The sequence below is a fragment of the Nicotiana sylvestris genome, chromosome 5 (assembly GCF_000393655.2).
Source record: "Nicotiana sylvestris chromosome 5, ASM39365v2, whole genome shotgun sequence".
Classification (NCBI taxonomy): domain Eukaryota; kingdom Viridiplantae; phylum Streptophyta; class Magnoliopsida; order Solanales; family Solanaceae; genus Nicotiana; species Nicotiana sylvestris.
Window position 1 is genome coordinate 84,423,792 of NC_091061.1, and position 71,864 is coordinate 84,495,655.

General features: G+C 39.9%; 5 protein-coding genes across 5 annotated transcripts; 2 read left to right on the plus strand and 3 right to left on the minus strand.

Moving 5' to 3' along the window:
• Positions 1 to 22,810: 22,810 nt before the first annotated feature.
• On the plus strand, positions 22,811 to 30,983 carry LOC138868908 (uncharacterized). The gene is made up of 5 exons (XM_070146488.1): positions 22,811 to 23,819; positions 24,018 to 24,351; positions 24,568 to 24,716; positions 26,253 to 26,542; positions 30,897 to 30,983. Exons 1-5 carry the CDS (start codon positions 22,811 to 22,813, stop codon positions 30,981 to 30,983), a joined length of 1,869 nt encoding a protein of 622 aa, XP_070002589.1.
• A 2,000-nt stretch (positions 30,984 to 32,983) lies between these two features.
• LOC104249162 (probable LRR receptor-like serine/threonine-protein kinase At3g47570) lies at positions 32,984 to 37,248 on the minus strand. Its single transcript, XM_009805538.2, has 2 exons — positions 34,424 to 37,248; positions 32,984 to 33,597 (listed from the first exon to the last, which is right to left on the minus strand). Exons 1-2 carry the CDS (start codon positions 37,233 to 37,235, stop codon positions 33,194 to 33,196), a joined length of 3,216 nt encoding a protein of 1,071 aa, XP_009803840.2. The 5' UTR covers positions 37,236 to 37,248; the 3' UTR covers positions 32,984 to 33,193.
• A 2,012-nt stretch (positions 37,249 to 39,260) lies between these two features.
• On the minus strand, positions 39,261 to 39,725 carry LOC138868909 (uncharacterized). Its single transcript, XM_070146489.1, has one exon. It carries the CDS (start codon positions 39,723 to 39,725, stop codon positions 39,261 to 39,263), a length of 465 nt encoding a protein of 154 aa, XP_070002590.1.
• Positions 39,726 to 45,540: 5,815 nt separating this feature from the next.
• Positions 45,541 to 51,431, minus strand: LOC104230820 (putative GPI-anchored protein pfl2). The gene is made up of 5 exons (XM_009783711.2): positions 50,797 to 51,431; positions 50,597 to 50,708; positions 48,894 to 49,008; positions 46,251 to 47,297; positions 45,541 to 46,031 (listed from the first exon to the last, which is right to left on the minus strand). Exons 1-5 carry the CDS (start codon positions 50,966 to 50,968, stop codon positions 45,765 to 45,767), a joined length of 1,713 nt encoding a protein of 570 aa, XP_009782013.1. The 5' UTR covers positions 50,969 to 51,431; the 3' UTR covers positions 45,541 to 45,764.
• Positions 51,432 to 67,947: 16,516 nt separating this feature from the next.
• On the plus strand, positions 67,948 to 68,517 carry LOC138868910 (uncharacterized). Its single transcript, XM_070146490.1, has one exon. It carries the CDS (start codon positions 67,948 to 67,950, stop codon positions 68,515 to 68,517), a length of 570 nt encoding a protein of 189 aa, XP_070002591.1.
• The last annotated feature ends 3,347 nt before the right edge of the window (positions 68,518 to 71,864 follow it).

Genomic DNA, 71,864 nt, shown 5'->3' on the forward strand with positions numbered 1-71,864 from the left:
CAAAAATTGAGATTGTCTCTCGATGAGCAGCCCAGAAGTCGATCAGACCAGCGGTTGATAAAGGGTTTGAAAAGAGAGATCACGGAATGGCGAGACGGGTTAGAAGAATCCGAAAAGGTCATGACAGAGTTCAAGGCACGGTGGGGAACAAGAGTATATAAGCATCGCCGATGTTTGAACCAATTGAAAGGTGACCACGAGAAGACTGTGGCCAAAATAAAGAGGGAGATGGCTACACTTGAGTTTAAAGCAGTTAAGCAGGCCGGGGATTTCCAATCGGAGAGTAGATACTGTTACGACTTGTTGGCCCAAATGAAGGAAGAAGTGCGGCAGCTGAGGGATCAGCATATACAGGACTCACAGGTATTCAAGACGTGCAGTGATCAGATAAGACACCTACTCATAGAGAAGAAAAAAACCAGAGACAAGATCAGGGCCATTGCCCATGCCATCATCAGAAGGTGTCGGCGGTGTGAAAACATGACCTGCGTTACCGTTCTCCCAGTAGTGATGGGTTATGTCAAACAGACCATGCACGAGTTGGAGCAGCTCGAAAGGGATCTCGCACCTAGAACCGCGAAAAGGCCGAACGATGCCTCGCGGGTCCCTAAGTTGGAAAATTAACCTCTGGTCGAGTCTTGTTTTAGTTGAGCTTTGATGTTTTCCCATATGTTGTTTTCCATTTTTCCTTCAATCAAATAGGGTCAAAGAACCGTGGAGTCTGTACTGTTGCTATTTTGTTTGAAGCAATGTGTAATAGCAAATTTTGATAATGAAATTAAGTGACTCCGGAAGAATTTCTATGTGTCTTTACTTTGAGGCAGAACTACGCCTGGTCTGATTCACGCGGGGACGTGATACGTAGGCAATCCCCATAAGATTCGACCGCTTTTAATAAATAAAGAAAAGAAAATGTAAATAAAATAAAACGCAGAGTTTCGCAAAATACTTTAAAAGAGACGAATGAACAAGCCGGGATGACGCATGTGGTTTGAAGCAAAGCATGTAGAAACGGTTAACTGCCTAGGTGCATTGCATCCTCTATGTGTTATGATCAAATCTGTTAAGCTCTAACACTAACAAAGTTTATGGTTGTCTGATACCAGACAGTTAGTTGTTAAAGAATTCTGGCAACACATTCATACCAAACCAGATCCAAAGGACCGATAGCATCAAGCATGACTACTTCGGAGAATAGCAATGAAGAAGAAAGGCCGATGAGCCAGTTGTTAAAAGAAGCGATGGAAAAGATTGAAAGGATGGGACTAGAAATGAATGCAATGCAACTAGCCCTAGCCAAAACACAAAAGAGTCCTGAAACACTGGGACACATGCCGGAGTACCCTCACTCTGGCCCTTCCACAAGCCGCCCAAATCCCCTCTATCATCAAGAAAGAAGCCCTCATGATTCCCAAGCTCCACCACCCCATCAACCTCTCCCAACACCCAATATTCCCATTTTTGTGGGACCTGCATCAGCCCCTTTGCAGCGAACGACCAGTGAGCCATTGTTTCAGGCTCATGATACACAATACTATCCCCCTGAGCCTACATTCCATGCACCCGAACCACAGGCTTACAATCCCCATTTGGAAGTACCGGCAGAGGTTGAGAAGCCGGTTAAGGCCCCTGAACAGGATGAAGTGTTGAGAAAGTTCAAAAGCCTGGAGCAATCCTTCAGGAACTTGCACGGGCTGGGCAATCAAGTCAGCGTGGCATACAAAGATCTGTGCCCTTTCCCAGATGTCCAACTCCCGGCTGGGTTCAAGATGCCCAAGTTTGATTTATATGAAGGGCACGGTGATCCCATGGCACATTTGCGGGGATTCTGTAGCAAAATGAGAGGGGCAGGAGGCAAGGATGAGCTTTTGATAGCTTATTTCGGCCAAAGTCTGAGCGGATCTGCACTGGAATGGTATACCAGGCAGGATTTCAGCAGGTGGTACACGTGGGATGATCTGGCGCAGGCTTTTGCAGGTCATTTCCAGTACAATCTAGAGATAGTCCCTGACCGTCTCACGTTATTGAGAACTGGGAAGAAACCCGGGGAAAGTTTTCGCGAGTTCGGATTCCGCTGGAGAGAACAAGCAGCTAGAGTCGATCCTCCCATGAGAGAGGGAGAGATGGTGGACTATTTTTTGCAGACATTGGATCCAACCTACTTTGGTCACTTGGTGACGACGGTTGGAAAATCTTTCAACGAGGTGGTCAAAATTGGGGTCATGATAGAAGAAGGTTTGAGGTCGGACAAGATCTTGAACTATTCGGCACTTAAAGCCACAACCCAGGCTATTCAAAGCGGCACGGGAGGTGCGTTGAGAAGAAAGAAAGAAGAGGTTTCCACGATCGAGGCAGGCAGTTGGTCCAGGGCTGGCAGGCCACATTACAACCAACCCAGGCCTCACAGGTCAAACTACCCATACAACCCACCACAAAATTTCTATCCACCTCGAGAACCACATTGTTCCGTACACCAAGCCCAGGTATACACTCAGCCTCCGGTTCGCCCACAATGGCGCGCACCGGCTCCCCAGAACATATATGCACCGCCACAAAACACCTACCCTCCACCAAGGGCATATAGAAACCCTTCAGGGGCAGGTTTCCGGGGAAATCCAGATGCTAGGAATGACAGGTTGCGGAAGCAAAGAACCTTCACCGAACTGGGAGAAACCTACACCGCTGTGTTCCACAAGCTGCGGCAATTGGGTTTGGTTAGTCCTGTCCATACTCGGGAACCAAATCCCCCGCCTCAGAATTTGGATCGTTCAATCAGTTGTGAATACTGTTCAGGGATGCTCGGGCACGATACCGAGAAGTGCTGGAAGTTAAGGCATGCCATACAGGATCTTATTGACACCAATAAGATCGAGGTCCAGACACCGGAGGCTCCTAACATCAACCAAAACCCACTGCCAGCGCACCACGAAACTCACATGATTGAGTTGGTGTGTGAGGGAGGAGAATTAAGAAAACCCTCACAAACAGTGATGATGATCCAAGCCGCCCCGAAAGAAGTCTTAACCAGTGGAGGAACGAGTGTACAGTCGCAGGGAGAAGGCGTCAAGCCGGTAGTGATATTGGGGAAGAGCCCGTCCGTCATAGCAAGCAAACCCGAGCCAAGCAAGTTGGTAATACCAGGGATCCTGCCCACACCGGCAGTCATGTTGAAAGGGGTATGTAGAGAACGGGTGACCATAAAGCCTGTGGTCCAACTACCGATGATTGACAGCAAGGCTGTGCCTTGGAAATATGAAAAGGCAGTAGTGACGTATCAAGGAAAACAGGTGGAAGAAGTCAGTTGTGAAGCGCAAGGGCTGACTCGATCAGGTCGATGTTTTGCTCCGGTGGAGCTAAGAAAAACCAACCCAGTGGCAACCAAGAAGCCAGTGTCTGAAGAAGAGGCTGAAGAATTCCTGAGGAAGATGAAGGTACAAGATTATTCTGTGGTTGAGCAGCTGAGAAAAACACCGGCCCAGATCTCACTATTGTCATTACTCCTCCATTCTGAGGAACATCGTCGGGCCCTGTTGAAGATATTGAACGAGGCTCACGTACCCAGTGAGATTTCTGTAAACCACCTGGAAACCATTGCCAGCAAGATTTTCGAGGTGAACAGAGTGACATTCTCAGATGATGACCTGCCGGTGGAAGGAACAGAGCACAATAAAGCTCTATACCTAGCTGTCAAATGTGAAGACTCGGTGGTAACCCGAGTATTGGTGGATAACGGCTCAAGCGCCAATATTTGTCCATTATCCACCCTGGACCAGTTAAAGATTGACCGTGGAAGAATCCGGGAGAATAGCATCTGTGTCCGGGGGTTTGACGGAAACGGAACAGCCACTGTGGGGGATGTTGTACTTGAACTGACCATTGGTCCGGTCCTGTTTACCATGGAATTCCAGGTATTGGACGCCACGGTATCTTACAACTTGCTGTTAGGACGACCCTGGATTCATGCAGCTAAAGCGGTGCCTTCCACCCTACATCAGACAGTGAAGTTCGAGTGGGAAAGACAAGAGGTCGTGTTGCACGGCGAGGATACAACATGCACCATGAGCGGAACCATTGTGCCTTTCATAGAGACCACTGATGACAAGGGTCCCTGGGTCTACCAGATTCTCGATACAGGGTCGGCCAACAAAATTTCTGAAGGAGAAATCATCCCGCACCCTAGGGTAGCTGCTGCAACAGTCATGATGGTATCAGAAATGCTGGGTAATGGGTTTGTGCCGGGAAAAGGCCTGGGAGTTGAACTTCAAGGGATAGTCCAACCTGTCTCCCTTCCTAAGAATCTGGAAACTTTCGGGTTGGGGTTCAAACCAACCGCAGCAGACAGGAAGCAAGCGCGAAAAATGAAGAAGAGGGTCTGGTTTCTGCCTAAACCAGTGCCACGCCTCTCAAGGTCTTTTGTTAAAGCAAGTGCCAAGGGGTCAGCGATCCCAAAGATTCGAGGACCTTTGATCGGTATAAATGAAGACCTGAATCAGAGTTTTGAGAGACTATTCGCGGATGTCAGTATGGTGGAAGCTGGAGAAGGTTCCAGCAGAGCAGAGATACAATTTGTGGGGCCTGAGGCCAAGACCAACAATTGGACGGTTACTCCTCTTCCTGTCCGAGGGGAGTCTTGGTAGTAGGCTTTGATTAATGTTTTGTTTGTTTATTTGTTTGATCGGATTATTCAAGGGTGTAATCCAAATTTTACTTTCGTTTTGTAAAAGTGTGAACCCTTTTATCCCGCAAATTTAATAAAGTTCTCTTCTTTTGTCTCATTTTAATTTTTGTCTTGTTCTTTTTCTTTCTGAACAGTTCTCTTTTTACTGGTTCTAATGACATGGCATGCACAGCGGATCTTCGACCTAGTCTAATAAATCAATCTGAAACCGACTCAATGATGCAAAAGGTCGTTTGTGACGATGAATCTGAATGTGACGAAGGTGAAGCCTTCGAAGAAATAAACAGAGAACTGTGCCAATTTGAAGAGAAACCCAAGCCTAACTTAAATGACACCGAGGCTGTGAATCTAGGAGACGCTGATAACGTCCAAGAGACCAAAATTAGCATCCACATTGAGCCGAATGTCAGAACAGAATTGATCAAAACTCTCAGGGAATTCAAAGATGTTTTTGCCTGGTCATATGATGATATGCCTGGATTAAGCACCAATTTAGTGGTTCACAAATTACCCACTGACCCGGCATACCCTCCGGTCAAGCAAAAACTAAGGAAATTTAAAACAGAAATGAGCGTGAAGATCAAAGAAGAAGTGATTAAGCAATTGCAATCGAAGGTCATTCGGGTCACTCGGTATCCCGAGTGGTTGGCCAATGTGGTACCAGTCCCAAAGAAGGATGGAAAAATCAGGGTGTGCGTTGACTACCGCAACCTCAACAAAGCAAGTCCCAAAGACAATTTTCCGCTACCCAACATTCATATCTTGATCGACAATTGCGCAGGGCGCGAGATCGGATCCTTTGTGGATTGCTATGCAGGTTATCATCAGATCCTAATGGATGAGGAGGATGCTGAGAAGACAACGTTTATTACGCCATGGGGAACCTACTGCTATCGGGTAATGCCGTTCGGGTTAAAGAACGCTGGGGCAACATACATGCGAGCAATGATTGCGGTGTTTCATGACATGATACACAAGGAAATTGAGGTGTACGTCGATGATGTGATCATCAAATCTTGGCGTCAGGAGGACCATGTAGCAGACCTAAGGAGATTTTTCCAAAGACTCCGGAGGTATGATATCAAGCTTAACCCGGCCAAATGCGCATTCGGGGTTCCATCAGGAAAGTTGCTAGGATTCATCGTCAGTCGACGGGGGATTGAGTTAGACCCATCCAAAATTGAATCCATCCGAGATTTGCCACCGCCAAGGAACAAAACAGAGGTAATGAGTTTGCTGGGTAGACTCAATTATATCAGCAGGTTCATCGCTCAACTCACAGCAACTTGTGAGCCCATATTTCGGCTGCTGAGAAAGGATGCTGCGGTAGGTTGGACAGTAGAGTGTCAGGAAGCCTTCGACCAAATCAAAGGGTATCTGTCTAATCCACCCGTATTGGTCCCGCCTAAGCCCGGGAAACCCCTAATCCTTTACCTGACAGTCTTGGAAAATTCATTTGGTTGTGTACTGGGGCAACATGACGACACAGGGAGGAAGGAGCAGGCCATCTACTATCTTAGCAAGAAATTCACAGTGCATGAGGTCAAGTACACTCAACTCGAGAAAACATGCTGCGCCCTAACTTGGGTAGCTCAGAAGTTGAAACACTACCTGTCTTCATATACTACTTATCTCATATCCCGTTTGGACCCATTGAAATATATATTTCAGAAACCTATGCCCACGGGAAGGTTGGCAAAGTGGCAAATTCTGCTCACGGAGTTTGATATCATCTACGTAACGAGGACGGCCATGAAAGACCAGGCACTGGCAGACCATTTGGCAGAGAATCCCGTTGATGAAAAATACAAGCCCTTAAGAACGTATTTTCCTGACGAAGAGGTGATGCATACGAATGAGCTGGAATTACCCGAGAAATCGGGTTGGAAGCTTTTCTTCAATGGAGCTGCAAACGCAAAAGGGGTTGGAATAGGAGCAGTACTCATTTCTGAAACAGGACGGCATTATCCTGTTACGGCTCAACTACGCTTCTATTGCACCAACAATATGGCCGAATATGAGGCTTGCATTCTGGGTCTGCGCTTGGCTGCTGACATGGATGTCCAAGACGTCTTGGTCTTGGGAGACTCGGACCTCTTGGTACATCAAATTCAGGGTGAATGGGAAACACGAGATCTAAAGCTCATACCATACCGACAATGCTTGCATGATCTGAGCAAGCAATTTCGATCGGTAAAGTTCAAACACATCCCGAGAGTTCACAATGAGGTTGCGGATGCCTTGGCCACCTTGGCATCAATGCTGCACCACCCTGACAAAATGTATGTTGATCCTCTACACATCTAGGTCCGTGATCAGCACGCCTACTGCAATGCCATAGAAGAAGAAGCAGATGGCGAACCCTGGTTTCATGATATCAAGGAATACCTCAGGATGGGGATATATCCAGAACATGCCTCTAGAGACCAAAAAAGAGCCCTCCGCCGGTTGTCGAATGATTTCTTCCTCAGTGGGGGAATATTGTACAAAAGAACCCCGGATCTGGGATTGTTGAGATGCATAGATGCCAGGCAGGCAACAACGGTTATGGCAGAAGTACATGCTGGAGTTTGTGGGCCACACATGAGTGGATATGTATTGGCAAGAAAAATCCTTCGAACAGGGTGTTATTGGCTCACCATGGAACACGACTGTATCACTTTCGTGAGGAAATGCCATCAGTGCCAGATACATGGAGACTTGATTCATTCTCCGCCAACAGAGTTACATACGATGTCAGCACCCTGGCCGTTTGTAGCATGGGGCATGGATGTCATTGGGCCCATCGAGCCAGCAGCGTCCAACGGTCATAGGTTCATTCTAGTGACCATTGATTACTTCACCAAATGGGTTGAGGCTAAAACCTTCAAATCAGTAACCAAGAAGGCAGTGGTGGACTTTGTTCACTCCCATATCATCTGCAGATTTGGGATCCCAAAAGTGATCATCACGGATAACGGTGCGAATCTTAATAGCAGCTTGATGAGAGAGGTATGCCAACAATTCAAGATTACACACCGCAATTCCACCCCATATCGTCCTAAGGCAAATGGAGCAGTCGAAGCAGCCAATAAGAATATCAAGAAGATACTGCGAAAAATGGTGGAAGGGTCCAGACAATGGCACGAGAAATTACCCTTTGCCTTGTTGGGTTACCGCACTACCGTCCGGACTTCCATAGGCACAACTCCTTATTTGTTGGTGTATGGAACTGAGGCCGTGATACCAGCGGAGGTCGAAATTCCGTCCCTCCGAATTGTCGCTGAAGCCGGGATTGATGATGATGAATGGGTCAAGGCTCGATTGGAACAGTTGAGCCTGATAGATGAGAAAATATTGGCAGCAGTGTGCCATGGTCAGCTGTACCAGAAGAGAATGGCAAGAGCGTATAATAAAAAGGTGCGCCCCAGGAAGTTTGAAGTAGGGCAACTGGTATTGAAGAAGATCCTCCCACATCAGGTCGAGGCAAAAGGCAAATTCGCCCCAAATTGGCAAGGGCCTTATATCGTGACCAGAGTATTGTCCAACGGTGCTTTGTGTTTGACAGATGTCGAAGGTAGATGTGTCGACATGGCTATCAATTCAGATGCAGTCAAGAGATATTATGCGTAATTTCTTTAATTATGGCAATTTTTGGTTTATTTGTTTGTATTTGGCATTTGTTGAATAATGAGATGACGGAGGCAATTCTTTCTTATACCCAAACACTGTTTAACCCTTGCTTCCCCCTTTGAGCCTTGAGTTATTCTTTCATACCCCTCTTTTGGAATCACTAATGGGAAAGAAAAGGAAAAGAAAAGAAAAAGAAAAAGAAAAGGAAAAGAAAATGAAAAGAAAGAAAAGAAAAATCAAGGAATATAAAACCGTGGGAACTACGTTTGACCTGATTCCTCAAAGAGGATACGTAGGCGCCTCACGGCTCGGTCATAGTATGCATCATAGCAAATATAGGATGCATAATGTACATAGTGTGCACAATATAGCACAATGTGCGTAACGCACGTAACTCAACATAAGCGTAAAAAATAAATTCCCCAAGCAAGAAAACTGGGGCAGAGGTTATGTTTTAAGTTCCAACAAAGGTTTGATTCCAAAAGTTGTAGCACATCACCCTTCAAGTTGTTTTCATTTTTATAGCCTTTCTTCAATCCCACACCAAAACCAACATCAACATCCAAAAGACCTCCCGATCAATGTTCGAGAGATGCCAAATCCGGCAAATAAGGCCGAGAATAATACACTGATCCCCAGCAAAGAAGAGGATCGTAAGACTGGGAATGAGTTGATAGTCAAAAGAATCCCCGGAAGAGAGGGTCGTATCTACAACACCCCGGATCCTCGAAAGAAATAAAATGAGAGAGTCTTATCGGTGAAAACCTTCACAGGCACCGAGAGGCGATGTAAGATGAGGGATATGAAATGAGAGAGTCGTATTGGTGAAAACCTTCACAGACACCATAAGGCGCCGGGAGATGAGAGAAACGAGAGAGTCTCATTAGTGAAAACCCCTCGAAGGGCACTATGAGGCGACAAGACAGATCAGCAAAAGCTACAACATCCGAAACGGACACTCCTTTATCATCCCCAGCAAGTCAGACCATCGGGCAAATCGATTGATACAAATAGACTGGGTCGGGAATCTATGGTGCACGTCATGATCACGGGGACCAGTCGTATCCTCCAGATAAGTTCTTTTGAGTTTCTTCTCCCACCAAAATATTCGTTCAGAAAGATCTTCTCCTTTTCCATATCTTTATTTCTTTTCCTAAAATGTGTCTTGAAAGGATTTTTCAAAGCTTACTACCAGAAACCGAAGGGGAATTCATCCCAATGCAGGATAAAACAAACAGTCTTGAAGGCCGGTCCCGGGCAATGCAGGGATTGTGCCCGGAAATGTTGGAAGAAATAAGCTCCAAAAGGGAGTGGTTTCGGGAGTTAGAAGCAGACTCCCACATCACGCGTTTAAAGAGAAAGCAGAAAAGGGGATAAATTGAAAGCCAATCCCCAGCAAGCTAGAGACCCCCCCAGCAGGCAACTCTGCCCGTTAATCGATTATGGGGACATAGAGCAAGAAAAGGGGAAGAGAGAAAAATCGCTCGCCGGAAAGGCACCCTCTACCACCACGATTAAAACTGACTAAATCCTTTTGTCTATTGCAGGAGAACAAAGAATTGACAATGGCAGCAAGATGCAACGCCAGGGAAGTCACCAAAAACCGGGGCAGAAAATTTTCTGCCAATTGTCGAAAATTTTCTCGGAAGAACGGGGAAGCAATTTCAATACTTTTAAGTTCTAGGTCGCCCACCAGTATAATGCGGGAATACTTTTAAGTTCTAGGTCGCCCACCAGTATAATGCGGGAATACTTTTAAGCTCTAGGTCGCCCACCAGTATAATGCGGGAATACTTTTAAGTTCTAGGTCGCCCACCAGTATAATGCGGGAATACTTTTAAGTTCTAGGTCGCCCACCAGTATAATGCGGGAATACTTTTAAGTTCTAGGTCGCCCACCAGTATAATGCGGGAATACTTTTAAGCTCTAGGTCGCCCACCAGTATAATGCGGGAATACTTTTAAGCTCTAGGTCGCCCACCAGTATAATGCGGGAATACTTTTAAGTTCTAGGTCGCCCACCAGTATAATGCGGGAATACTTTTAAGCTCTAGGTCGCCCACCAGTATAATGCGGGAATACTTTTAAGTTCTAGGTCGCCCACCAGTATAATGCGGGAATACTTTTAAGTTCTAGGTCGCCCACCAGTATAATGCGGGAATACTTTTAAGTTTTAGGTCGCCCACCAGTATAATGCGGGAATACTTTTAAGTTCTAGGTCGCCCACCAGTATAATGCGGGAATACTTTTAAGCTCTAGGTCGCCCACCAGTATAATGCGGGAATACTTTTAAGCTCTAGGTCGCCCACCAGTATAATGCGGGAATACTTTTAAGCTCTAGGTCGCCCACCAGTATAATGCGGGAATACTTTTAAGCTCTAGGTCGCCCACCAGTATAATGCGGGAATACATTTAAGTTCTAGGTCGCCCACCAGTATAATGCGGGAATACATTTAAGTTCTAGGTCGCCCACCAGTATAATGCGGGAATACTTTTAAGCTCTAGGTCGCCCACCAGTATAATGCGGGAATACTTTTAAGCTCTAGGTCGCCCACCAGTATAATGCGGGAATACTTTTAAGCTCTAGGTCGCCCACCAGTATAATGCGGGAATACTTTTAAGCTCTAGGTCGTCCACCAGTATAATGCGGGAATACTTTTAAGTTCTAGGTCGCCCACCAGTATAATGCGGGAATACTTTTAAGTTCTAGGTCGCCCACCAGTATAATGCGGGAATACTTTTAAGTTCTAGGTCGCCCACCAGTATAATGCGGGAATACTTTTAAGTTCTAGGTCGCCCACCAGTATAATGCGGGAATACTTTTAAGCTCTAGGTCGCCCACCAGTATAATGCGGGAATACTTTTAAGCTCTAGGTCGCCCACCAGTATGATGCGGGAATACTTTTAAGCTCTAGGTCGCCCACCAGTATGATGCGGGAATACTTTTAAGTTCTAATACTTTTAAGTTCTAGGTCGCCCACCAGTATAATGCGGGAATACTTTTAAGCTCTAGGTCGCCCACCAGTATAATGCGGGAATACTTTTAAGCTCTAGGTCGCCCACCAGTATCATGCGGGAATACTTTTAAGCTCTAGGTCGCCCACCAGTATGATGCGGGAATACTTTTAAGCTCTAGGTCGCCCACCAGTATAATGCGGGAATACTTTTAAGCTCTAGGTCGCCCACCAGTATAATGCGGGAATACTTTTAAGCTCTAGGTCGCCCACCAGTATAATGCGGGAATACATTTAAGTTCTAGGTCGCCCACCAGTATAATGCGGGAATACTTTTAAGTTCTAGGTCGCCCACCAGTATAATGCGGGAATACTTTTAAGTTCTAGGTCGCCCACCAGTATAATGCGGGAATACTTTTAAGTTCTAGGTCGCCCACCAGTATAATGCGGGAATACATTTAAGTTCTAGGTCGCCCGCCAGTATAATGCGGGAATACTTTTAAGTTCTAGGTCGCCCACCAGTATAATGCGGGAATACTTCTAGCTCTAGAGTTTGGAATCAGTAGCCCCACCTGAAGACGGAAGGTTACAACAGAGAGCCCCAAGCAGGAAAAACAATAAAATCCCCACCGCCAAGAAGTAGAAGTCTGCCAAAGCAAGCGCACATTCAAAAGGAAGAAAGAACGCGTCTCAGAAGAAGCAGTTCGGAAACATTGTAACATGCCCAGTAGGACAATACTGATGAAGAGTCATACCACTGAAGAAACCAGTGGAAGATTTAAATAAGAAAGCCATGTTCCCAGCGAATCAAGCAAAGTGATGAAAACTGGCATTCAAACGTCAGCGAAGGACCGGCGTCATCTCCCAAAGTCACAAGATAAAGGCATCAGAGGAAAGCGTTAGCGACAAGAAAGCAAGGCAGCAAGAACAAGTTGAATATGGACAAGATTTCATGATCCTCAGTCTAGCTTAGCTTCTTGTTTTCCTTTTTGAGCAATGTAACAGGGAGATCGGTTGAGCAGTAGCATCCTACAGCAGCATACAACAGCGCACAACAACAACAAACACTACAGTCACACGGTAGTCCCAGCTACCAAAAATTTCCCGAACTACATTGACCTGATTCCTGTTCAGCCCAGGATATGTAGGAAACCTCTGAAGCAAAGGTTCGGTCAAATCCTTTTCAAAAATGCTTCACACGGAGTATTCGGACAGGCAAAAATCGCTCGCTTTATTTTTGCGCGAAAACCCTTAGTGTCTTCGTGCAAAGAGGGGCAGCTATAAGCACGTGATTTTTGCTTCACGAGCAATCACTCCTAAAGGAAAACAAAAAAATAAAAATAGTGACGAATGATTTCGCTGTACAATTTTTCTATTTTTTTTCCGTGACATGTGTTATTAGTCGTTTGTAGGTCTGTCCATTTTGCATTTTAATCATTATCAAACAAAATCCAAAAAAATATGTGTCATTAAAAGAAAATTCAAAATATATATGCGTGCATCGTCCGTTTTAGGTTGTGATTTAACTCACTTAAACATTTTTATTTGGTATGATAACTATGTTGAAGTGCTATATTGTTATTTGTTTTAATTTCATTTGTTTTATTAGTTATTTTTATTTTTCTTTAAATTGGAAAACAAAAGAAAGCTGAAATCAATTTGGGCCCAAAAAATAAGACAAAAACAGGCCCAAACCAACGATCTGACCCGGTCCAAACCAGGCCTGCCCTGACCACCTCCCGAAACGACGCCGCATCATGCGTCTGATCTGGGCCGTTCAAACTCTCGATCCAACGGCTCAGGACCTCTATCAGTAACCCGTTTCAAAACCCGACCCAGGAACCAATCCGATCCAACCCCTCACTTAAACCAAACGACCCCGTTTAACTACCAAACGACCCCGTCTCATTTCTCAGCATCAGATCCAAGCCGTTGAGATCATCTGATCTAACGGCTCAGATCCAATCCCTTCCCCATATATAAACTCAACCCTTCACCCCACGCCCCCTATCCGAACCCCACCCCTCACTCGTCTCCTTCCCCAAGCTGAAACCCCAAACCCTAGCAAGCCGCCCTAGCTTCCCCTCCACCAAAACCCGGTGGCATGAACGCTGGTGGCCACCTCCCGAACACCCTAAGACCCCCTCACTCCCCTGAACACGAATCCGCTAACCACGAACCTCGAATCATCTCCTATCGTCTCGAATCTGGATTTGAAGATTCGAGACAAAACTCGATCTACACCAAACCTCACCATCTTTGTATCAGACACTCCCCTGACCTTCCTCGTGACCAAACCAAGCTTGGTTTGGTCCAAATCTACCCACAACTCCCTAAAAATCAGATCTGGAAATCCAGACCTTAGAACACATGCACCTGGGGAATTCGGCCGGTCTGGACAAGGGTTTGAGGTCTAATAGACCTTAATCAAGGTGTTCTCATGTGAGAACACCCTGATTAAAGTTTGTTCGGCCTCAAGAGTTCGAAGTTGAGTTTGATTTGGGTCCGTTTTGATTTCAAACTTTTTCAGTAAGTTTCCTTTTCTCTTTGTTTGGTTCTAATTAAGTTGTCAGCATGCTTCTTTGTGTTTGTTTGTTATTTGGTTATTTTCATTCGAATTTCTTCCATCTCTGTCAAAGGCCTCTTATTTGGTCAGTTGGTTTTCTGTCTGTGTTCTAAATGTACTCTGTGACATACATGTGCGTCAATTAGATTAGTCGTCAAATGAGTTAATTCATATAGGCCCCCCAGTAATTGAACAAAAGTTGTTTGATGCCCTTTAGGTCCCTGAACGTATTGTTTATATGAGCGACTGATTATTACCTGTTATAATTAGTGTAGTCCGACCTGATAAATGTCGTCGATTAGTTTCCTACGACTGAATGTTCAAATATTCTGAATGGGCCTGTATTGTGATTTGAATGTTGGGCATTACCTATGAATATTAGTTTGTGACTACATTGTAAACAATTAAAAAAGGCCAGGCTGGGGCAGTTCTGAAATCGAATAATCAAAACCCCAAAGTGCCCTGATGCTGCAATAGGCAGGGCAGTAATAATCAAGGTTAAACGGGGTAACCTGGGGTTTGAAAAGGGCAGAAAAGGTTAGTTTAAATGAAGATGACAAGTAGGATACTAATTAAGATTAAACTAATACTAATGGGGAACAAGACACAAGGGTATGAGGCTTAAAATGAATAATAAAATGAGCCCATCACTCTTGATTAAACAAAACCAGGCGTGGGGAACCAATGGCTGGCACAAAAGATGCTTAGACATGGGTTTAAGGGGGTATGGGCAGACTGCAAGTTGCAGATGAGGGCAGCTTAGCTGCACTTGGTCACTTTGGCTTATAAATAGGCCATTCGAAAACTTAAAAAAGGGCTGGACATTTCTTAGTCTTCAGAAAAGGAAAACAAGAAACATAAAGTCTCAGAATATTGTAAACAACACTGTCTGAAAATTACATAAGAGTTTATGTTGGTTTAGCTGTCTTGGCCAATTACTGTTGGTTGCCTGTTTGAGCTGCTTGTGGTTGTTGAATTGCTGGGGTGTTTACATTGAATACTCTGCTGTCTCTGCTGGTTCATACTCTGTTTCTGGGATTGTTGTTTGTTGCTCGACTACTCGGGAGCTTCATCTTTGTTGGTTGATTTTGTTGTTGTGTTGTTGCTGTGTACCTGTTGTTGCTGTATTTACTGCATACTGCCCAGCTGATCATTCCTTTCTTCTTTGTCCTCCATACCAGGTACACAATTACACTACCAATGTAACTCGAAAGTTTGAGCAATGAGTATAAAGAGAAGATCTGCAGATGTTGTTTATATATATGTACTGTTGTGTTGAATGTCAAGTAATGTCTAATAGCTCATATTTTAGGATACTGAAGTTAGCTTGCAAGCATAGTAGATGTCAATGTAGGGTATCGAATGATAATTGTATATGTATGTTGTTAGATAAAGGTGGTCTCAATGAATTAGTTTGCATCTCAGATTTAGTTTACTTTGCCATATATGCTGTAACGTATGCCAAACATGAAAACTGTACACAAGGGGTTCAGTTCTTCCTTTCCTGATTAATGGTCTCATATAACTAGTAAACTACCTGTTAAGACAAAGAACATAAATTTGTAATGTAAACCCCATAAAGGCTGAGCCCAAGTCGAAACAGATCAGTTAGGCCCATATCGGAAAGACAGGGGCCCAAGTCTGGCCATCTCGCATGAGCTAGGTTTGGGCCCATAATTTTCGACTAGTTGTCCATAAGCGCAGTCACGTTTTATTATTCTGTAAAAGCATTTTAAATCCTGTTATAAGTAAGCTTGCAAGCATGTAATCGATTAAGGCTATTTACTGTTTTCAATTAGTAGAGACAAACACCACAAGAAACATAGTTGCTATAGGATATCCTTTTAAAATAAGGACGAGACGAGCCTCGATGAAAATAAACAAAACGCGCAGGTGCGGGGCCCTCGTTAAATGTATATTATTGAAGCATTTAGTTTCCAGGACGGGTTGCTTAGCAAATCTCACAACCCTCCTAAAATAACAACACGTCAGTCTCTTTAGGATACGCTTTAATAAACCTTACCTTCTTAAACTCGGGTGCACATTTATGTGACCCAAATCCCAATCTCGACGGATTCGAAATGTATTTCTAATCACGGGTATATTGATTGTGACGTGATCCGAGAGGCATATCCATGACGTCGCGAATTCCTTTTAAAAGTAGAACGAGACGAGCCTCGTCAAATAAAAATAGACACAGCTGCGGGGCCCTCTAACTGTATATACATTACAACACTTATAATTCGGGACAGGCCATTTAGCGAATTTTTCGGCCTTACCCAAAACAACAATACGCTAGTTGCTTTAGGCACGTCTTAATAATTTATTCTCCTTAATTCGGGTGCGCATTTATGCGACCCAAATCCAAATCTCAACCGAGTCGAAATATGTCAACAACCATGGGTGCATTGATGTAACGTGGTTCGAGATATGTTTTCACGATGTTGCAATTCTTGATAAAATAACAGTAAAATGACAAAAGCGGTCTAAAAGTTAAATTTTGCACATAAGTTCACACTTGTACAAAATCAGATAATCAAGCCGAATATGACAGTTGAGCGACCGTGCTAGAACCACGGAACTCGGGAATGCCTAACACCTTCTCCCGGGTTAACAGAATTCCTTATCCGGATTTCTGGTACGCAGACTGTAATATAGAGTCATTATTTTCCTCGATTCGGGATTAAAATTGGTGACTTGGGACACCCTAAATCTCCCAAGTGGCGACTCTGAAATAAATAAACAAATCCCGTTTCGATTGTCCTTTAATTGGAAAAAACTCCCTTGCGCCCCGCGGGTGCGGAAAAAGGAGGTGTGACAGGAGGCAGATCAACTGGCCTAGGTTTATAATCAAGCTTCTAGATCGGGTTATCAATGGCTCCAAGGCCCATGCCACTCCTTATGGCTTCATTCTCACTACTGTTCTTGCTTATTCTAAGGTGCCACTAAAGAAGTGGGAGATGGCCACAAGCAAAGACCACTTTGGAATTAATACTCTGATTGTTTGTGATTATGAGATCTCTGCCATTCCCAATAAACCTAGTTCATCTAAAAAGACACCTGTCAACAGCAAGGTCAGAGTCCTAATACAGGAGAGTGGGTCAAAGGATGCTGAGATAGCAAGGCTAAAGACTCATTTGGCAGAGGTAGAATCTAAGAGAGATGCTCTAAGAACTGAGCTCATAAAGGAAAAGGAGAAGAATGATGGAATTCTTCAATACATGTTGCACCTTCTCCAAGCCAAAACCCAAACCCCCAGTTCTTCCAAGCCTTAATTTCCTAGCCCTGCCTAGACCTTTCAGTGACCCACATTCAGGATATTTTTTTAATGCTCATGTTTTAACTGTTTTTGTTTTTTATGGATTGTGGTAGAATCATATTCTTTATCAATGAAGTTTGTTGCGTTTGCTCTTATTGAATGTTGATATTTCCTTGATAGTTTGAATTTGTAGTTGGTTATTGATAATTAATCCATGAATGCATTTGCAGTTGCCCAGTGGCCATGAGTAACTTTTAAAATCTGGGAATCATACATTTTTATGCAACTTTTTGATGATTCCAAAAGGGGGAAAATTGTGCTTTATACTCTGAACAGTGATGTTTATAACCTAATGAATCTGGTCCTTGATGATAAGTAAAAAATATTTCCAACATTACATTGATGTTGAGCTGAGTTCTAACAGGGCCTAAGTGTACGCAAAGCACAGAGTTTGTCATCAAAAAGGGGAAATTTGTTAGCCCAAGTAAAGATTAGTTTTAAAGACTGACAAAGGAACTCAGACATGAACCAGGTCCATCCTAGTGGAGCACAGATACGGATAGACTTGAGCATGTGGGATGCACGTGAGGGGATAAACCTAACTTGATAGAATTGATATCTCCTGATCCTGATCGAAAAGGTTGCGTAATGGATAAGGAGAAGGACTCCTTACTCAAATAGAACATGGTTTAAGAAAGGGAAGGAGTTAGAGGTTGAGATCAACTAGAACTCTTCCACCAAGAAAGAGTAACATCAGAATTCTAGTCAATCTTTATTTACTAACTCTATAAATATCAGTGTTGTTCTCTTTTACAGATAACGCACATAAGCAGAAGTTAAACGTGAATTGAGAGCAAAATAGCAAGGCAATTTTGCAAGCAGTTCGTGTGTGATTCAAGTGTGCAAACCTGAAGCTACATGAACCAAATAGAAGAATCAGTTCCAAGTATCTGTGTTTTATTCTAGTTCAATTGTAGTAGATGGTTTTATATTGTACCTTTCAGCTTTATCTAGAGACAATTGTAACAGGTACTTAGAGTTTTCAAGTTAAAGTTAACTTGAAGTTGTCACAACAGTTAGAGGTTGTTTGTCACAATGGGATTAGAGTTAGTCCTAGGTTTACAAAAGAATTTTTGTAAATGCAGTTTTTGACTCAGTGATTTTAGTGGAGAGTTTGGGAAAATCCTACTGGAAAGTAGGTCGTGGTTTTTTCACCTTTTGAACCAGGTATTTTCCACGCAAAATACTTGTGTTCTTTACTTTCCGCATTTACTATTTTTGCAATAGCAGGTTACGGAACACTTAGAAGAACCAGGTCCTTCCATAATCAGTTTAAGCGAAAAATTGGTCACCACACAAATTACCCCCCCCCTCTTATATGGTATTGAAGTATAAAACATCAGCTACAAATATTATTTGGTCTAAGATTCCGGAGTCAAATCCCACAGAAAATTAAGGCTTATCTACAAGTGTTTCATATCGCTAAGAAATATAAGTTCCAATAATTTCTTCGTTATGAAGATTGTAATTTATATTTTAAATATTTAACTAACAAATACTAAAAAGTAGTAAAATTTTCAACTAACAAGGATGAAATTGGAGATAAGATTAAGGAAGACTAGAGTTTTGATTTCCCCAATTATCGGAATCCTTTCGTTATGTCACCTATAATTTTGCCGAAGTACTCTCTACTAATCATAAACAATTCATGTGCCGTAATTTTATTTTGAGCAACTACAATAATTGATGAGACATATTCTCGCGAACTACGCTAGCTAACACTATCTTACCACTACTATGACCACATCAAGGTTTTGTTATTCTTAAATCCATCTTTAAACCCGCCGTATTAATTTCTCATATAAGCTAGAAGTGACGTTGTTCAATAACCACCTAAATATGTACTCTATTCCAAGCAAGCCACGGTCAATCGATGCCCATTTCAATCAACTGAAATAAGTACGTATACCGTTTTGGAGATGTTTATTCAATGTATTGCAAGTGTCTTGGATGACAGTACTAAAATGAGATTCTCAGCCTTTATTTTACCTATGTTGTGAACTTAAGTTCATTCTGCGTTTGACGTGATGAATATGACTGATAAATGACTAAAATGCATGATTTTGGGTATAATTTCATATTATTTTGTATGTGAGTTGCGGGAGATCGTATGCATATGAACGTAAATATGCTCATTACATATTTATTGTATGTAAAAATGAGTTTGGATGGAAGTTGACGAAAATCAGATGATTTGATGCAAAAATAAGTTGAGAAGCAAGAGTTGGGAGCATGTCATATTTGGCGCATTGCATGAAAGATAGGCACGAAATGGCCAAAAAAGTGAATCTAAACCAGTGAAGCATGGCATTTTTGGCACCAACCGCTAGCACGCGATAGAAACAAAGATGAAAAAAACTGGGAGCATGCCTAGGCGTTGCGCATTGTATGAATCCTAGATATGTCACTCAACTTCGAAATAGGAGTGCTCATGGTCGCCCTGTACAAACCCTAATTGATATAAATACATCATAAAATGTCATTTTGAAGGGAGAGACACTAGTCATGGGCAGCCCTTCTTTAAAGCAAGTAAAACAACCTCTTTAGGCCCCATATTTGTGAGTGACCCATTTTTTGTTATACTTAATAGACTATGTATAAGTTAATTTTTTTTTCTGTAAAGTGAAAAAGTAGGATTTCTTTCTTTAACAAATATAGAGAAGAATGATTTGCAACTAATATAACTTCTACCAAGGAAATTGTGCTTGAAATGAATATCGAATCCGAATTTCGTAAGGAACGTGCGATATATAGGAAGTACCAATTTGATGCGAATATTGATAATGAAATCTCAAAATCTTTCTGTAACACTCCTCAAATTTATAAAAGTTTCGAGACACGCTAACTATAGAACTAAATTATTACTATTTTTATTATTTTTCTTGCCTATAGTGGAAAAAAAAAGATATATATATATTATACAATTAGGAAAAATATTAATAATTTTAATATTTTTCATTATTAAAAGTGGGTATCATTAAATACTAGTTAAGTCCCAAAAAAAAAAGGAAAAAAGGACTTAAAGCCCATGAAATGGGCTGTTGGCAAGCAAAGGCTTTAAGCCTTAGGAAAATAAAGTTCATTCACGTATAGAAAGAAAGGCAGAAGGCCAAATAACAGAACCTAAGGTTCTGTCATTCTCGTAAACGAAGACAGAAGGCAAAAACACGTCTTATTTACTCACGAAACAGAGAGCCGGGCAACAGAAAATCTAGGTTTCTTTACAAATCATTAATTCTTGAACTCAGGTACATAAATTTTCCCTATTTTCAATTATCCTAAAGTAGTAATATGTAAGAATTGAATAGCTAATTCCCTTCTTCCTCTATATCATCAATAAATTTCATAATTAGGTGTAGTACTTTAAAATTGATTAAAATACATCGGTTGTTGTAGAATCGATTGTTTGACTGGTGTCAATTGGACTGGAGTCTACGTATTGGCTCAAGGAGTTTTGAGGTGAGTTGATATAACCCTTTACTAAAGTGGTTTAACTCACAAAAGCACGCATACAAGGTGTTTGATGAATTGTTTAAAAGAGTTTATCTTTATTTAATTAGAGCGAGTGAGTACCCATTAATTTAGAATTGTTCTAGCAAAAGTTTAGATGAGCTATTATGCTATATGTGCTTAAATTTTCAGATTTTTTTTTGTGTTGTTCATATATGCTATTTTCATGTTGAAAATTATGAAGAAGAGAGAATCTTTGGAAATATTTTGTATATGTTTATTTCATTCTTATGTCATGCTTTACATTTAAGGACACCAATATGAGCATATACATAATGTTCTATAAAGAAAAGATTTAGACTTGAAAAGTCACAAGAAGAAGATTTAGAAAGAAAAGATTTTTAGGGAGTATCCTTTATTCTGAGAAGGGGTCATCGTCCAAGCCGAGGGTCCTCACCAATGCATTGACTTCCTGAAACTACTTGTGCCAAAGTAGGGAGCATACGAGCCGAGGGTCTCGTTGCTGAGGATTTACTTAGCCATGCTAAGGTATGATACATGAGCGCTGAGAACCATGAAGCGAGTGGCACCTCGTGGATTGGGCCTATTCGATCAGGTTGGGATCGAACCCGTGCCGATCACACGGTGACTGAGACAGAATTAAGTCAGGATAGTTGGAACTCCCAAAGTATAAAGTGAAGTATTTTTTTTCAAAGAAAGAAAAAGGAAAAGAATTTCTTTTAGAATATTCATAAATTGCTATTATGCAATTATTTTAGAATTATTCTTATAAGCTTTATGTTTTACATGCATTTAGAACCTTTGCTCGTAATGTATATGTTATTAAAGTTTCTCCCCTTGTTGTTGAGACTCACTGAGTACAGTGGATGGTACTGATGTTCTCTTTTGGGAACCTACGTTGGTCTGCGGTACAACGTAGGAACCGGATTTGCAGGCGAGCAGGCTACGAGTTAGGACTTCCTTCCCTTCCAGTGATATTGATGAGCTCCGCTTTTGTTCGTGGAGTATTCTTAGAGTCATTTTCATTTAGCTATTTCTTTATTTATTTAGAGAACTGGCGAGGAAATCTCATGTCCTGAGCAGTGCGTCAGTTTATCAGTAGAGGCTTCATAGACATAGTCATTGGGTTGAGATTCATATGTTATTTTATAATAACTTAGCAATAATTCAGTAGTTACTATGAATAAAGTTTTGGAGTTGATTTATTTAAATATTTGAATTAATCAAGAGTATTTGGTTAGAGTATTGCTTTGTTGCATATAAAGTGTGGAGTTTAGAAAATGGGTCGTGACAAACTTGGTATCAGAGCCTCAGGTTTATGGAGTCCTAGGGGTCTATGAAGCCGTGTTAGTAGAGTCTTGTTTATGTGTATGAAACGCGCCCTACTTATAAACAGGAGGCTACAAACATTTAGGAAAAAACTTTTTTTTCATACTTTAGATCGTGCAGTAGAGCCTACCTCTAAGAAATTATCTAATGTATTCTTTTCTCCAAAACTCGCAGAAATGGCTCGTACTCGCAACTCTGACACCGACACTCAGGATGCTGCTCAAGAAACTATTGCTACTATTGTGGCTCAAGGCATAACTAAAAAGGCTCGAACTCAGAAAAGGAAGGGTAAATCCACAAGGGGGTTCAAGTACCCCAGGTTGAACATGAAGAAGGGGTGGAGCATGATGAGCAAGTACCTCAAGATCCAACGCCAACCCCAACAGCAGCTCCGACTCAAACAACTATATCCCCAGAGGTGGTTCAGGTGTTCAATGCAGTCAACAGTGCTATGGAGATGTTTAAGGCCTTTATGGCCAACCAGAACGAGAAAAGAGATAAGATTCCACCTCAAACAAATAGGCAGAACAATTCTGAGCCCTCAAGAGTGAATGAATTTCTGAAGTTGAGTCCTCAAGTGTTCCATGGTTCTATAGTTGATGAAGATCCAATGTTATGGATGGAGGGTGTTAAGAAAGCCCTCCGAGTGATGAAAGTATTTGATAACAAAGCTGTGGAGCTGGCTGCTTACCAGCTTAGAGATGTGGCTGGCGCTTGGTTTGAGATGTGGGAAAAGAGAGAGATGAAGATGATGGTCCACCTACTTGGGAAGAATTTGAAGAGGCCTTCATGGCTAACTTTATCCCAGAAGAGGATATAACAGCTAAGGCTACAGAGTTCGAACAACTCATGCAAGGGAATAAAAGCGTGCAAGAGTACTACATGGAATTCATAAGGTTAGCTAAGCATGCTCCTCACATGGTTAAGACAGAAAAAGCAAAGATTCGCAAGTTTGTTGGCGGTTTGGCTTACCACAGTAAGGATACGACATCAGCTGCAGCGGTAGGAATGACAACTTTCTCATCTGTTGTGGGGTTCGCCAAGCACTTAGAAAAAGACAGACAACAAAGGAGAAAAGAGAAAGAGCATAACAAGAAATCCCGAATAACGGGTAGGTTTAATGGTACATCCAGCGGAGGCGGAAGGAATTCCTCTAATAAGGAGTCATTAGCACCAGCTCAGTTCAGTCATCAGTCAGGTGGTAGGTCTTCCTTCAGACGTACTCAGAGTAATAGAAATCAGTCTCGCCAGAATCAGAATTTTAGGACATCATCCTCACATAGCCAGAGTCATGCTGAGCAACATTCACACCAGCAAAGTCTTTGTGGAACATGTAAGCGGCAACATTCAGGTCAGTGCAAGCTTGGGTTTCATGGTTGCTACCATTATGGAGACATTGGTCATATAAAGGCCAACTGCCCAAAGTTGCAACATAAGTTCAGTGGTGGATCAACTCGTCCTTCTAGTTCCTCAGCTACTGCAGTTGCACCACCTCAGGCTCGTGGTTCTCATAATCAGTCCGGGCATGGAGCAGGCAGAGGTGCAGACCGAGTTACTCAGGGAGGGGGACAACCCCGTTTATTTGCTACACTTGATCGTCAGAGTGCAGAGGCATCTGCAGAAGTTATTACAGGTATACTTTTAGTCTGCTCACATAATGCTTATGCCATAATGGATCCAGGTTCAACATTTTCATATGTGACTCCATACTTTGCAATTAACCTCGGACTAGAACCTGAACAACTTAGTGAGCCATTCCTAGTATCTACTCCAGTTGGCGAGTCAGTGAAAGTCACCAGAGTCTATAGAGGCTGTATAGTTTCAGTCCAAGGTCGCAACACCAAAGCTGATCTCATAGAGTTAGAAATGGTGGATTTTGATGTGATCATGGGTATGGATTGGTTGTCTTCCTGCTATGCCATGTTAGATTGTCATGCCAAGATAGTCAGGTTCCAATTTCCAAATGAAGAAGTCTTAGAGTGGAAGGGTAGTTCAGCATCGCTTGTAGGTAAGTTTATTTCTTATCTTAAGGCACAACGAATGATCGGTAAGGGGTGTCTCGCCTATTTGGCTCACATTATTAATCCAGAATCAGAACCACCAGCTCTTCAGTTAGTGCCAATTGTTAGAGAATTTCCAGAAGTTTTCCCAGATGACCTTCCCGGACTTTCTCCCGAAAGAATCATAGACTTCGGCATTGATCTCATGCCAGGCACTCAGCCCATATCTATACCTCCCTATAGGATGGCTCCAGCAGAACTTAATGAGTTGAGAGAACAGTTGAAAGACCTTCTTGACAAGGGCTTCATCAGTCCGAGTGTTTCACCGTGGGGTGCCCCGGTCCTGTTTGTCAAAAAGAAAGATGGGTCTCTCAGAATGTGTGTTGACTATCGGCAGTTGAATAAAGTTACCATTAAGAACAAGTACCCACTGCCAAGAATTGATGATTTATTTGATCAACTTCAGGGTGCAAAGTACTTTTCAAAAATAGACTTGAGGTCGGGATACCATCAGTTGAGAATTAAAAAGGAGGATATATCTAAAACAGCCTTTAGAACTCGCTACGGGCACTATGAATTTCTAGTAATGTCCTTCGGGTTGACAAATGCTCTAGCTGCATTCATGGACCTCATGAACAGAGTTTTCAAGCCATTCCTGGATACCTTTATTATCGTGTTTATAGACGATATTTTGGTATACTCTAAGAGCAAGGAAGAACATGCAGAACACCTTAGAATAGCCTTGCAGACCTTGAAGGAGAATGAGCTTTATGCCAAGTTTTCAAAATGTGAGTTCTGGTTGCAGTCAGTAGCATTCTTAGGCCACGTGGTATCTAGTGAAGGAATAAAAGTAGACCCTCAGAAGACAGAAGCAGTCAAGAACTGGCCCAGGCCGACAACGCCAACCGAAATTAGGAGTTTCTTGGGGTTAGCTGGCTACTATAGAAGGTTTGTAGAGGGATTTTCCTCAATTGCAGCTCCATTAACTAAGTTGACTCAGAAAGCAGTTAAGTTCCAATGGTCAGACGCTTGTGAGCAGAGTTTTCAAGAGTTAAAGAAGAGGTTGACCACTGCACCTGTGCTAACCTTGCCAACAGGTTCGGGTGGGTTCACAGTGTATTGTGATGCCTCCAGAGTGGGCCTTGGTTGTGTTCTTATGCAAAATGGAAAAGTTATTGCTTATGCTTCCAGGCAGTTAAAGAATCATGAAAAGAACTACCCCACACACGACTTGGAGCTTGCAGCAGTGGTGTTTGCATTAAAAATATGGCGACACTACCTTTATGGTGAGCATTCTGAAGTGTTTACAGATCACAAAAGCCTCCAGTACATTTTCAAGCAAAAAGAACTAAATTTGAGACAGAGAAGGTGGCTCGAGCTATTGAAGGATTGTGACATCAATATCCTTTATCACCCGGGCAAAGCTAAAGTGGTAGCAGATGCACTTAGTAGGAAGTCAATGGGTGTCTTGTCCCATCTTGCAGTACAAAGGCGATCTTTGGGTCGAGAAATTCAAAAACTAGCAAATGATGGAATTAGATTGGATGAGACCGAAGAAGGAGACATAACTGCTTATGCCTTAGCGCAATCCTCCCTTGTTGCGCATGTTAAGGCTAAACAAGACGAAGATCCGTACTTAGTGAAATTAAAAGAAGGAGTCAGAAGCAAAGAAATCACTGCTTTCACTCTAGGAAGTGACGGAGTTTTGAAGTTGAATGATCGGTTATGTGTGCCTGATGTAGATGGTCTTAGGAAGGCCATAATGGAGGAAGCTCACAGTTCGAGGTACTCTATCCACCCAGGTGCTACCAAAATGTATCTAGATTTGAAAGAGTTGTATTGGTGGAAAGGCATGAAGAAACAAGTAGCAGATCATGTGGCTAAATGTTTAAATTGTTAGCAAGTCAAAGCCGAGCATCAGAGGCCTGGTGGCCTAGCTCAAGATATAGAGATACCACAGTGGAAGTGGGAGATGATTAATATGGATTTTGTAGTAGGTCTACCTTGTACATACCGTAAACATGATTCAATTTGGGTTATTGTAGACCGACTGACAAAGTCCGCGCATTTCCTACCAGTAAAGACGACAGACTCCGCAGAGCAGTATGCGCAGTTGTACATATAAGAAATAGTCCGATTGCATGGTACTCCAGTTTCAATCATATCTGATAGAGGCCCTCAGTTCACGGCAAATTTTTGGCAGGCATTTCAGAAAAGATTAGGTACCAAGGTCAATTTAAGCACCGCTTTTCATCCACAGACTGATGGTCAGGCAGAAAGGACCATTTAGACTCTTGAAGATATGATGCGTGCGTGTGTTATAGATTTTGGAGGTAATTGGGATGATCACTTGCCACTTATAGAATTTGCTTACAATAACAGCTACCAAGCCAGCATTGGTATGGCTCCTTATGAAACATTGTATGGGCGGAGATGTAGGTCTCCGGTGGGTTGGTTTGAACCAGCAGAGGTGCCGTTGATTGGTCTAGAGTTTGTTTGTGAGGCTTTGGAGAAAGTTCAGCTAATTAGAGAAAGACTTAAAGCGGCTCAGAGTCGTCAAAAGTCTTATTCTGACAAGAGGCATCGTGAGTTAGAGTTCATGGTTGGTGATAAGGTGTTTTTGAAAGTTTTACCAATGAAAGGAGTTATGAGGTTTGGTAAGAAAGGGAAACTTAGCCCTAGATTTATCGGACCTTATGAAATTCTAGAAAAGAAAGGAAATGTGGCTTATAAGCTAGCGCTACCCATTGAGTTGTCCTCTATTCATCCTGTCTTTCATGTGTCTATGCTTAGAAAGTACATTCATGATGAGTCGCATATAATACCTGCCGATACCATAGAAATTAAAGAAGGCTCGACTTATGAAGAGGTACCTATAGAAATTCTCGATAGGCAAGTAAGGAAGTTGAGAACAAAAGATTTAGCATCGGTAAAAGTTTTGTGGAGTAATCATGATTCAAAAGAGGCTACATGGGAGGTCGAGAAAGATATGAGAAAGAAATATCCATATTTATTTGAGGAAAAAGGTATGTGAACCTAAGTTCGGTTTTACATTTATATTCCATTTATTAAATACAAGTTAGCAAGTGTTTATATCCTTCCTAGATTATATTTAGTTGTCTTAGTGATTTAGTTTATGTCAGAGTATATTTAATTCATTAAAGTGATTTACTTTTGCTAAAGTGTTGTGCTTTAGATTCTTGTTAGTTATTGTGGTACCTCCTTGCCGGAGTGTGAGTAATTAATTTATGAGCTGCGTGTGGTGCCTATGATTGGCCTGTTATGGTATATTTGGTTGTTGGTGGTGTATTTGTGGTATTTGTGACAAGGATATTTTTGGATAGTCCAATTTACAAGGGAAACTCTGGCGAAATTTTTGAAAACTTAGGGAGTGAGCCAAAATTTTGAGTCCCTTGCAAGAGTGAGTAGTGCTAAGAAAACTTAAGAGGTTCAAAGACCTAAGGAATGATTGTTAGCTTAAGAATAAGGTCCTAGTAACATTCGAGGAAGATGTTTTTAAGGAGGGAAGATTGTAACACTCCTCAAATTTATAAAAGTTTCGAGACACGCTAACTATAGAACTAAATTATTACTATTTTTATTATTTTTCTTGCCTATAGTGGAAAAAAAAGATATATATTGTTCATTATTAAAAGTGGGTATCATTAAATACTAGTTAAGTCCCAAAAAAAAAGGAAAAAAGGACTTAAAGCCCATGAAATGGGCTGTTGGCAAGCAAAGGCTTTAAGCCTTAGGAAAATAAAGTTCATTCACGTATAGAAAGAAAGGCAGAAGGCCAAATAACAGAACCTAAGGTTCTGTCATTCTCGTAAACGAAGACAGAAGGCAAAAGCACGTCTTATTTACTCACGAAACAGAGAGCCGGGCAACAGAAAATCTAGGTTTCTTTACAAATCACTAATTCTTGAACTCAGGTACATAAATTTTTCCTATTTTCAATTATCCTAAAGTAGTAATATGTAAGAATTGAATAGCTAATTCCCTTCTTCCTCTATATCATCAATAAACTTCATAATTAGGTGTAGTACTTTAAAATTGATTAAAATACACCGGTTGTTGTAGAATCGATTGTTTGACTGGTGTCAATTGGACTGGGGTCTACGTATTGGCTCAAGGAGTTTTGAGGTGAGTTGATATAACCCTTTACTAAAGTGGTTTAACTCACAAAAGCACGCATACAAGGTGTTTGATGAATTGTTTAAAAGAGTTTATCTTTATTTAATTAGAGCGAGTGAGTACCCATTAATTTAGAATTGTTCTAGCAAAAGTTTAGATGAGCTATTATGCTATATGTGCTTAAATTTTCAGATTTGTTTTTGTGTTGTTCATATATGCTATTTTCATGTTGAAAATTATGAAGAAGAGAGAATCTTTGGAAATATTTGTATATGTTTATTTCATTCTTATGTCATGTTTTACATTTAAGGATACCAATATGAGCATGTACATAATGTTCTATAAAGAAAAGATTTAGACTTGAAAAGTCACAAGAAGAAGATTTAGAAAGAAAAGATTTTTGGGGAGTATCCTTTATTCTGAGAAGGGGTCATCGTCCAGGCCGAGGGTCCTGACCAATATGTTGACTTCCTGAAACTACTTGTGCCAAAGTAGGGAGCACACGAGCCGAGGGTCTCGTTGCTGAGGATTTACTTAGCCATGCTAAGGTATGATACATGAGCGTTGAGAACCATGAAGCGAGTGACACCTCATAGATTGGGCCTATTCGATCAGGTTGGGATCGAACCCGTGCCGATCACACGGTGACTGAGACAGAATTAAATCAGGATAGTTGGAACTCCCAAAGTATAAAGTGAAGTATTTTTTTTCAAAGAAAGAAAAAGGAAAAGAATTTCTTTTAGAATATTCATAAATTGCTATTATGCAATTATTTTAGAATTATTCTTATAAGCTTTATGTTTTACATGCATTTAGAACCTTTGCTCGTAATGTATATGTTATTAAAGTTTCTCCCCCTGTTGTTGAGACTCACTGAGTACAGTGGATGGTACTGACGTTCTCTTTTGGGAACCTACGTTGGTCTGCGGTACAACGTAGGAACCGGATTTGCAGGCGAGCAGGCTACGAGTTAGGACTTCCTTCCCTTCCAGTGATATTGGTGAGCTCCGCTTTTGTTCGTGGAGTATTCTTTGAGTCATTTTCATTTAGCTATTTCTTTATTTATTTAGAGAACTGGCCAGGAAATCTCATGTCCTGAGCAGTGCGTCAGTTTATCAGTAGAGGCTTCATAGACATAGTCATTGGGTTGAGATTCATATGTTATTTTATAATAACTTAGCAATAATTCAGTAGTTACTATGAATAAAGTTTTGGAGTTGATTTATTTAAATATTTGAATTAATCAAGAGTATTTGGTTAGAGTATTGCTTTGTTGCATATAAAGTGTGGAGCTATAATACATTGAATAAGCAGAGATGGTTCGCTCGATCAGGTTTAGTGATCGAGTGCCGGTCTCGGCTTGTTTAGAAAATGGGTCGTGACACTTTCGAAGAGTCTTTTGGAGTTTATTACTTTTATACATAATAGACAAGCCTATTTTTTGCTTCAAAATAGATTCGAACAATTCGAAGCATCTGAAAATATTTTTGGTTTTCTGTTTAGAAGTAAAAACTAAGATCACTAGATATTGGAAATTTTAAAAAATATTGCCTTAATCTTGAATGTTCCTTAAAAGATAATAATCACTTCGATATTGACAATTTAGATTTATTTTCTGAATTAAAAATATTAAGAAAAATAGTTCAATTAGAAGATATCAACTTAATTGATACACTTAATCAAATAAAAAGATTTAATTCTTTTCCAAATGCCTAAATTGATTATGGAATAATGTTGATAACTCATGTTACCGTTGATTCAGCGGAAAGAAGTTTTTAAAATTAAAATTGATAAAATCTTATCTAAGAACAACAATGTTACAAGAAAGGTTAAATGGATTAGCTATATTATCAATTGAAAAATACTTATTAGGAGCTATTGATTTTAAGAAAAATATTAATAACATTGTATCTATGCAAAGCTAAAAAAAATAGATTTCAAATAAATAATAAAAAAATTAAAAAGTTAAGGCACATCATAAAGTTTGGCTTTAAGCCACAAAAATCGTCAGGCCACCCTGACACTACTTTAGGTTAGATAACATCTTTGGAGGCAAGAATACGCTAGGAGCAAGGAGGAAGATTCAACCACGAGTTTTTTCTTTCTTCTTCGTATTTTTCTTTTTTGGTTATGACTTTTTTAGTAATGTAATTTTATATGCTACTATGAGTAGCTAATTTCTATTATAAAGTTTTGATGAAACCTTTTGGAGGATGAATTCTTGTTATATTTTTATGTTATTTAGCCTTTGAATTTCTCTACTTGTTTAACTACGTCCTGTTAATAGATAACATAAATATAGAGTTAGCTCTTCTTATGTTTCTTAGTTTTGATGCGTTATCGATTACCTTGACTAATATATATGTTAATCCTGCTTGAAAGTCTATAGTTGCTGCATTAAGACGATGATTGAATAGGCATTAAATTATGAATAACACAGTTGTTCTCAAGGAAACTTCATTATTGTCACCTGCCTGTCCCAACATCATATTTTCATGAAGCTTTTGAGATCTTTCTACTCCACATAAGATCTCAGCTCACCACATGATCGAATTTTTTAAATGGATAAAAACTTAGAATGATATTTTCTTGGCATCAAATACAAACTTCTACAGGTTCTAGTTCTTTAAATTTGTAATTTAAAAAACCATATAATACTGAACAAGATATAACTAATTTTTCTTTCTTTTATGTCTTACATATGTCAGATGATTACTTTCGCTATGTTATTACCTTAGTGCTCTTATCATTGCCATGTTCATGATTTGAGTTCTCTCTGTTGTTGACATAGGTATTTGTTGCCAGCTCTACAATTCAAACTTGATGTGCAGTATACATCTGAGGGACCTAAAATGGTAGAACCTGATGTTATAGTAGTTGATCATTTAGATGTTAGCAGTTTAGATGATGGTTGTTAGAGTGACACTAGAAGGAATTCAAATATTTTCAGTTTTGATTTTTGAAATGTACTCTTGTAATTTGGTTGTGGATTTTTATAATATGTACTAGATATTCTAGGGTGCGTTAGATATGTCCGGGAAATTAATATGTTACTATGTATTTGGTTCGCATTTCCCTGGAGTCCTTAGTAAAAAATATGTCAAAATTGGTGCACAGACAACAGTAACGATACTAGCATAACTATGTACACAAAGCCTTTGGTTTTGATTTAAGAAGCACCTATAATGGAACAGAGAAACCGATCAGTTGACTCCTCTTTGGAACATTGTGTAAGGATCAAATCAGACGGTAAAAGTGAAATATACCAAAAAGATATAAACATTTAACGTGGTTTGGTCAACTAATGCTCATCCACTATATAAAAAAGAAAAAAAATATCGAGAGAATATCCTACAAAGAGGCACACACAAGTGATAGGATAACTCTTGTTTAATCATTCTCCCCTCTAAACACGATTCTCAAACCCCTTATGGCAACATTATGAAAAGGAATGTTCCTCTATTTATAAAAGTACACAACATTTTCTGTAACGACCCGACCATTTGTTTTGTATATTTGAGTCTCGTTTTCATATTTGATACTTTCCGTATGTGTGTTTGAAGTTTTGTGACTTGCGGGGGTGGTTGGTTTGGTTTCAGGAAGGTTTGAGAGTGAATTGAGACATTTAGTCATTTTGGAAGTTTAAGTTGTAAGAGTTGATCAAGGTTTGAGTTTTGTGTAAACGACCTCAAATTGGCGTTAGACGGTTCCAATAGGTTTGTATGGTAATTATTTGGATTTAGGTGTATATTCGAATTTGGATTTAGAGGTTCCTAAGATATTTTGGTGCTATTTGCCGAAAGTTAGCTATTTGGAGGTTTGAAGAGTTTTTAGGTTTGACCGAGGGTTGACTTTGAGGTTATCGGATTCGGACTGTCGTTCCGAAAGTTGGGATAGGTTCATTTTGTCATTTGGTATTAGTGTGCAAAGTTTGGGTTCGTTCCGTATTGGTTAGGCTTGAATCAGACGCTTGATTTGATGTTGGAAGTTGAGGAACTTAAGAGATTGATCTTGATTGGCGATTCTTAGTTTTCAGTTTATTCGTGGTGTTTCGAGCCCTTGGGAAAATTTGGATTAGGTTTAGGAATAGGTTGGCATGATTGGTCGGGGTCCTAGGAGACTCTGGTGTGATTCGAGGTGGTTTTGGACCATTTTCCCTTGTCCTTGGATTGCTGGTTTCTGGTGCAGAGAGTCTTATTCGCGATCGTGGAGGGAGGCTCGCGATCACGGAGTAGAGGATTTGGCAAGCAAAGTTTTACCTTTCGCATTCGTGGGAGAGAGATCGCGTTCACGGATTGTTGGGATCTGCAGCTTCACGTTTGCGTTCAGGAGCTGCGTTCCCGAAGGCATGTGGTCGGGCAGGAGGATTGCCTTCACAATCGCGGGTGTGGCGCCGCGTTTGTGTAGGCTTAGCCGATGTAGGGTTGAGTTCGCGTGTATGCCTTCCTGTTCGCGAAGGAAAATTTTTCAGCCGGGCATTTTTGGCCTTCGTGATCGCAATGCGTATGTCTGGGCAGATACTTAAATGGGAGTTTCGGGACTTTTACCAAATTTATTATTTTTTGAGTCATAGACTTCGGTAGTGGGAGATTTTAAAGATCTATTTCACTACATCATTGGAGGTAAGCAATTGACATTAGATTTGACTTTATATCAAAATATTTCAAGAATTTTTAAATCTAAAAGCTTGGATTTTAAAGTGTAATATGGGGGTTGATGTGCAAACTTTTGAATTCTTTCATTTCAATTCCCGCCACATTCCATTTTGATTACTCATTTTCTGTCCAAGAAATAAAGATTCACTCAAACATGAATATTGGGGTTGCTTATTGTGTTTGGTTTGAAATCATTTTGTAATACATAGTTAAAATAATCATCTACAACAAATGGTAGTTTTATATGTTACCAAAAGAAAAGATTGAAAGGAAATTAGTTAAATAATATTCAGTCGTATATGAGGAATATTTTACCTGTTTTCGCATCACCATACATTTAACAATCTTGATGCCAAAATAAATGTCATTGTTCAAAAAGTTTCACTAGGCGGTGAACTGATCGAACCTTAAACTCATGGACTTGTTTCATAGTGCAGATTGCCTCGTGTCACCAAACATGAGACGGACTAACATTACACCTGTTCTTTCCAGTATGCTTGCTCCAAGAACAACTTCCTCAATGAATTGAGTTCTCCAACGACATCACTAATCCTCCTTCGTTCTTTTGGAGATTCTACAGAGCATGTAACTCCAATTTGAATCACCGAAACTAAGAATGATAGAAATAAGTCAGTGGCACTGCTTCTGTTGTTAACAAGTTTGTATTCCTTTCCTAGTTCATCCCTTTCCTGGAGAAGAATGGGATCTGTTATATGTATCACTCTGTCTGGTAAAGAAGCCCTAGCATAGTTATGAAGATTTAAACTATCTTTGAACATTTCATCAGTTGGTCTCCTCCCAGTAAACATTTCCAAGAGCATTATGCCAAAGCTGTATAAATCTCCATAGATTGAGGCATCACTTCCCATACCCAACTCTGAGATGCATTTACATGTCAACGAGAAATATTACAGAATTAGACATACTTTTACCAAAAGATAGAAGAATACTTATGCATGATAGCGAAATCTTGATTTATGGCTAATGCAGAAAAGGCTTGGCAGAACTGGTAAGACGGCATACAATAGATCCTTGTGGTACGGTTCTTCCCCGATTTATTCTGAAATTACTTTTATTCCTATATGTTTCAGTCACTTAATTTTTGGACAAGATTTTACTCAAGAAAATATGGGCAAGTACAAACTAAATCAAACAATTGGATGATTCCAAAGCTAAACTTGGAGCCACTTAAACCAGAATGTCAGTGATGGCAAAATGGTTAAAAGAAAACAGTTAACCACCCATATTATTCATTAAAAATGGGTTAGATAATGAACTTTTTGAAACGGGTCAAATATGGATAAGAACCATATTATCCATTTAGAAAATCGATAACCAATGGATAACCAATAGGTTTAACTTTTACATTTCTAAAGTCTCAAATTGGGGGTTCCTCAAGTTTGGGAGACGAAAAATTCTCCCAAAAGTGATCATATTCAAGAAATCATGGATAATATCGTTACCCATATTATCCACCGGTTAACCCTTTTTTATCCCTATTAAATATGGGTCGGGTTGGATAATTTATCCGCTTTTTCATTACCCGTTTTCGACCCGAAACATATCCGACCAGACCCCCCGTTTGCCGCTCCTACCATGCTCTTGAATTGCATACTAGATTCGACACTTGAGACTAACTTGAGTAGGTGAGTGTAATAACTGAGGAAAAGAAAAAACACTTGGAATTTGCAAGGAGGTATTACCTGGAGGTGTATACCCAATAGTTCCGCTAACACCAGTAGAACTTTTTGGATTTGCTGAAGAGTTGTGAATAGCTGGTGGAATAAATCTTGCCAAACCAAAATCACCAACATGTCCAGTCATGTTCTCATCGAGGAGAATATTGCTTGGCTTCAGATCACGGTGAATTATTGGGGGTTGGCAATCATTATGAAGATAATCCAGAGCACAGGCAACATCAATGGCAATACTTAATCTTTGAAGAAATCCTAGCTTCTTGTGCTCATGTGACTCCTGATCAGGAGTGAAATGCAACCACTCCTGCAGACTCCCTTTATCCATGTATTCGTAAACTATAGCTTTGAATTCATTACCTTCATAATCAATACTTGAGCATGCACTTAACACCTTTACAAGATTACGATGTCTTATGTTCTTCAGAATCTCACACTCCGCTAAAAAACTCCTGGAAGCTGCATGGTGTGAAAGGTCCAGTACCTTAACAGCAAAAACTGTACCATCGTCTTCAGAAATTCCTTTATATACAGACCCAAAAGCACCCACGCCCAGCAAATTTGATGCAGAGAATCCATCAGTTTCCCTAAGGAGACACTGATAAGATACTCTTATGGTCGAGTTTTCACGTGTATCTGTAACTGGTGCTTTTCTCGATCCACCTAACGGTCGAATGCCAAGAAAACAAACTATACATGTCAACCCTATAAGCCCGCTGACTACTGGAATTACTATTTTCAAGGGGAAACCTGATTTCTTTTCTTTCTTTACTTCTGCACTGCAATCTGGAAGGTCCAACTCTGGTATACCCCCACAGAGATTTTTATTTCCTATAATAGAAACAATACTACCATTATTGAAGATACCTCCAATAGGGACTGCACCTTCCAAATTATTGCTAGACAGATCTACAACCTGCAGAAATTTGAAGTCTTTCAAGAATCTTGGGATTTCACCTGACAGATTATTTTGAGAAAGGACTAAAAGTTCCAGGCCTCGCAAATTACTCATGGTTGAAGGAATACTACCCTGAAAGTTGTTGTTGTTCAAGTCTAGTGCTTCAAGTTTCAGACAAGTACCTAGAGTGGTAGGAATTCGGCCTCGCAACTTGTTATCAGACAGGTTTAAGTAGCCTAGATTGCTCAACTTCCCGATTTCCTTCTGAAGGATCCCGGTTAAGTGGTTATGAGATAGGTCGAGGCCCTCTGACAAGGATGAAATTTCAAGAATTTCTGATGGTATGAAACCACTAATGTTATTTGAGCCAAGATCCAATAGTCCCAAATTGTGACACTTGCCTAAGCTGGAAGGAATTCTACCCTGGAGATTGTTTTCTCTTAAACTGAGTCTGGTTAAGGAAGCTAAATTTCCAAAAGAGATTGGAATTTGGCCTGACAACTGATTTCCAAGTAAAGCCAACTCCTGCAGGTTTATTAGATCCCCAATTTCAGATGGAATTTCACCATAGAATCTGTTGTAAGCCCCAAATAAAGCCTCTAGCTTCTTGAGATTGGATATCCCTCTTGGGAGTTTTCCAGAAATCTGATTGTAAGACAGCGAAAGCTCTATTAGTTCAGACGAAAGATTACTAACAGATGCAGGTAAGGCTCCACCAAAGTTATTTGTATTGAGCTCCAAAAGCTCCAAACTGGTGGCATTCGCCAATGTGTTGAGAAAGCTGAGGTCATCATCCTCCCCCTTCCCAAGATGATTGTAAGCGACTAAAAATCTCCGCATGTTCAGCAGATTTCCAAGGGGCGGTACTTTTCCTGTGAGCCCATTTCTACCAGCAACAAGAAACTCAAGTTTTGTGGCGTTTGATAATGTTACTGGAATGTTTCCAGTTATGTTGTTTCTATGAATGCTGAGGAACTGCAAATTAGGAAGAGTGATACCAAACAATGGAGGCAAATTCCCTTCTATATGATTTGTTCCAACATCAATGGCTACCATAGACGAATGATTGAAAAGACAAGGAGGCAAGGTTCCACTCAGGTTGTTCTCGTTTACTACAAAATACTTTAAGTTAGACAATTGGCATAATTCATCAGGCATTTTGCCTACCAAATTGTTCTTGCTTGCCAAAAAGGTATCAAGTGTAGAAAGATTACCAAGAGAAGGCGGAATACGTCCTGTAAAATAGTTAGAAACAAGAAAAAGTTGTTGAAGTTTCAACAAGGTGCCTAATTCTGCTGGAATTATGCCTGCCAGCATATTATATGAAAGAACAACAGAAAAAAGGTTGAAGCAACCAGAAATGTTTGAAGGAATATGACCAGTGAATGAGTTATTGTCAAGGCGTAAAACCTGTAACTTATGTAAGTAGCCAAGCTCTGATGGGATTTCACCTGAAAAGCTATTATTTTGGAGCTCAAGGACATGAAGAAAGCTCAGATTTCCAATACTTGGTGAAAATGTACCTCTCAGTTTCAGAGAACTAAGATCCAAAACAGTGACTCGTCTGTGACGGCGACCACATGAAACACCAGGCCAGTCACAGAAATGGATGGTTTCATTCCATGAGTCCATGATCCTCAAGGGATCATCAATGATCATATTCTTGAACGCAAGCAGTGACATTCTGTCTGTTTCATTGCCTCCCACCTGAATTGTAGATGAGCAGAGAGCATAGGTTGGCAAAAAGAAGGCCAGTAAAGACAAAAAAACAGTATACTTGAGAGCATACAAGTGACAAGAGTAGCTCAACTGAAAATTCTCTGTATGACTTGGAAAAATCATTTTTTTAAATGTAGAACTGAAAAGTGGACTGGAGAATTGGTTAGAGAGAGTAAGATTGATTGTACAAAACACTAGTCTCATATTCTAATTTATTTCACCCATTTTGAATGTTTGCATTGCAATGATATTTCTTGACATTGACAATTGAGGTATTTCATGGAAGACTACAAAATACAGAAAAGGATAGACTTTGACAGATTCACGTGCAAGATTCTCCTAGTACGCTAGGAAAAACAAATTGGACTGATTAGACATTAATTTAGGCCACTGTCTTGACTTGTTGGTAAATATTCAATTATTGTTCGTCCTTTCTCTAACCTCCGCCAAACTTGATTTTCTTGCCTTGTCATACTGGTAGTTTTGTATAATAGTGTATGTATGCCATGTTTCCTAATGTTATATATTCCTGTTATTCTGATATAAACAACTTAAAATTCTCTAAAGCATGCGCTAAAGTGAAAATATAAAGTATTCCCAGAAGACTAATTGATCGTAGGTCAATGGTTAGTTTGGTAAGAGGCCGAACGTCTAACGTTTGGACACACTCATATCTGGTAGTAGGTAGCAACGTATCGTGTGAAAATTTGGGAAAATATTTCAAATGTGTGGGACTAATTAGTCAACATGAACTCAATGCGCTTTGTTGTTCTCCACGACATCTTAAGAGTCTACAAATTCGTGGTCATTCAAAACTCAAAAATGTCAACTCGTGTAGTACTTGAATTGCATCTTCACATCAACTTCGTGGAAATTTGATCCCATCCATTTAGAGCAGTGATTACTTTTTTATGTGTTCGCTTTTCTAAGGGATAATATGTAATTACCCATTGGGGTTGTTTCACTTTACCAGTTGCACTTTCAAATTTTACGGGAGTCTTATAACTCTTTTGTCTTTGTTCGAAGTGTTATAAGTTCCACCTTTTGAGCGCACGTGGCATTCAAATTGTTTTTCACGAAATCTTAGCGCGTATAATTAGAAAAAAAATGCCCCCCAACTCTGTTCATTTTATCATTTTACTTTTTTTTTTTGTTAATATCCTTTTACTTTTTCTTTTCTTTTTCTTCTATGTCTTCACTTCACCTTTCTTCTTAGTTAACAAAATAATACCCAGCAGTTAAAGCCTGAACTAAGAAGCCATATTAAATAAAAAAGAAAACCCAATGCTAAAGACCAGCAACAACAACAACAACAATATCCAGTATTATCCTACACCGTGGGGTCTTGGGAGGGTAGTGTGTACGCAGACCTTATCTCTACCTTGTGAGGATAGAGAAGTTGTTTCCAATAGATCCTCGGCTCATGAAAGCATAAGCACCACATTAATTAAAATATAGACAAGAAGGAACAGTAACTAAAAATCCATATAAAAGCAGAATAAAAACAACAAGATTGTAAAGTAATCAACAATGAAAGAAAATAACGGTTAGTCATAAAAACTTACTACCAACAGAAAGCGAGACTGCGTGCCAATATTACTGTTATGAACACTCTAGACTACCTACTCTACTACCATAATCCTCGACCTCCCTACCTTTCTATCAAGGGGCATGTCCTCGGTCGCCTGAAGTTGCGTCATGTCTTGCCTAATCACTTCTCCCCATTTCTTCTTTGGCCTACCCCTACCTCTCCGTAGGCCCTCCAATGTCAACCTCCTCATCGGGGCGTTTGTCCTCCTCCTCCTCATATGACCAAACCACCTAAGTCGCGCTTCCCGCATCTTGTCCTCAATAGGAGCTGCCCACCTTGTCGCGAATAACCTCATTTCTGATCCTATGTAACTTGGTGTGCCTGTACATCTATCTAGACATCCTCATCTCTTCTACCTTCATCTTTTGGACATGAGTGATCTTGACTGGCCAACACTCAGTCCCATACAACATCGTTGGTCTGACCACCACTCTGTAGAACTTACCCTTAAGTTTCGGTGGCACCTTCTTGTCACACAAAACACCAGAAGCGAGTTTCCATTTCATCCATCCCGCCCCAATACGATGTGTGACATCTTCATCAATCTCCCCATCCCCCTGAATAATAGACTCAAGGTGCTTAAAACTCCCTCTCTTAGGGATGACCTGCGAGTCCAACCTCACCTCCCCTTCCCCTCCTTAAGTCTCTCCACTGAACTTATACTCCAAGTATTCTGTCTTGGTCCTGCTCAACTTGAAACCTTTGGATTCCAGGGTCTGCCTCCATACCTCTAATTGCGCGTTCACGCCGTCTCGCATCTCGTCAATCAATAAAATATCATTTGCAAATAGCATGACCACGACACCTCCTCTTGGATGTGGCGAGTTAGTACGTCCATCCACATAGCAAACAAAAAAAGGTTGAGTGCCGACCCCTGATGCAACCCCATCATAACCGGAAAATGGTCTGAGTCCCCACCAACCATCCTCATCTCGGGTCTTTACTCCATCATACGTGTCCTTAATCAACCTAAAGTAGGCAACAGGTACACCTCTAGCTTCCAAACATCTCCACAAAACCTCCCTCAGAAGTTTATCGTACGTCTTTTCTAAATCGATGGATACCATATGCAAGTCCTTCTTTCTCTCCCTATACTGCTCCATCAATCTCCTAACAAGGTGGATGGCTTCTGTAGTCGAACGCCCCGGCATAAACCCAAACCGGTTCTTGAAAATAGACACACTCCTCCCCGCCCTTAGCTTTACCAGTCTCTCCTAGACTTTCATAGTATGGCTAAGCAGCTTGATACCCCGATAATTATTATAATTTTGGATATTACCCTTGTTCTTGTATACAGGAACCATCATGCTCCACCTCCACTCTTCGGGCATCTTCTTCGTTCTAAATGGACATTAAATAATCTAGTGAGCCACTCCAAGTCTGCCTCGCCCCGCACTCTTTCAAAACTCTACCAGAATTTCATCTGGTCCGGTCGCTTTGCCCCTGCTCATCCAATGAAAGAAAAATGTCAAGCAGGGACATATAAAACTGAGAAAGAGACTTCAGATTTGGAATAAAAATGACAGTTGCCATTTTTCGATGACTATCTCGCCGGAGTTTTCTACTTGCGTTTTTTGTTAAAAATCCTTCCATTCCATCCTAAAAATCATCTGTAATACATTTTTCTCTTCTTTTCTTTTTCTCTTTCTTTTTCTTATTTTTCTTTTCCAACAATAATTCTCATAAGAAAATATGGTGATTTCTGCGACACATTAAATAATGGAGAATATTTAATATAAAAAGGAAGATGAAGAAAAGGGCATAGATGAGATGGAACAAGAAAAAAAGGCATAAATAGAGAAATTTGAAATTAAAAAACCAAACAGAAGAAATAATCAGATGGGGGAAGGGAGATAGGGAGCTGCTGGGACTAAGGCTGTATTGTGGTCCGGGCCCAGCCCAGGACCACGGGCCAAACGAGCCGATTCAAGCGGGCCTGGTATCTAGTGGTGCATAAGCCCGTAGCGGGCCGGTCCAACCCAAATAGCCCGTGAGCCCGGGACCGGAATGCGGGTCTGGGCCGGTTCAACCGGGCACAACGGGCCAATCGGGGCCCAACGGCTATTTTTTAATTTTTTTTTTTAAAAATGACCAACGGTCAGATTTTTAAAATCTAGCCGTTGGCCATCAAAATTCAACCGTTTGGCACTTTAAAAAATAGTCATTTGGCCCCCAAACTTTGTTTTAACCCCAAACTTTTTATAATTACTCTTTTTTCCAATTCTCAACTATAAATACCCCCCTCCCAATTCTTTCATTTTTACTCACAAATTCATCAATCTCTCTCTAATTTTCTTCTATAATTGCTTACTTTATTGTTGCAATTTCGTGAAAAATTGTAAAGTTGGTGAATTGAAGTATTCAAGTCTTCAACGATATTCAATTTTCAAGAAGTTGTTCGTCAATTCGGTAAACTCGTTCCAACTCTTAAGTTTTAATATTATAGTTTTGTTAGTTTTATTTAGTATAATTATAATTAATATGGCATTTTCTTTGAAATTGTTTTTTGGTGGTAACGGTAAGGGAAAATCTAAAATTGGTGAATCTAGTAGCCAAGCTACTACTCTTCCCCCGGCTCCCCGACCTAGACCTATTACCCGTCCTCCTCCACCTGTTATTCTTGATAGTGATAACCCTTGTTTTCAATTTTCCGATAGTCAGTTTTGCCATGATGTTGCACCAGGTCAACAATTAAATGAAGAAGTTATGAATGCTCTTTATCCTAATGAAACTATCTTTGAAAATGATGAGGAAAATGATGATTTAGATGAAACGCAACCGGATTTAGATGATACACCAACTAGTCTTGTTAATAACCCAAATGATGCCCCGTCTGACCCTCCTGTAGTAACCCCTACTTTTAATAGACAACCTGCTAAACGACCTGAAACATCTCTTGTTTGGCACTTTTTTACTCAACTAAGAGAACAAAATAAGGCTAAGTGTAAAACTTGTGGGTCTCAACTAGTTCATAAATTTACTGGAGACCGTAGTGGTACGGGTAGTTTGACTAGACACATTGAAACACCCTAGAGATAAAGCTAGATTTTTACAAATAAAAGCTGCGCAAGAGGGGACAAGTGTAGATACTACGGTTAACCCTAGTACAGGTTCAAATCTAGTTCAACCGAGAATTAACACTGTTACCGGTGGCATTTTATATTATGATCCAAATAAAGATCGTGAAGAGTTGACAAAAATGGTTACTGTTATGTGCTTACCCTATAGTTTTCCTTCTAACCCTCATTTTGTGCATTATATTAGAAGAGTTTTTAATCCTACTTATAAAGGATGGCCTCGCGCAACCGTAAAGAGCGATATTTATAAATATAAACATGAATATGAACAATATTTGCGCTATTTATTTACTCATATAGATTGTCGCATTGCTATTACTACTGATATTGGTAGAAGTGGTAATGACTGTGATTATCTAACTGTTACAAGTCATTGGATAGATGAGGAGTGGATAATGCAAAAGCGCATTATTGCTTATAGAATAATTAATTCACGCCACACAGGTAAGTTTATTGCTAACACAGTTGCAGATATTTGTAGATATTTTCGCATTAGAGATAAAATTATGTCGGTTTCAATGGATAATGCTTCTAGTAACACTAATGCTATAGGCTTGCTTACAACTACACTAAATCCTGCATTTAGTAATATTTTTCATGTTAGATGTATTTGTCATATTTACCATTTAATCGTCGGTGCTGGTATGAAAGTTTTAAATGTAGAAATTGAAAAGGTTAAAATGGCTCTTAATTGGCTTTTTTATTCAAACCGTAGAAGTAGACTTAGAGACTATTTTAAAAAATGTGATGAATTTGGCCTTAGAGAAAGAAAGGTTCCTAAACCTTGTCCGACTAGATGGAATTACATGTATGAAAGTTTAGTTGTTGCATATGAATATAGGAACCCAATAAGCGCAACGTATAATGCTCGTGTAGGTGATGGTGGTGATGATGATGATGAGCACCTTACAAATCAAGATTGGAGTAATGTTAAAATGCTTGTAAACTTTTTAGAACAGTTTCATATTGCTACAAATGAATTATCTGGCCAAGATTATCTTACTATTTCTAACTGTTTAGTTTATATTGCAGCACTTATAGATTTATTTACTCATTTTTCAGAGGGTGGAGTAATTTATCAAGAAGCTATTAATTCTATGAAAGCTAAGTTTAAAAAATATTTTTTCCCTATCCCCCTATTTTTGGTGTTGCTGCATTGTTAAATCCTACAATGAAATTAGGAGGTCCTCACTTTTGGTATTCAAAAATTTATAACACTTTATCACTTTCAGCTGAGGAATTTGCTACACTTGGAGATGCAAAAGCCTCAATTAAAATAAAGGCTCAAACAATTTATAATGCTTATCAAGCCTTAGATCAATCTAGACCAAATGTTCCAACTCCTACTTCGTCTAGTTCGCAAGCATCTAAAAGAACTGCAGGCCTAAAAGCCCTTAGTTCTTAGACGGAGTTCAGGGGTTCTCAAGGTGATAATTTTGGTGATAGTTCACAACTAAATGAGCTTCAAGAATATTTGTCGCACGGACTTGAATAAGAGAATCCCGACAGTTCCTTCGATGTTTTGGAATGGTGGAAGGACAAACAAAAACACTATCCGGTTCTTTCAAGGATGGGTCGAGATATTTTAAGTGTTCAAGCTTCAACAGTGGCATCAGAGAGCGCATTCAGTCAAGCGAGACTTCAAATCGGTGATCATAGAGCATCTATGAGGGAGAGCTTGGAAAAATCAGTACTCTTCAGAGATAGGATCCGTTCGGAAAGAGGAAATTTTGGACTTGCAGAATCACAACCGGAGATAGATGAAGCTTATGAAGAAATGCTAGCGGAACTTGCGCAGGATGCTGCTTCGCCCGGAAGCGGTGATGAACAAGCTTCTTTTCCACCACCACCAACGGAAATTCCTCCGGACCTTGAAGGATTTATGAGATTTGTTAGAGATAATACATAGACTAACATGTAACTTGTATTTTGGCACATCTTCCTTAGTTTTTTTTCCTTTTAATGGTGGTATTAGTACCTTGTTGTGCTCATTCCATTGGGGGGAGGAAGACTAAGAAAGATATTGTCATTTTTTGTTAATGTCGTAATAGTAAAATATATAAGACATTCTCTTGAATATTTCTTTGCAGTTTATTTTGTGTTTAAATTTGATATAGTATATATATTATATATCTAATACATATAAACTATATATATATATATATTTATATATATACATACATATATATAAGACAATATATATTACATAAGACAATATATATTACATAAGGCAATATATAATTATATATACACATAATACACCTTATATATACATACTATACATACTATATATACTATATATATTTATATAGCTATATATAAGCAATTTATACTAGTATATACATATATAGTTTACAAGAAAGTGCCTTAGATAAAAAAAATAAAAAAAAATAGTCCGGAACGAAAAAGCCCGTTAGGCCCGCGGGCCCGACCCATTTAGCCCGGGACCATGTGGGCTTAGGACCACCGTGGGCCGGTTCCACACATTGGGACCGTGAAGCCCGGGACCGTTTGACCCGTAACGGTCCCGGGACCGCCTCAGCCCGGCCCGCCTAAAATCCAGGCCCGTTTGGCCCGGCCCATTTAGGCCCGTTTGGTCCGGACCCGGACCACAATACAGTCTTAGCTGGGACGAAGAACGAGACTTGGGGTGGTTGGGAGATGAAGAAAAGAAAAAAATAAAAATAAAAGGAAGATAATATAAATAATAAATAAAAAGAAATTATATGGTATAAAAATTACAAGTCAAAATATGATTGGTGTGTGTCATATACCATTTTAATTGAAACTGGTATTAGTCAGGGAAGATGGTATTTATTATATTCAATCAACGCCGGAGGGTCATAGGACCATGTTAAATACGAGGGTGTAACTAGTAAAATGGGACAACCCTTATGAGATAATTAGGTATTATCCTTCTCTAAATAGATGTTTCGTTTACTCAGTCATGAGCGCCATTAAAAAAGATTGTTATCCACTGATTGATTTCCGGATTTACTATTTTTTACTTTTTGTTAATAATAAAGAGTTAGGTTAAAGGTTTGGTAAACTGAGCTAAACAAAGAACCACAGACAAATTAGACAAAACAGACAAAAGAAGAAAGAAAAACAAAGTGGAGTTTCTACGCTTTCTTTGAGAAGACTTGGAACAACCGATAATGTGTGATGCTTAGTTTAATGAAGTTTCGTGAGAAATTTTTCGGTTTCAGTAATTTTCCAAAAATAAGTGGGCAAGTAATTAAAATAACATTGGGATATAGCTATGAAAAGACATTCTTTCTCAAACTAGATTTTATAAGTTTTGTCAAACATTTTCCATTCAAACTAAATTTATTTCAAGTTGTGAAAATAAGAAACAAAAGAGAGATTCAGCAATAGCAGTTTGGATTTCCCACCATCTGAGGTCCTCTTTTAATTTTTTGTCTTGGGTATTTTGCGAATATAGTCGACTAGAGGTTGATACTATGTAATAATCTATATTTATATGTATTTATATTTATATCTATCTCTTTCTTCTCTCTCTTCGACTAACGGTCGACTTCTCTTTCTCACCACCGGCGTGAGGCCGGCGCCGGTTTCTCTGTTCAGCGGCCCAGGTAGGTCGTGACAGTGAAAAAGGAAATATAAAAAAAAAAGGAAAACTTAAGTGGAGCGGGGCGGGTGTTCGTGGGGCAGGGCAGGGCTGGTGGAAATGAAAATGGAAAAAATTGCTACGCGACCTAAGGCTTCATCCCCCCCCCCCCCCCACCTGCCCCTTTGCCATTTCTACAAGTAGAAGACTCCTTTCCCCCCACCTCACCATTCAGGATCGAACTCATCACAAGATGTTTAGACATTCTAATCTTGTATAAGTCACATTTCTCATTAGCAATAACGAGGATTTGGCATTAACAGGACTAATGATACAAAGGATTCAAATACAGCTAGGTAGTGCATCAATCTTTACATAATCAAGTGAACCAAATCAGTCATTACTCCGGGGAACAATCATATTCAGGTGTCAAAAGTCTCATACTGGCACTGATCCAAAACAAGAAAGCATCCTGGAGCAGGAAAGGCCAATCATCACCTCCCATGCACACTGGCAGGTGATCGAACACCTTTGTCGCTGCTAATGTCATCATCAATTTCACTTCCATCGAAATACACTGCATTGTTACTAACACTCACTTCAGAACTAGCATTACTGCTCGTGGCAAGTGGAGAGTCAGGTACACTTATTGATCTGCTTGTCCTGCTTCTACTAGGCCCTGATCTCACACTGTACATAGAGGATGCTGGAATATTAGTCATCAATGGACGCAGATTACCCGGGATTCTTTGCCTTATATCCTGTCCAAGAGCAATGTCTCAAGTTAAGCAAATCCAAAAGGGTAAGAGAACAAGAAGACAGGGATCATCCACAGACTTTAGAGCTCCGAGAAAACAACAGAACATATATGGTAGAGAACCATACTCTATCAGAATAGAAATGCGGATTTCTGATAAGATGTTATTCAAGTAATCATAATATTTTTCTATAGCAGCACTAAATGAAAAGAATGTATATACCATATGTCTTATAGCCATATCCAAGGATTTCTTCGATAATGATCTTCCAAAGCCTGAGCTATCAGGTGACGAAGACTTTGCAGATAAGTTACTATGTGGAGAATGTTTGTCATCTTGCTTCGGACGAACCAGCTTCCGCATATTTATTACCCTTTCAACCATCTTGGTCCCAACCATGACAGGACTAACATTGTCATTGGCTTTAGCATGTAGACGGCTCATGGATGGGACAGGAACAGAGCTTCCACTGCTATGCACACCATTAGGAGGACGTCCTCTTGCTGGAGAGCATGACTGTCGTCTGATCCTTCCATTTGAAGTTGGCTCAACAGATGAAGATCTAGCATTTGGTGCCCCTGGTCTGCCCCTTGTAGCTGAAACTGGCCGATCAGATAGTGATGTCCTTAAATTGGGTGGAGCATCAAGGGAGAACCCTGGCATATCTGAAGGCTTCCATGGTCTGGGTTTCACAGTTGGGGAACTGGCACGCAGGGCTGCAGAGTTTCGTGATGCAGTTATAGCTGACTTGGTACCCGAAGAGGAAGACAAAGGTTTAACAGGTGGAATAGTTGTATTTGTTGTACTTGACATTGACGTTGGCCGACGAGTAGGAGTTGCTGCCCTGGATGTGGACTTCGATGCAGTAATTGAGGCCCTGCTTGTTGGTGTTGATGACCTTGCATTGGACCTTGCAGTAGGTGTTGAAGATCTTGAAGGAACAGTGGGTTTTGCAGAAGTCATAGTGGCACGAGAAGTAGGTGTCACAGACCTTGATGATCTAGATGTCGTAGTGGTTGACATTGTTTTAGAGGTTGCAGTGGATGTCATCGCTTTGGTTGCAGCATTGGATGTGGATCTAGATGCTGAAGTCATGGTGGATCTAGATGAGCTTAATGTTGGCCTACCAGTCGGAGTTGAAGGTCTTGATCCACCTGAAGAAGATGGTCTTCGAAGACTTGAACTTGAAGAGTTTAATCCAGGAGAGGAAGCTAGCTGTCTAGATGCTATGTTGCTTCTTGCAGTGGCCTCTGGGAGAGTATTCGTTAACTGCATTAAAAGTAACAATTTACTCAAAGCTGATACAGACTTCAGGTTAAGACTGCCAGGCAGAAAGCTTCGCTATTTCCGCATATTTATCTACTGGCAGTAAATAGCAAAGTTCTGCAGTCTCTTCAATATTAACGGTAAACCAAATCAAACAGCAAAACTGAATCAAACCCACTGAAGAACTTATACTCTTATGAGTTTTGATTTGGTACAGTTTGGTGTTAAGTTTAAAAAGAAAAAACAGTAATGTTCGGATTTTTTATATGTTCTCAAAAAAAAAAACATTTGGTTTACTTTAGTATTGGAGGAAAAAAAAAAGATGGAACGATATTAAATCAAATCGGCAACATATAACACCTTGTAATTATATAATATACGTAAATATGTGTGTGTCCCCAAATATGTATACTTACCAAAAAATTGTAACTAATTTATAGATTTTCATCAAATTTTTCTATTTTTTCGGCAGATTTTAAGTCTTTATCATATGGTTGTGAAACCATTATTCGATTATGCTGTCTCTAATTTTTCTTTAATGTACTTAATTTAATGAAAATTATGAGTTGGAAGGTTGGAACATAGAAAGCAAGTACATGTTGCTGATGAAGTTGGTCTTTTGACACATTGGTTAATTTTACAAGCTTTTTTCTATTGGTGTTTTTCTTCATTGTTTCTATCTACTATAATCCAAAAATAATCAAGCAATTAATGACTGCAAACCAAGAAAAACAGCTCACGTGCAAAATTACAGAAGATACCTCAAGATCAAACAATTCCATCAAAATGGGTATAATTATATGTCTGATTGCATCTACTATCTAGGAATATCAAATAAACCCGATTATTACAATTTCTCAGGAGAATCATTAAGAAAAAACCAACTGGCACTGAATCTGTTTTCACTGACACCCCATCATAAGAGCAGTGGAGAAGTTAGGAATTTTCCCAAGGGTATCAAATATGAAAGAAGTGAAAAAAATTCGTGACAAAGGGTGTTCAATACGTGTTATATACCTCTAAAAGGTAATTTTACCTACATGCACAGTGCAATTTTTCGACGATTTGCCACTGTATAAGAGCATGTGCTGTTATACCTGCTAATGTATGCTCAATAGGATAAAGAAATCCTAAGCCCTAAAATATACCTCGGAATGAAGTTTTCCAAATTGGTGATATCTTTGAGAGATTGGGTACTCGGTATTTCCTATAAGAGCGATCACAAAAGAAATGTGCATCATCCTATTTGCATCCAAAAGATTAAACACCGAGACAATTCTCAAATTCAACAGCGAGGGTCTGATGATAGCATTTGATTAAATAATGGAGCCATCATGTGAACGAGTTCTGAACTAAACAACCTGCCAGGGTCGTTCTATCTAATTATACAAATTTCCTTTTAATAGGCTTCCTGAAAATCTCCTCATCCCTCTAGTGGCTGGATATGGGGTGAAATACTTTCTGATCACTAAGATGGACAACAAAGTGATGGACAACATTTCCCGTATTAAACATAACAAAAGAGTAAACTAACTTCCAATTAATGCAATCCTTATTTCAGCAAAGAAGAATGTAACAATTGAATATACATATTCTTACTCTAGATGTCAATGCAGTTGGATGAGCTCTATAAGTTCCCAGCTGACTCATCACAGTTTTTCGCGATTCCATCTCTAGAGTAGGAAAAAGAGGAGTACCTGGAGGTGTTAGAAGCCTGAAACAGGAAAAATAACATCTCATAATAAAGCATAGAGAAATGCAGATGGAATTTTAAAAGAATGACCCAGGAAATTGGGGTGCAAAGAAGCCCTTTTTATTCTGTTTTTCAACTTTGGGGGGGTTTGGGGGGGGGGGGAGGGGTTGCGGCACCTATCCCCTTTATTTATTTGAGTGCTAGATTTGATATATGGCATCCATTAATTTTTGTACTTAATTTGTGCACCAAAACAAATGGCTCTACAAAAGTATACATGTTTTCTCACTATTCACGATATTTGAATAAAAATCTACTTTTAACATCATATTTTTTAACTTAAATTTGCATCCTTAAAACTCTTGGCTATCCTCCACTTGTTACATCGAGAAATTGAATTCAGCTTGCATGTATTTCGATTAGCTTCAAAGTTTAAGATGCACGTATAAATTGTATTCGAAGTCTTGGGTGACACATGTCAAACAAACACCTAGTCCTGTCATTTTTAAAGAGTATTCTAGATTTGGAGACCTCTATCAGTCTACTAATAGCCTGTTTGGCCAAGCTTTTTTTTGGGCCAAAAGTGTTTTTTTTTGCCGAAAGCACTTTTAGTCAAAAATTGAGGTGTTTGGCCAAGCTTTTGGAAGGAAAAAAAGTACTTTTGAGGAGAAGCAGAAGCAGTTTTGGAGAAACAGAAAAAGTAGGTTCTCTCCAAAAGCACTTTTCTGAGAAGCACTTTTGAGAAAAATACACTTAGAAGCAGTTTTCAAAAACTTGGCCAAATACTAATTACTGCTCAAAAGTACTTTTCTAATTAATTAGCCAAACACAAACTACTTCTCGCCGAAAATACTTTTTTTAAAAGTACTTTTGAAAAAAGCACTTCTCAAAATAAGCTGATTTTAGAAGTTTGGCCAAACGGGCTATACGTACCACTAGGTCACTACTTCCTAATTTTCTGCCTCTTTCTTCATGGTACAAAACAACAACCTTAAAAGGATTATATTAGATCTCTTATAATGAATGAAACTTATGACCTAGCAGAACTTCAAGCTCCTATTATCCAACAAAGTCATCAATTGAAGAGGAGGAGGAAACTTCCAGCAATATTTAACCACTTAGCATGGTGTTTTATATCTCTTGGCATTATGAACTAAATTAGATGGTTTTAAAATCTTTTTCTAGTTGAATGACTTGAATCTATTGTTTGTTATATTGAAACCAACAAACTTAATGAAATGTCGACTCTGATGAGTAGTTCTTATGGTTCATTACTTTGTAGATACATCCTATATAAACAAAAGTAACAAAATTAGATTTATGCATTTCTTATCATGTTTGTTTGTGTCCCGTAACTTTCAAACTTCAAGTCTTTTTCTCCGAGTAACTGCCTAGGTAAGATAATTTGAGCAAAATTGTGCATCAATATTTGCCTAAACAATCTATAAATTACATGAAAAAAAGAGTGCAAGTGACATGGATCCATTTCACCGGATAAAGAAACTTATGATGTCCAAAATGAACCTAACCAGCTAAAAATAATAACTGAACAACTAAAAGAATCAACATTGAGCACATGCTTAGAAAGAAGAAGAACAAAAAAGATTACCAGTCATAATCCGATTTATCATTGTCAGCATTAAGGAAATCATCAGCACGAGACCTCCGAACGGGTGCAGCTGATGCAATATTAAATGCTGGTGAAGTACCATTTTTTGATCCTACAATAACACATAATTGCAACAAAATAAAATAATTATCATGAGCTTAGGTAATGAAGCAGTAATTTAGACAAAGATGTTGGCCTACCAAGGGGATCAAATTCGTCAGGTTTTTGAAGAAAAAGATTATTATTTCTTTCTTTTTCCCTTCTCCGCATTTCGAGAAACAACGATAGTTCCTCGTCTGAGCTCCTAATACTCCCCATTAGCTGCTGCCTCTGCCTTTGCCCAGATTCCTCTGCTCTAAAACTTCTATTCATTGCAAAAACAAATCCCTAGTCCAAAATACTAAAATAAGCTCTATAAACCCTAACTTTTCTGCAAACATTCAAAATACATAGCTGCAGAATGGGAACAAAGCTTCAATAAAAAGAAAATCAGCTCAAAATGAAGCTGCATTTAAGAATCTTCTTCATAAACATATCTTCAACCTTTTGCTACCTATAAGGAGCAGAATAATGTAACACCTAGATAGAAAAATTACAAGAAATGGAGATACAATTTGCTATGGTCTATGTATATGTAGTAGAGAAGTATAGAGATTGTTTCAGGAAACCGGGCATTGCAGTAGAGAGAGAAGATTTTGAAGATGGGGTAGGTGGGGGAGGGGGGAGTGTGTCGTGGGGAGCAGTGCTATTTGAAACTTGAATTTGGGAGACGTTTTGGGTTTAGAAGATTTTTTACTTTTGGGGTTTTTCAGACATCAGATTAATGAGAGGGCAAGTCACGAGTCGACTTGTTCTCTTTGGGGGATGTGATATTTCATTCAAACATTTCTATTTCACCACCGGATAATAACGTCTAAATAACACGGTATAGCCAGTTTTCGGACTGATCATTTAAAAATAGTTAGCGTTTACTAAATCAATAAAAAATAGCCACTATTTTGCTGTATCATAGACCGGTCCAGCATAATATACTGGAGTTCGGTGCACCTGTGTATGAACTCCAGCATATTATGTTGGATCGGTATACTTTGCTGGCTCCAGTATAATATACTGGAGACTGGAGCACCGGTGCTCCAAACTCCATTATATTATGCTGGACCGGTATACTTGCTGGAACTCCATCTTATTATGCTGGAGTTCGAGCATACTTATCCTGGGTTGGAGTTCAATTATACTTATGTTGGAACTCCAGCAAAATATACTGGCGTATTTTTCGGGTTTTGAACAGTGTTTTCGCTCAAATTTATCTTTACATGAAAAGTGTCTAAATTTCGATTACTTTTGAAATTTGACTATTTTTGAACGACCAGTTGTAAATCTAGCTATTTTTGAATTTCCCCCTGTAATAACAACACCACATTTCTATTTCATTCAAACATTTCTATTTAATACCTAAATTAACACTTATACTTGTTTCGGATTTTAAAATTAATTCCAAAATTTTCTTCTTTTTTTTTTTCTTTTCATTTTAACACTTTTACTTAGTAAAACATGTATAGTAAACACCTCTGACTCAGATCGTGTTTCACTAGAGGTGGCATTTCTGATAGGATTATGAAACCTTACTTACGGATTTTTTATTTTTGGATTTAATAAATTATAATCCAAATTCAAGCCAAATAAATTTGAACCGGATCAATTTTTTAAAGTTTGGTTTCGAATAAATTGGTTTGATTATTTCGATTTTTTGATTTTGAATTTATAAGTTAGGCTTCTTCTTCTTATAAAATAAACATATAAAATAAAATATTCATATCAAATTGACTTAATAATTCCTCATTAATTCTGAAATATAGTATTCATGTCTGAATCATCCAAAGTGAAATTTTTTACAAGACGCTTAGTAATGAATGGCCTATGCAAGGGAAATTTTTTAGCAACAAAAGCATTAAGTGCGCTAATAGAGTATATTCGTTGGTTTTCATTGCTTTAATATAAATCTGTCAAATGGGCGGGCTGACCCAGTTCCGGACCGGCCCAGACCAATTTCAAACCGGACCGGTAGGTGGTAAGAGGGTCGGATAGGGGTGGGCTTGTAGGTGAACCGGCATGTGCCGGTTGGATTCTAGCTACTGGTTAATCGGACCGGTTAAAATCGGTAAAGTCTTGTCATTGATGAACCGGTGGACCGGACCGGACTGGCCTAGACCAGTTCAACGGCTAGTTTAATTTATTTATTTTTAAAAAATACATTTGACCGTTAGCAACAGTCAGCTCCCATTATGATCGTTTCCCAACGACTTTAATTACAAGAATAGCCTTTTTGGGCTTTTTCTATAATAAAAAAAAAACAACACTTTTATTATTACTAATTTAATTCTTTGAAAAACTATAAATAGACACAAACTAATTTAACACTTCACTCATCTCTCAATTCTCAAGCCCAAATTCTCATTGTCATTCTCTCATTCTTCAACTAAATTGCTATCAACTATTTGACTCTCATTTTTTGGAATTTTATTTATGGTATTATTTGAAGTTTGAACAGTTGAATTTTATTCGTGGTAACGTCGAAGTTGCGAAATTCAATTTCAAGACTTCAAAAATCATCAAGTGTCAATTTATTGCGGAATTCAGTTCACTTGTTCCAACTCTTTATCCTATTTAATATTTTATTTGTATATTTAATTTTTCTTAGTAGTTAAATTTTCACAATATGTTTAATGTTGCAAAATGAGTTTGTAATAAGGTTGGTAATCGAGGTAATCGGAAAAATAGAAAAAGAGATGCTACTTCAACTTCTGGTAGTAATTTAAATGACTTTACGCATGTTTCTGAAACATCACTTGATAATAATATAGATTATGAATAATTACATGAAGATTACGGTATAAAAGATTATGAATTAGATATTGAAGATGAGGTACCATCTACACCTAGTAGTGTTGGAATTGATAGCAGGAGTGATGGTCGTGGCACTAGTAGTAAACCACATATGGCCCCGACTACTAGTCATCGGAGAAGGAGAAGTAAAGTTTGAAAATATTTTGAGGAAAATAGAGAATACTAATAGATTTAGATGCAAAATTTGTAAAGACGATTTTAAACATAAGACTGGAGGAAGGTTGGGGGGGAGGGGGACTGGGACACTTAGTAGACATTTGAGAATTGCTCATCCTCTAGACTTGAACTCCGATTTAGATGAAAATCAAGGAACTTTAAACCCTAGTACTGGAGGCATTTTAAAATATGATAAAATAAAGGACCGTGAGGAGTTAACAAAAATGATTGCTTTTGGTTGTCTGCCTTTTTTTTTTTGCTTCTTCATCATATCTTATTACGTATATTCAAAAGATTTATAATCTTTTATTTAAAGTATCCCTAGAAGTACTTGTAGATATGATATCTTCAAGCTTCATGGACAATATCATATATACATACGTTATTTGTTTGACCATCTTCCTTGTAGAGTTTTTCTAACTTCTGCTATCGGCCATGTTGTTAATGACAATGATTATTTAACAATTACATGTCATTGGATAGATGATAATTTTTGTATGCAAATATATATTATCGCTTTAAAATATGATGAAGATTAGAGTCATACTGCTATTGTTATAAGAACTACTATTTGCGAAGTTGTTGCCTTTACGATCTTAATAAAAACGTATTGTGTATGCTTTTGATAATGCTTCTAATAATAACGCCTCTATTTCACTATTAAAACCGCATTTGCAACAACTACTTGATGATATCTTTCATGTTAGATGTGGATGTCATGTTTATAATTTTATTGTTAAAAGTGGTCTTGATTTATTTTCGACTCAGATTACTCATGTTAGAAGAACAATTGATGTTATTCAAGGAAACAATAGACAATCTAGAATTAGAGAATTTAAGGCTAAGTGTACCGAACATAACTTTAACCCTAGATTCATGCCAGATGAAATTGTTACTAGGTGAAATTATACATACTTATTTTTAAGATGTTGCTACAAATATAGATTGCCTATAACTGAAGTTGCTAATGCGCATTGTACTGACCCACCCCGTATGTTAACTATTAATACTTGATAGGCCATTAATGATGTTGTTAAATTTTTACATAAATTTTATACAGCTACTGTTGAGTTTTCTAGAGCTTATTACCGTACTGTTACTATAGTTTTAGTACATATAACTGAAATTTCTCTTCTACTCTCTAATTTCAAGAAGAAAGAAAAATATAAAGATGTTGTTAAAAAATACAAGCAAAATTCAAAAAATATTTCTTTCCAATCCTTCTATTTACTTAATTGGTGCTGTTTTAAATCTTTCTAGTTAGATATCTAATTGTAACTAATTAATCAATGGTTTATATACTAATATGGAGATTGGACCAATTGAAACCCAGATATATATTATTGTATGAACAAGCTAAATGATTATTTACAGCAATTATATACTTATTATGCAAATATAATTGATAATGCTGTTAATAATGTAGGAAATGCTAATCCCACTTTTCATTTACTACTTCTACTTCAAAATCTGCTATTATGGATGATGATGAAGGCCTTGATGGTTTTAATATTTGGTCTATATTTTCTTCCACTCAAACCGGTAGCAGGAACATTGATGAACTTCAATTCTGCTTGCAAAAGCAAATAGAGCCTCGCAAAAGGAATTTTCACCGTTGGCATGGTGACATGAAAATGAAAAGCAATTTTCTGTTCTTTCGGCAATGGCTCGGTACATGCTAAATGTGCCAGTTTCAACCATTGTATCAGAGTTAAAGCCTTTGAAATTTATTCAAAAATTCTTTTTATAAGTTAGTTTTAAGTGTTTTACATTTTTACTTTATCTTAATGTAAATTATAATTGTTACGAAAAATACAAAAAAAAAATAATAAGACCGGCCCGACCCATTAGGACCGGTACTGTTCCTGTTTAATTTTCCACTAGCTAAGACCGATTCCGGTAAAACTGATAATTTACAATCGTAGCTAGAACGGTATCGAGACCGGCCGGTCTCCTTTTCCTCTAGCCCGACCCCTTAATACCCGTATTTTTTATTCAAAATTTCAAATATAAGGCTTTTAAAGCCTTTAAAATTTATTCAAACATTTCTTTTTATAAGTCAGATTTTATTATTTTACATTTTTACTTTTATCTTAATATAAATAAAATTGTTATAAAAAATTAAAAAAAAAATTAAATGAGACCGGCTAGGCCCAGTCCATTAGGCCCAATATCGTTCTGATTCAATTTTCTTCCGGCTAAGCCCGATACCAATGTTTACCTCGAAAAATGGGGGTAACAATGAAATGTGATTTGTGGTTTTAACGATATGTGATTTATTCTAATACTAGTGAATAGACAAGTAATATTAAGTTCAAGTAAGAAGAGTTGATGAATCAAACGAGTGTTGCTAGAACAACGAGGACATCGAGCTCGACTTTGTTGGGGGCCTCGACGTTAGCTAAGAGCAATGAAGTATGAGTAATAAAGTAAGAACAATAAAGCCGAAAAACACTTGTTGAGAAAAGCAGAGTAGAATATTCTATTGTAGTGAATAATGTGTCTTACAAGATGATTGAGGTCCCCCTTTTATAAGAAGGGAAAACCCTAATATGATACATTTCCAATCATGGCGAAGAATTCTATTTGTACAGTTGTATAACAACCTAGTACGGACTTGTACTATTTCGTACAGATCTTATCCTATAATTTATTCCCTGACCCACGTGTCCTTGAGAAATTCCTGGTCTTTCTTGAGTATCTTCGAGATTGTACTACCCTCGATGTCGGTCGTGCCAGGCTTTCGATCTGCTTCCTCGAGGTGTATGTCCCTCAGTCGGGTCCAACCCCTAATTCGAGTCCCCTGGACTCGAATTCATAGCCCAATTTAAGACTTCTAAATCGGGCTCCTTGATTTTGACCGTATACAGATAGTCCCCGCGTTTCTTAGAATAAGATGATAAGAAACGATTTGAACCTCGATCTTCCCGAGCCTCTCGTGATGACGTCATGCTCATGATGTAGGCGCTTGAAGTGATCGGAAATGTCATGTCAGCATGCTTCCCCAAATCATCAAATACGTTTCAGCTTTTGTCGGCCACTTGCACCGCCGGTTCAGTCGTCGACTTTCTATAAATAAGGGGTTACTTGGCTGAACAAAAACTACACTCATTCCTTCTTCATCTACTTTTAGCCCTTTCCCTTCTTCATCTCTTCCTCTAATCACCTATTTCTATAGTTCAAATCTGTGACCACAAGGTCACATGACAACAACTTTACCAGTTATGTCAAGGCTTCCTTTTTCAAAGCTTTGGCTCGAGAAAATGAGAGAAGGGCACCGAATCCTTCCCGTATCAAAAAATATGCAAACTTTACACTGCTGCTCATCTCTTTTAACTTCAACCTAGTGTGGCGCTTCATTCCTTTTGCTTTCCATGGAATGAGGTGGCACTATCATCTACTAACTTTTGCATCCCACACTGGAACATAGTTCCGAGGATGAACACTCTTGGATTGTTGCTCGTGCATCTTGCAAACCCTTTTGGTTTTTTCCTTTTGCTTGTTCTTTCTTAATATATTATGGCCCAAAATTTCAACGGAATGCTCAATCTCGGCTACCAGAGATATAATTGCATTTATCGAGGGCCTTCTGCCAAACGTTTCCAAAAATCGAAAATGGTGCCCTCGAGAAGAGGATTTCCAGAGACGTTGCTCTTGAGGTCATGGCCTTAAAAGTGAATTAAGATCTTTGGCTTTTGTTTTTTGCTTCTTTGTTCCTATGTAAGTATCCTTCGTGGGTGCCATAGTTATACTTTGTAATCATTTCTTGGAAGTATGAAAGGATCCTTTTGTATCCTTTTGTGCCATAGCTGAATTTTATTCTATCTTTATTCGTAAAAGACTTGATTTTATGATTTAAATGACTATCCCAAATATCAAGCTTAGGACCTAATAAACCCTTAGGTTTTTAATTTATCAATACAATACACCTCAAGGTTTCTGTTAATCCTCGATCTGAGCTTGAATGTGAACTCGGAATGTCAGGATTCTCGAGCTCGAGTTAGGTAAGAGAAAGATCTCGAGATGAAGTAAATCCTTAGATTTCCTGGCAGTCCCGGGTGGGAAACTTCTCCACATCGGGTAGCCCTTAGGCCTTTACAGTCGAGCAGGCATTTGCTCGAACTTGTAATAACGATAGCCCTTAGGCCTTTTCACAGTCTTCGAGTGAGTGATTCCTCAAACTCGGATAGCCCTTAGGCTTAGTGATCGAGTGGATACCCTGCTCGAACTCGACTTATAGGCTGCCCTTTATGATTTTGAAGAATTAATCCTTGATGCCTTGGTCCTGACACAAATATCCTAACGTCAACGGTTGAAGCGACTGAAAGTTGCTTTTTGTGCGATTCCCAAAATCATTAATTGGAGGCGACTGACGGTCGGCCTTTTGGCTTCCTCAGCATGCTTAAATGACCTCTATAAATAGACAGATTCCACAACCTTACAAACATTATTCTCATATTGTTCTCACAGTCTCATTAGCCTTTTCCAATTCCCTTGAACTCTCCCTTCTCTCTACTATTAACACTTTTCATTTTCTTGGAGCTTCCGTATTACGATGGCTAAAACCTCTAAACTGGTTCCCCAGAAAGAAAAAGCTTCTTCATCTTCTCGATCGACCAAGAGCAAACCGGTAGTGCCCCCTCATATTGAGGAGTGCATCCTCCCGCCGTGTGAAATAACATATGATTTCAAAATCGAGAAACCTATATCGACATCAGGCCGGTGCAAGCCCATGTCTCGATATGTTTGTTTAGTGACCAAAGCCGAGCTCAGACAGGTAAAGGCGGATTGCAAGTGGAATAACAAAGAAATAGTGATTCCTTCCTCCGAAGAGGACATCACCACATATAAAGCGGGGTACTTGAGCATATATACCTACCCTTTTATGTTGGGTCCTGCAATTCCGACTCAGGGTCCTATAGATCCAGTCATTCTTGACCTTTGCCAACGATACCGAGTGACGCTCGGCCAGATCTACCACTCCTTCTAGTGAATCGTTTACTTAATCAGGTTCTTTTCGAGCCAAATCGAGGGGATGTCTTTTTCCCTCGATCATCTGATTAGACTGTACAGTCCCTGACTTTATCGTGGGGGCTTGATAAAATTGCAACGCCAATCCTTAAAATCTCTCTTCTCTAGTATCGATGAGAACAAAGACCGTGGGTGGATGAGCCAGTTTGTCCGAGTCAAAACCTCCTATCTGATTCTGTTGATTGGATGTCGTTCCCCGAGGAATGGCACATGAAATGTGAGTACGCAACAAGTTTATACCCTGCTTTCTTTTCTCTTCCCCAGCTTTATATTTTTCATTGGTCTATCCTCTTTACGATGGTACAGTCGCTGCTTAGTTTGCTGGTGGGGTCCTGGACCTCGAGGACTGGGTTCGAAAGCTGGGCTCCGCCTCCTCTTATTCGGAGCGTTGCTGGCGAGATCTGGCCAAGGGTCGATGGGAGGCCAAAAACCATGGTGAGTTCTCTTGTTTATTTTTCTGTGCTTTTGTTACGAGATACTTACCTCGATTTCATGTAGGTCTTGGAGACGCCGTTGATTTGCGGTCGACCTCGGCTGATAAAGTGGAGGTTCTGAAGCCTTCCAAAGAAAGAAAAAGAAGAAGAGAATCATCTAAAAATCCCCCGAAGCCAAAGATGAGTGTGGCTCAACGGCCTAAGACTAATACAACGGCCTTATCTCTGGAAATGACCCAACACCTTCGGTATCAGGAGGAAGAAGAAGACGACGACTGCTTGCTGGTAACCCACGAAAGAAAAAATGTCGATGCTTCGTAGCCCATCGAGCCGGTGGCGGTTGATGTGGCTCATTCCAGAGCCGAAGAAATATCTGAAGGGAGTTCAAACAAAGTCCTCGAACCATCATCCCGAAAGAAGGTACCTCGCTTTGGAGATTATTTGGAGGGCGAGGCCGAACGACCTGACCCTGAGCCTCTTCAAATAAAAGAGAACGCCTCGAGTGGATCACTTGGGGTAATCAATATGGATGATTCACCTCCTGGCCCCGAGTTCTCCGAGGGACAAATCCAAGAGGCTCAGAATTTGAGGTCTTTTGAAGTGGAAGAAAGCCATGAAGGGCATGACATCTTTCGAGAATGTCTCGTAGGGCTTGAAGATGATCCCAACCCATATGCTTTCTTCATTTTTGAACAAGTGAGTTTTCTGTTTTTTATGCCTGCGCCTTTGTTTTAGCTGTTCTGAATCTTCTTTACTCCCTCTTTATGAAGGATATGGTGCTCCATAAAAAAGCATTTTCCAAGTCCTGAACCAATCTTGCTCGATACGGGGCTGAGCTTAAGAAGATTTTGGAAGAGAAGGACGTCGTCAAAAAACTCTATGCTAAGAAAGAGATGGAGATCTACGATCTCCGAGTTGAGTTAATGTAGCCATGCCAAGGATGGGCCGAGTATGTTGAAAAAGAAACACAAATCTCGAGGGTTTGTTATGCACTAGTTTATATTGGCGGTTGATACTTTTAATTTCGCAGTTTCATCAGAAGGCCAACTTGGAGGTGCAGCTTTGGGAGGAGCTTAAGATGAAAGAGGCCGAAACCCTGGGGTGGAGACAAGGTATGGATAATCTCGCTTCTGAGAAGGAAACTCTGAGAGAGCAGCTAGCTTCACTCGAATTCCAGCTTCGAGATGTGAAGGAGGAAAGCCTAGTTCGGGGCCTCGAGATTGAGGAGCTTAAAGTCAAATCTGTTGCGAACTAGCCAAGGCCAAATCTTCAATCTTCTTTTCTCCGGTCTCAATTCTTTTGGCGAGCTCTTCGAGCATTTTCATAATTGTGGGGTCATTCCCCGAGCCACTTTCATCGGGCCTTTCCAGTATTGGTTCAACACGCCGCGTGTTCACTGGTTCAGCTATGTTTGGGGTTTTATTCTGACTCTGAAGTTGAGTGATGGCGACTTGCTGCGCTTGCAACATTTTGAATATTACCTGGAGGCTGACTCCTCCCTCTTCCTTTCCTCGTGTTCTTTGGCCGTCGAGCCGAGCTTCCCTATGTGCATTCCTCACGGGGTTTGTGCCTGCATCTGTGTTTAGAGCGTTATGCAAACTGATATCAACTGGCTCCATATTTGACACTCCCGAAGGGTTTATGGGTGGTATACCGACCCCTATACCGCTGTATTCTCCAAGACCTTCGTCCTCGTGAATAGGTGTATTCTGTGTGCTAGACATGATTAAGCCTGAAATCAAAGAATCTTTGACAAGAAAAATTGTAAAGAATAACATGTGTTATCAGAAAAATAGCACTAAAATGATCACTATTATCTTTAGCCTCACGTTGGGCGCCAAACTGTTTACCTCAAAAAACGAGGGTAACAATTAAATGTGATTTGTGATGTTAAATATATGCGATTTATTCTAATACTAGTGAATATACATGTAATATTAAGTTCAAGTAAGAAGAATTGATGAATCAAACCAGTGTTGCTAGAATAACGAGAACATCGAGTTCAACTTTGTTGGGGGCCTCAAGGTTAGCTAAGAGCAATGAAGTATGAGTAATAAAGTAAGAACAATAAAGCTGAAAAATACTTGTTGAGAAAAGCAGAGTAAAATATTCTATTGTAGTGAATAATGTGTCTTACAAGATGATTGGGGTCCCCTTTTTATAAGAAGGGAAAACCCTAATATGATACATTTCCAATCATGGCGAAGAATTCTATTTGTACAGCTGTATAACAACCTAGTACGGACTTGTACTATTTCGTACGGATCTTATCCAATAATTTATGCCCTGACCCATGTGTCCTTGAGAAATTCCCGCTCTTTCTTGAGTATCTTCGAGATTGTACTACCCTCGATGTCGGTCGTTCCAGGCTTTCGATCTGCTTCCTCGATGTGTGTGTCCCTCAGTCGGGTCCGACCCCTACTTTGAGTCCCCTGGACTCGAATTCATATCCTAATTTAAGACTTTGAAATCAGGCTCCTTGATTTTGACCGTATACAAATAGTCCCCGCGTTTCTTAGAATAAGATGATAAGAAACGATTTGAACCTCGATCTTCCCGAGCCTCTCGTGATGACGTCATGCTCGTGATGTAGGCACTTGAAGTGATCAGAAATGTCATGTCAGTATGCTTCCCCAAATCATCAAATATGTTTCAGCTTTTGTCGGCCACTTGTGTCGCCGGTTCCATCATCGGCTTTCTATAAATAAGGGGTTACTTGGCGGAACAAAAACTACACTCATTCCTTCTTCATCTACTTTTAGCCCTATCCCTGTTTCATCTTTTCCTCTAATCACCTATTTCGATGGTTCAAATCTGTGACCACAAAGTCAGATGGGAGCAACTTTACCAGTTATGCTAAGGCTTCCTTTTTCAAACATTTGGCTAGAGAAAACGAGAGAAGGGCACTGAATCCTTCCCGTATCAAAAAATATGCGAACTTTACACTGCTGCTCATCTCTCTTAACTTCAAACTGGTGTGGCACTTCATTCCTTTTGCTTTCTATGGAATGAGGTGGCACTATGATCTACTAACTTTTTCATCCCACACTGGAACATAGTTCCGAGGATGAACACTCTTGGATTGTTGTTCGTGCATCTTGCAAACCCTTTTGGTTTTTTCCTTTTGCTTGTTCTTTCTTAATATATTATGACCCAAAATTTCAACGGAATGCTCAATCTCGGCTACCAAAGATATAATTGCATTTATCGAGGGCCTTCTGCCAAACGTTTCCAAAAATCGGAAATGGTGCCCTCGAGAAGAGGATTTTCGGAGACATTGCTTTCGAGGTCGTGGCCTTAAAAGTGAATTAGGATCTTTGGCTTTTGTTTTTTGCTTCTTTGTTCCTGTGTAAGTATCCTTCGTGGGTGCCATAGTTATACTTTGTAATCATTTCTTGGAAGTATAAAAGGATCCTTTTGTATCCTTTTGTTCCATAGCAGAATTTTATTCTATCTTTATTCGTAAAAGACTTGATTTTATGATTTCAATGACTATCCCAAATATCGAGCTTAGGACATAATAAACCCTTAGGTTTTTAATTGATCATTACAATACACCTCAATGTTTTTGTTAATCCTCGATCTGAGCTTGATTGTGAACTCGGAATGTCAGGATTCTCGAGCCCGAGTTAGGTAGGAGCTAGATCTCGAGATGAAGTAAATCCTTAGATTTCCTGGCAGTCCCGGGTGGGAAACTTCTCCACCTTGGGTAGCCCTTAGGCTATTACAGTCGAGCGGGCATTTGATCAAACTTGTAATACGGATAGCCTTTAGGCCTTTTCATAGTCTTCGAGTGTGTGATTCCTCAAACTCGGATAGCCCTTAGGCTTAGTGATCGAGTGGATACCCTGCTCAAACTCGACTTATAGGTTGCACTTTATGATTTTTAACGAATTAATCCTTGATGCCATGGTCCTGAAACAAATATCCTAACGTCAGCGGTTGAAGTGACTGAAAAGTTGCTTTTTGTGCGATTCCCAAAATCATTAATTGGAGGCGGCTGACGGTCGGCCTTTTGGCTTCCTCAGCATGCTTAAATGACCTCTATAAATAGATAGATTCCACAACCTTACAAACATTATTCTCATATTGTTCTCACAGTCTCATTAGCCTTTTTCAATTTCCTTGAACTCTCCCTTCTCTCTACTATCAACGTTTTTCATTTTCTTGGAGCTTCCGTATTACGATGGCTAAAACCTCTAAACTGGTTCCCCAGAAAGAAAAAGCTTCTTCATCTTCTCGATCGACCAAGAGCAAACTGGTAGTGCCCCCTCGTATTGGGGAGTGCATCCTCCCGCCGTGTGAAATAACATCTGATTTCAAAATCGAGAAACCTGTATCGACACCAGGCCGGTGCAAGCCGATATCTCGATATGTTTTTTTAGTGACTAAAGCCGAGCTCAGACAGGTAAAGAAGGATTGCAAGTGGGATAACAAAGAAATAGTGATTCCTTTCTCCGAAGAGGACATCACCACATATAAAGCGGGGTACTTGAGCGTATATACCTACCCTTTTACGTTGTGTCCTGCAATTCCGACTCAGGGTCCTATAGATCCAGTCATTCTTGACCTTTGCCAACTATACCGAGTGACGCTCGACTAGATCTACCCCTTATTCTAGTGAATCGTTTACTTAATCAGGTTCTTTTCGAGCCAAATTGAGGGGATGTCTTTTTCCCTCGATCATCTGATTAGACTGTACAGTCCCTGACTTTATCGTGGGGGCTTGATAAAATTGCAATGCCAATCCTTAAAATCTCTCTTCTCTAGTATCGATGAGGACAAAGACCATGGGTAGATGAGCTAGTTTGTCCGAGTCAAAACCTCCGATCTTATTCCTGCTGATTGGATTTCGTTCCCCGAGGAATGGAACATGAAATATGAGTACGCAACAGGTTTATACCCTGCTTTATTTTCTCTTCCCCAGCTTTATATTTTTCAGTGGTCTAACCTATTTACGATGGTGCAGTCGCTGCTTGGTTTGCTGGTGGGGTCCTGGACCTCAAGGTTAGCTAAGAGCAATGAAGTATGAGTAATAAAGTACAAACAATCAAGCTGAAAAACACTTGTTGAGCACGGTAAATAAGAAAAGCAGAGTAGAATATTCTATTGCAGTGAATAATGTGTCTTACAAGATGATTGGGGTCCCCTTTTTATAAGAAGGCAAAACCCTAATATGGTACATTTCCAATCATGGCGAAGAATTCTATTGGTACAATAATAACTAGGGATTCTAGTTCATTTTACTCTCCTTTTTACTTGAGTTTTGATTAAAAATATATAAAAATAATTCCAAAGGCTTACATGTTGTGCTTGTTTGCAGGGTTTGGTCAAAAAGGTGACAAATAGTCAAAACCAGCTCAAAAAGGAGTGAAATATGCACAAGTACAAAGAACAAGTCAAAACACAGTTGCAATAGACCCATCGTAGCCACAATCCATTTAGTGCGATCTGCGGTGAGGAGATTCAGAGAGGTGCAGAGTTTGGAAGCTCAAGCACTGCGGCCGCAACCCATTTTGTGCGGACCACAACACCCTCTTTGCGGCCGCAATCCATTTTATGTGGTCCGCGGAGAGGGGATTCAGAGAGTTGGGAGTTTGGATGATTGAAGCCAGCGCGGTCCACGGAGCATTTTATGTGGACCACAGTGAAGCCACCGCATCCGCGGTACATTTTATGTGGCCCGCGGTGGCCAGATTCAGAGAGTGAATATTCAAGCCAAAAAGCCTCATTGTGGCCACGATGCATTTTTCGCGGTCCGCATTACCTCTGTCAGAGGTATTTTTGTCCAGAAAATTCGGCCTAGTATAAATACTTTCTTTTCACATTTTAAGGCATCTTTTTTAGTCTGTTAGAGACCAGAGCACGTGAACGACGTTTTTATTCCATTTTGAGTAATTTGTAGCTAGACTAACACTGAGTTTTTATTATCTTAGTTTGTAATCAAATCATATGGGTTATTCTTCATCTATTTATCAGTTTTCTTCCATTATTATGAGTAGCTAGACCCATTAGCTAGGGTTGTGGCTCAACCCTAGTGTGGGTATTTGATGGGTCTTTTGATTTAAGGCTAAGATGTTTATGGGTGTTTGATATTTGGACTGATTTGTGTTTTCCATGTTGAATTAGTGGTTGCAAATACTAATTTGTGCCTATTTGACTTGGGTTCTTCTTGAGAAAGAGAGCTTGAGTCTAGGAAAATCAGTCCAACAAGGAATTTGAGCATAATCAAGAGATTGATAGCCCCAATTAAAGGGTTAAACCTAGAGATAGTAATACCCAACTTGAGCCTATATTGCTTGCACACTGTTTACACCCAATTGGTCTTGAGAAAATCAATTAAGGCAAAGTCACTCAAGCTACCGAGAGGTATAGAGTGAGTAATTCGGTGCATTGGCTATATCACAATCCCCAACATAACATCTTTGTCTTAGGCTTTAGATCCCGTCAAGTATTCACCTAGAAAAAAGTCACTTCCCTAGTGCCTCTTTAATCATTTAGAAAACCTTACAAGCAATCATTCTTAATTTAATTTAGTATCTTATTAGCATAAAAATTAGAAGTAACAAAACAACAATTATGATTGAAAGTGTAATTAAGAGCACTACGCATTTCTAGTTTAGATAGGAATCCAATTCCCAAATCTAACTCCCTATGGATTCGATCCCAACCATCTCTGGTAAAAGCTGCTTCGACCGCTCTTGCCACTTCGTAATGGTGTAGGGTTGGCACCGATCACTTTTTGGCGCCATTATCGGGGAGCTAACGGGTTTGGCTATCTATCTAAATAGTTTTGTGTATTATTTTTCTTTCATTCTATGTTACTAATTTGTGTGTTTCGCCAACTCATGTACAAAATGGTGGCAAACATCAACAACACACCTCTTGGAGATCTTCCGCCGGGGGAGGAGGTAGATGGCAATATTGATGATGAGGTTCCTATAGTACCTCAAGGACAAAGGGGAGGCCGCCAGGCCAATGATAATGTTCCAGACCCTCCCCCGCCACCTCCAAGAGTGGCTCCTCGAGTGCGTCCCAACCAAGGATATGCTAGTGCAATTGTCCCATCCTGGATACGGGCGGGCAATTTTGAAATTACAAATATGATGCTAACTTTGTTGGAGCAATGAGGATATTTCACGGGTGCTCCCCATCAGAATGCTTACAGACATCTCAAGGGTTTCGTGGATACCTATTGGGGAGCAAGCAAACGAATGTGTCCGAGGATGCACTTCGGTTGAGATTATTCCCTTTCTCACATAGAGGGAAAGCTTTAGACTAGCTTGAAAGGCTTCCCAACTATTCCATCACTACTTGGGATGAGTTGGCAGATAAATTCATTGCAAATTTTTTCTCGCCAGGACATATGGCAGCTTTGAGGGATGAGATCTTAGCTTTCAAGCAAGAGCCCAATGAACCATTACATGAGATATGGGAGAGATACCGAACCATGGTAAAAGAATGTCCCAACAATGATATGACTGAGGCAATGATACAACAGACATTCTACCGGGGCGTTAACACAACAAATTAGTGCATAATGAACCAACTTGCCGGGGTAATTTCATGAAGCTGCCTTATGATGAGGCTTGTGACTTTCTTGATGAGATGGCTGACACGTCCTCTACTTGGAAAAGTAGAGCCAATGTGCCATAGGGTGACCACGGTCACTCACTTGCACAAAGAGCTCCATGATCATGGGCAAACAATAGCAGAACGGACAACAACAATGAACCAACTAGCAAATGCACAATTACAACAGGTTTAATCTCCACGACAAGTAAATGCTATGGAGGGTGTCAACATGTTAGTGAACAAAAGAAGGCAAAGAAGTCAATAGAACCAAGGGAGTTCGGATCAATATGACAATGATATTGGTGGTTTCCAAGATGATGGTTATGATGAGAAGAATGAAGAAGTGCAATATGTGAAGAATTATCAGGGCCAAAGGGGCAATTCTTCTAAACAACAACAATGGAGACCCCAAGGCAATTGGGAACATCAACAACAAGGGAATAGTAATTGGGGGAACAACAACCAAAATTCCAATTGGGGCAACCAGAACAATAATCAGAAAAATCAGAGTAATTGGAATGGCAACAACAACAACTAGGGTGGAAACAACAATCAGGGTGGTTGGAATAATGGCAACCAAGGAAATCGGGGGCAAGGCTTTCAAAGGCCCACAATATACCAACAACCGAACAATCCACCCCCATTTCCATCCCAAGGTCCTAGTTCGTCCAACAATGAAATGGGGAGAATTGAAATGATGTTTGAATAGATGATGAAAAAGAATACTGACTCTGATGCCCAGTTGGCATTTCACAATACCTCAATCAGAAACTTGGAGGTTCAATTAGTCCAAATCTCACAGTCTTTGAATACTCGCCCTAAGGGGGCTCTACCTAGTGATACGATAGTAAACCCAAAGGGTGGAAACAATTCTGAACATGTAATGGCGGTAACTACAAAAAGTGGACGAGGCGGTGATGTGAATGCCTCCAAACAAAAAGAAATTTTGAGTGATGAAGTTGAGTTGCAAGAAGATGAGATTCCTTTGGTGGTTGAGAATGTGAATGAGGAAGTGAAGATTGATATCCAAGATGATGAGGTGGAAACTCAAAATGACATGAACCCATCTAGGGAACACGTAATAGACATGCCGGAAATGGTTGTGCCTAAAGCCAAGGTTCCTTTGCTAAGGCCACCTCTACCTTATCCTCAAAGGCTAGCGAAGCAGAAAAATGAGAATCAGTTCAAGAAATTTATTGACATGATGAAGAGCTTATCCATTAATGTCCTTTGATTGAGTCTCTAGAGAAAATGCTGGGGTATGATAAATTCATGAAAGATTTGGTGACAAATAAAAGATCCATGGATTATGAAACTATCAAGATGACCCACCAAATTAGTGCAATAGTAAACTCAATGGCCCCGAAGCTAGAAGATCCCGGTGCTTTCACCATTCCTTGTACCATTGGGAGTGCAGACTTTGCAAAAGCTTTATGTGATTTGGGGGCAAGTATCAACTTGATGCCCTACTCAGTTTTCAAGACTTTGGGTATTAGGCAACCGAGGCTGACTTCCATGAGATTGCAAATGGCGGATAGAACAATGAAGAGACCATTGGGTATAATCGGTGATGTTCTTGTCCGGGTGGACAAATTTATCTTGCCGACTAATTTTGTGATCTTGGATTGTGAGGTAGATTATGAGGTTCCGTTTATATTAGGAAGACCTTTCCTTGCTACTGGGAATGCCTTAGTTGATGTGGAAGCAGGGGAACTCACCTTCCGGGTGGGTGATGAGAAAGTGGTCTTTTATGTGTGCAAGTCAATGAAGCATCCCAACAGTTTTAAGTGTGCTCTTTTGTGGATCTTGTCACGGAAGTGATAGTTGACGATACTAGTGCAATGATCAATGTGGAGGACCCTCTTGAGGCGGTATTGTTGAATCTTGATGTAAATGAGGATGAAGGACGAGTGGAGTGCGTCAATGCTTTACATGGAATGGGCTCTTACTCTTATGAGCCTCAGAAACTCTCTTTAGATCTTGAGAATAGAAAGACTCAACCAACAAAACCCTCAATCGAGGAACCTCCGGTGTTGGAGTTGAAGCTGTTTCCTCCATACCTCAGGTATGAATTCTTAGGCCCTAGTTTAGCTTTGCCTGTTATTCTTTCCTCTTGTTTTACTAACATGCAGGTTGATGCCACATTGGCGGTGCTCCAAAAGTGGAAGAAGGCAATTGGATAGACCTTAGCTGATATTCAAGGGATAAGCCCGCATTCTGTACACACAAGATTATTTTGGAAGATGATGCAAAGCCCTCCTTGGAACATCAAAGGAGGTTGAATGAGGCAATGTAAGAAGTTATGAAAAAGGAGGTGATCAAGTGGTTGGATATTGGGGTTGTATACCCTATCTCTGATAGCTCTTGGACTTCGCTGGTGCAATGTGTGCCGAAGAAGGGTGGTATGACTGTAGTTACAAATGCACAGAATGAGTTGATTCCTACCAGGACTGTCACCGGGTGGAGGGTGTGTATGGACTACCGCAAGTTGAATAAACTGACCCGCAAGGATCACTTTCTATTGCCTTTTCTTGATCAGATGCTAGACAGACTTGCTGGGCGTGCCTTTACCGTTTCTTGGATGGATATTCTAGGTACAACCAAATCTTGATTGCTCCGGAAGATAAGGAGAAGACCACCTTCACTTGTCAATAGGGTACCTTTGCCTTTTCTAGGATGCCATTTGGGTTGTGTAATGCATCAGCTACATTTCAGTGGTGTATGATGGCCATTTTTACCGATATGGTGGAGGACATTTTGGAGGTGTTCATGGACGACTTTAGTGTTGTGGGTGACTCGTTTGATGAATGTTTGAAAAATCTTGATAGAGTATTGGCCTGTTGTGAAGAAACCAATCTTGTGCTTAATTGAGAGAAATGCCACTTCATGGTTGAGGAGGGCATAGTTCGTGGGCATAAAATTTCAAATCATGGTATAGAGGTGGACAAAGAAAAAATTGAAGTGATTTCAAGGCTCCCTCCCCAACTTCAGTCAAGGGAGTTAGAAGTTTTCTTGGGCATGTGCGGTTCTACCAGAGATTTATCAAAGACTTTTCGAAGGTAGTGAATCCCTTGTGCAAGTTATTGGAAAAAGATGACAAGTTCGTGTTCAATGAGGGATGTATGCAAGATTTTGAACTTCTCAAACACAAGTTGACCACCATTCCTATTATTACCGCACCCAATTGGAGCTTGCCTTTCAAGCTTATGTGTGATGCGAGTGATGTTGCAGTTGGGGCGGTCTTGGGTCAAAGAGTGAACAAAATATTTCATCCGGTGTACTATGCGAGAAAGACAATGAATGATGCTCAAATGAACTACACGGTGACTGAGAAAGAGCTTTTGGCTATTGTGTTCCCAATGGAGCAATTTCGGCCGTATCTTATGGGTGCTAAGGTCATAGTTCATACTGATCATGCCGCACTCCGGTACTTGATGACGAAGAAGGATTCCAAAGCTAGGATGATGCGATGGGTCTTGTTACTTCAAGAGTTTGATTTGGAGATTGTGGATCGTAAGGGTAGTAAAAACCAAGTGGCGGACCACTTTTCCCGCTTGGAGAAGGAGGGGAGGCCTCGCGATGGCCTAGAGATCAATGATTCATTTCCCGATGAGCAACTCTTTTTTGTGTCGGTGAATGGTATGCCATGGTTTGCGGACGTTGCTAATTTCCTTGTGACTGGTATAATCCCGTATGAGCACTCTTCTAACCAAAGGAAGAAGCTCAAACGAGATAGTTTGCACTTCTATTGGGATGAGACATACTTGTTCAAGATCTATACAGATGGTGCGATCCGGAGGTGTATCCCAGATGAGGAGCATTTGAGTATCTTAGAGGCTTGTCATTCCTCTCCCTTTGGTGTCCATCATGGCGGGGCGAGGACGACTTCTAAGGTTCTTAGTTGTGGGTTTTATTGGCCAACTTTGTACAAAGATGCAAGTGAACTTGTGAAGAGATGCGACGAATGTCAAAGAGCAGGTGGAATTTAGAAGAAAGATGAGATGCCTCTTAATACCATTCTTGAAGTTGATATTTTTTATGTGTGGGGCATTGATTTCATGGGACCATTTGTTAGCTCGTGTGAGAACACATACATTCTAGTAGCAGTTGACTATGTTTCAAAGTGGGTTGAAGCCGTGACTTTGCCCAACAATGAGGCCTGGAGTGTTGTTGCATTTCTTAAGAAGAGCATTTTTACTAGGTTTGGCACTCCTCGAACAATCATAAGTGATGGGGGGTCTCATTTTTGTAATAGAGCTTTTGACACTTTGCTTTCAAAGTATGGTGTCAATCACAAAGTTTCTACTCCTTATCATCCTCAGGCAAGTGGCCAAGTTGAAGTCTCAAATAGGGAAATCAAGAGTATATTGTCAAAGACGGTCAATGCAAATAGGACCGATTGGTCAAAGAAATTGGATGATGCTCTATGGTCTTATAGGACTTCTTTCAAAACTCCGATTGGTATGTCTCCGTATCGGTTGGTGTTTGGGAAAGCTTTCCATCTACAGGTTGAGTTAGAGTACAAGGCCATGTGGGCTTTGAGGAAGCTGAATCTTGAATGGGATGTGGCAGCAAATCTTCGTGTGGAGCAGCTTAATGAACTTGATGAATTTCGATTCCATGCCTACTCTAGTTCGTCCTTGTACAAGGACAAGTACCTTCATGATAAATATGCTCGTAGTAAGAAATTCGAAGTGGGTGATTTGGTTCTCTTGTTCAATTCTCGGTTACATCTGTTTCCGAGAAAGCTTAAGTCGAAATGGAGTGGACCTTTTGAAGTGGTGTTTGTGACTCTGTTTGGTGCACTTACTTGAAAAACAAAAATGGGGAGGTCTTCAGAGTTAATGGTCATAAAGTCAAGCAATACCTTGGGAAGATTGATGACAGCCACGTGGTGGCACTGATCCATCTAAAGTGATTTGATGGTAACGTGCGTCATGCCGCGACGTTAAATCAGGCACTTATTGGGAGGCAACCCATGTGTCTTTCTTTTTGTTTTTCTTTGATTTTCTTTTTAATATAGGTTTTGCTTTTGGTTTAACTGGTTGTGAGATGTGTGTAGGATTGTTTTGATGCAGTGCAGGACTTAACTGGAAAAATGATGCACTCTCTGAAGTTTGGACTGCTGCCGCAATGCATTTTTTGCGGCCGCAATGGCCTTGTTGTGG

Coding starts and splice junctions, on each gene's coding strand:
- LOC104230820 (XM_009783711.2), bottom strand. CDS start 50,968: ATGAATAGAAGTTTTAGAGCAGAGGAATCTGGGCAAAGGCAGAGGCAG. Junction 50,709..50,796: donor TGACGAATTTGATCCCCTTG/GTAGGCCAACAT, acceptor GTGTTATTGTAG/GATCAAAAAATGGTACTTCA. Junction 46,032..46,250: donor ATATGGCTATAAGACATATG/GTATATACATTC, acceptor GCTCTTGGACAG/GATATAAGGCAAAGAATCCC.
- LOC138868908 (XM_070146488.1), top strand. CDS start 22,811: ATGGAATTCATAAGGTTAGCTAAGCATGCTCCTCACATGGTTAAGACA. Junction 24,717..26,252: donor TTATGCCAAGTTTTCAAAAT/GTGAGTTCTGGT, acceptor CGTGTGTTATAG/ATTTTGGAGGTAATTGGGAT. Junction 26,543..30,896: donor AGTTCATGGTTGGTGATAAG/GTGTTTTTGAAA, acceptor CTTGATGTGCAG/TATACATCTGAGGGACCTAA.
- LOC138868909 (XM_070146489.1), bottom strand. CDS start 39,725: ATGGAGCAGTATAGGGAGAGAAAGAAGGACTTGCATATGGTATCCATC.
- LOC138868910 (XM_070146490.1), top strand. CDS start 67,948: ATGCTGGGGTATGATAAATTCATGAAAGATTTGGTGACAAATAAAAGA.
- LOC104249162 (XM_009805538.2), bottom strand. CDS start 37,235: ATGAGACTAGTGTTTTGTACAATCAATCTTACTCTCTCTAACCAATTC. Junction 33,598..34,423: donor TATTGGGTATACACCTCCAG/GTAATACCTCCT, acceptor AATGCATCTCAG/AGTTGGGTATGGGAAGTGAT.